We start from the raw sequence: 72,089 nt of genomic DNA on the forward strand, positions 1-72,089 counted from the left end.
CATGGCGAACGAATCTATAGAGTTGGGAGCGAAGTTATGGTACCACATCATGGCCCCCTTTGAAAGCGTTTCTCCGAATATTTTTAGAAACACGGACTCGATCTCGTCATTTTTATGTCGTTGCCTTTTACTGCGTAGGTGTAAGCAGTGACATGTTCGTTAGGGTCGGAGGTGCCGTTGTACTTGGGGAGTTCTGGCATTCTCAACTTTTTCGGGATGGGCTTTGGGGCCGCTTCCTCGGGGAATGACCTCTGAATGAATTCTTTTGAATCCAAACCTTTGAGGACCGGGGGCGCACCTGGGATCTGATCGACCCTGGAGTTGTAGATCTCGACTTTTTTATCGTTGGTTGCAATCACTCTCTCACCTGATTCGATCCTTTTGGTGAGGTCCTCGAGCATTTTTATGATAGCGGGGTCAGCCACTGACATGTTGTTGCTTGACCTTTCGATTACTCGCTCGGCGGGGGGAGCCGTCTCTTGTGCCGATGTGCTGGGAGTTCTCGGATGGCTTTGCAGTCGAGCGATGGCCAATTGTTGTTCCTGCAACATTTCAAAGATAACATGAAGACTAACTTCATGTTCTTCCCAGGCCAGGATTTTTGAGCTTCATGCAAGTCACTGTGTCGTACGCTCCTGTCGGTGTAAGAAGTTTCGTCGACTTGTTGTGCGTCCTGTGAATCTGCATCCGCTAGGATTAGTTCGGGAGCGATATCAGTGTTCCGCGGAGGTGCTCCAGCTGCCGGGACAGCCATGCCATTTTCCCCGTAATTTTTGAGTTTGTCATTCTGAACTCCGTTTACCGAGCCAAACATTTTGGCCTGAAATCAAAGGATCATGGACAAGAAAAAATGTGAAAGATAACGTGCATTCGTGTGACAAAACTAGCAAGAAAATAATCATTATTATTTTTAACCCCATGGTGGGCGCCAAACTGTTTACCGTGAAAATGGTAACAACAATTAGATTTGTAAATGGGATTCTAAAAATACGTGATCTATTTTTGAGCATGTTGTTAGAGCAATTGATGTTAAGGGAGTTACGTTTAATGATGAAATTTGAGCTAAAACAAGGCAGTAATCAAACCGAAGGGGGGGCTATTTCCCGGGCACAGAGATAGTCGATGGGACCTCGGGGTCGGTGTTAGTATCGATCTCGAACTGTCGGGGACCGCCGGGGATGGGATAACAGTTAAAGATATAATTAAATAGGGCTGTTTCGGCAAATATTAAGCTACAGAATGAAGAACAAGTTAAGAGGCAATGAATATGGAGACGGCCTCGTGCCGGTACCAAGTGACAAACAGAAAGAACGATCAAAGATAAACATCTTTGAGCCAAGGGGAAACAAACGATTTAGAGAAGAGAAAGAGAGAGAAGATCTTATTGCACTTGAATAGGATGATGGGACCTCTGGTTACAAGGTGTTGGTGACCCCTTTTTTATAGAAAGGGGACGCCCAGACTTAGTACAAAATGCGTAGTATGACAAAAAAGAATGAGATGTGATAACCCGTTAGTTTTACGTTGTATGTGGGATGGCATCGAGCTTGCTTGAATAGACTTGATCTACCCCAGGTGCATTCGTCGGGGGATTCCTGTGTTCGTCGCGGCTTCAGCTGATGTTCATTCTTGGCAGGGCATCGACATGTTCCGAGGGAAGCGACTGACCCGAGATCCCGTGCTTCCGGGGCCACTCTCCGAAGCATTATGTCGAGGGGAAATTGGTCCACCGGTTTTCACCGCACACACTCACGTCATAAGTGTGACATCATCACGGGAAGATTGAAGAGATGGATATTGAAGTCGTTTCTTATCGTTCCACTCTAAGAAACGCGGGGTCTATCTGTATACGGTAAAATTAGCGGGTCCAATTTTCCGTCATTGCGATACCTTGTCAGCACGTTTTTAAAGACTCGAGGCTATGGTCGAGATTCACCCCCGAGGGTATATCGACGCCCAACCTCAGGGCGATATAGATCAGCGGTTATGGTGAAAAAGTGGGAAGTTCCTAAGGCGAGTAGCTAGAGCCGACAGAGTCTGTCAAGCTAATCTAAGCCCGCATCATGGTATTAACTAGTTGTACCATCTCCATATCTTGGTAATAAATGTATTTGTATTATGTTAGAATTCCCCCTCATATATAAATGGGATCCTTGTCATTTTGTAAGGCATCTAATACTCAACATTAATACACAAGAACATTCTCTTTTCTCTCTAACATATTCTCTTGATCTCATTACTTCCATTTATTACTTATATTCATTATGTTCTATTTATTGTTCTTCGTTTATTGCTTATCATTGATCATAAAAGGCCATTATTTTAGCTTTCATAATTGTTAGTCCCCCCTCAATTGCCCTAAGCCGACCTCCAGACTCGACCTTAAGGCCTCTTATACGGTAGCTCGAGGCCCCGACCTCCAGCCATTCAGTTTGAATATTATATCGTCTCTATGCTATAATCTTGTTCTTTAATCTTTTACTTAGCATCCATTGCCTAACAACTAGCATAAAAATGGATCACACATTTTTAGAACCACAAAATAAAATTTAATTGTTATTACCATTTTCACGGTAAACATATATATATATATATATATATATATATATATATATATATATATACCTTCAAAATAGTATATTTGCATTATAATTTAGTTTATAAACCTATACAAGCATTTTTCATAATTTTCCATAATTTTAAAAGGCTTTAAGTTAATTTCTTTCTGCATTTTATTATATAAATATCAAATTATTATCCTTCGATTATTTTTATGATGTTTTAATCATCCAAACATATTATTTACACCAACATGCATGTTTTAAATATTTTACTTTATTTTTTCATAATTACATTTGCATTTTTAGGCTAATTGCATATTTTTCAATAATAGCTTATATTCATGTATAATTATATTATTTACGCTAAAATAACTTTTTATATTTTTTTAATGTCAAGTTATTATTTTCAATCTTTTTAGTGCATAGATAATATTTTTGTTATTTATTACTTACTTTTATAAATGATTAATTGATATTGGGTATTTAAATAATAGCCTAATTTTAAACCTATTTTCGGACCTAAAACTGCCCAAACCTCAGCACAATTACCCCCAACACTAGCCCAATAATCCCAGCGCAAACCAATAACCCCTTTAACCCAAAACCCGATTGCAACCCATTTAAATTAACCCGCCCCATTCACGTTTTAAATCCTGGCCGTTGATCTCTCAAGATCAACGTCACCTAGTGTGACCCCTTCCCTTAATTACCCAAACGCCTAACCCTAACCTTACTCTCCTATCATCCGCCGCCCTAATACCCTCTCAACCTCTTCTCCCTCCCTCAAGAACCCTAGTCGCTGCCCCTAAATCTTCTCCTAATCCCACCTAATATGGGATTTCATGGCTATTACTTACCATAGTCGACCCCCTTCTAGTACTGGCTACTCTCCTATAGTGCTTGCCTAAACATGGCAAGCAGATCTCTTTAAGATCGAACCAAAATCGGTTCAAATCCCTAATCTTTTTACTATTCTGTCTATATTCATCCTATATGCTACTGTGAGTCCAAATATTTGTTTATATTATGTGATTCTTACTTTTCCTAAAACTACGGTTTACAGATATCTTCAAATCGAACCAAAATTGGTTCGATTCTCTGATTTTGAGTGTTATTTGTGTCTATATTCGTCATATGCTACTGTTTTTGTATATATTCTGTTGATATATACTTTCCCTAAAAACTAGGGTTCACCTGATTTTCTCCTAAATTCATTCTAATCGATTCTACATGCTTTTCTTTTCTTATTTTATGTCCAATTGATTATATTTCCTTTTTTGTTTCTTCAATTTCCACTATTATATAACTCCCCCAATTCCCTTCAAAAACAAGACTTGAATTACTAAATTTTCCCCTAAAAAACTAAGGCTTTATTCCGTGTTCATTTACCTTCTTGTTCTCTTTTGGCTCTTGGCCGGCTGAAAGACAAGGCCATCAGATTTCCTACTTTTCCAACCTCTCTTAGGTGTGAGCACTGCCCTGGGTTCTCGAAATCCTTAGGAACTTGACACATTTGAGACTCTGGGTCCTGATTGCTGTTCTTTTTCTTCTTTGTTGAGCAATAACTGGTTAGTTCTCAACCTTCGCAATGTTTATTCCGTTATGTGCCAATTAGCATATCTGTGTTCTCTGAAATTGCATGACTTGATATGATTCTTTGACTTTCTTTATGAATAAATCTACGTATAGCATGAACTTCTCCAATATTGTTTCACGCCTAAACTTTGGTCCTGAAAAATGTGTTTGTATATTAATTAGGCAACTGGAACAATTCAAAACATGTTTAGCTTAATGTCATTGATAACTTGAGTGTTTTGCCTTGATTATATGGCCTAATCCATGTTCCTTGCTTGATTCTGAATTTCCAGTAACTAATTGATGTTATTAGTATGCCTGTTTAAGACCTTCACGCTAAGTGTGTAATGTGCTCCTATGACTATGGTTGTCACTCAATGTGTTCTTCCCCTATCCAATTTCGTACCTCTAACAACCAGCTATCCTTTGAACTAGTCTTTCTTAACTGATGCCCTCTATGATCTCTGATTCAATTTGTATTATACTGTCTAATCCCTGAGTTTAGTGTAATCTGATCCTTTAAGTTTAAACTGGTTGCATTAGTGACAACTATTGGTTTTAATAGCCTAACGCTCTTTGTCTGTTAACTTGGTAATCCTATAAGTTTCAGGCTCCTTGTTTCTTATTAATATGCCCCCGCCCCAATGTGCTAGCTTGCTTCTCGAGTTTATGTTCATTATGTGATCATTTTGTAGTGTTTTCAAATGCTTTTCCAAAACTTATCACTTTATTAATATTTTTATTGGTTGTTTCCTGTTATGAGTCTCTAATCCTTGGCCGACTGAAAGACAAGGCCCCCCTAAAACCCCTCTATTAACCTCCGTAGTGTGAGCACTGCTCAGGGTCCATTTTGAGACCCTTGTGAACTCTGACACACTAGTGTCTAAGGTTGTCTGGCCACTTTGTCCTAATTGCTCAATTCTTTCCCCTTTCCACCTACTGAATAAACCGATTGGCTTGTGTAGATGGTTGTTTTCTAGATCTTTGATCAACTATGGCTACCGGGTTTTGGCTATCTTGTGTAAATGAAGACTGTTTTCTGGGTTTGACCAACCGTGATTTCTGGGCTGTGGTGAAACTTGTATGGATACGGAATTGAAGGCCTGATTGGGCTGGGTATAATTTGGGCCTGTCTTAGGCCCGCTATAGTTATTTTTGTAATTTTGTAATTTATTATTCATTGGGTCTGTAATAATGTTGTACTAACAATTGGGGTTTTAGTAAAATTGGGAAAATGGGTCTATTCAAATGCTTTCATAAAAAGGGCAGAAATGCTGCCTATAGGTGTTTAATTCGTTCAACATGTTCTGCTCCTATGTGTTTGTTGGATAACCTGCCTATAGGACTTGATTGTTTGATTCATTTAATATATTCTGCTCCTATGTGTTTTGATAGATATCATGCCTATAAGAGATAAGTGTCAATGACCATTCTTGCAATTCGCATAGATGCTGCATATTCTTTAGATACTTAGACTATATGATTATACTAGCTTATGTTCTACTAATCTTCATCTAAAAATCATGCCTATAGGAGCTAAGTATAAAAAATCAGTTTCAATCGTTAATCATTAGAAATCCTTCCTATAGGATATTACCACTCACTTTAAAGTGTTAGTATTGAACTTTCAACATTGTTTCGTTGCTTAGATATGCCACCATTAGAAAGCATGCCCATAGGATCGAACTGAGTAATTCTGAGTATTTCCAATGGTTATCACTTCCAGCTACTGCGTAAATCACCTAGAGATCATATCTATAGGTTTAATCACGTATAGTTTTTAATTTCAATAATCAGCATGCAATACCACATTACCCTAAACTATTAGTTGTTTAGAAATCATGTCTATAAGATGGCACATTGCATCTGAAACTGCCTGCACGAGGTCACATAGAAACCATGTCAATATGGCTTAATGTTTTTAATTTGGCTCAATTCTGAAACCATTTAACGCTTAATGTGAAAATTTGTTTGGGGTATTTGTTGTCCAAGTGTGGAGGCTAACTTGAGGTCTTATTGCCTTTACATGAAGTCTAACTGGTTTTGTATGTTGCCTAGTTTTATCATTTTTGAGCAGCCTAAGTTAAGTCTAGAACTATCCAAAATAGAGGTCCAAACGCCTCCTGGGCCATAGGCATTGGGCGGGTAGTGCACGTATAAGGCACGGTTTAGAATCAATTAGTACGAGATAGGTAAAAACCTAAAGATAGTAATCGGGTAGCAGGAGATGATAGCCCATGCCCGCTGAATAATACGAGTAACACCCCATCTCGAGGGAGTTACGAAGTATTATTTATGTTGCACAGGGTGATCCTTTAGGCTATTAAGCTTAGGACCCCTCATCTTGTCTTTAAATCAATTATTTGTGTTTCTTCAAGGAATTTTGATAATAATTGCCCAAACTTCTTGTCTTTCTCTCTGTTTATTTGACTAATTCATAGGATTCGAGTTCGGCCGGGACCTACAGTTTTGGACCTGGAAGAGTGCCTAACACCTTCTCTTTGAGGTAATTTGAGCCCTTACCCGATCTTTGGTGACACGAACTGGTTAAGCTAGAGCTATTTGCAAATAGGTGCCCTAATGCACCTCAAACTTGTTAGGTGGAGACTCTCTCTTTTAACACCTTCCTTAAAAGAGTTGTTACGTGCCGAAACCCAATTTCGCGAGAAAAAGGGGCGCGACATCATGACGACTCTGCTGGGGACATCTTTAGGCTCTTACCATAAGCGAACTTGGTCTATATGAATTAGTCCTCTCTGATAAATGTGTCTTTTATTATTTTACCTATTACATGAATGTCCCGCTCCCGTTTCTCTTTTATTGGTGCATGTACACCCTTTTCCCCGTTTTCCGTTTATTTGAATTCATATTAAAATGCAAATCTTTGCTCAATTTGGTCATAACATGTGTTTTCCTTTATTTATAGTCATGTTTGTTTGCTCCAAGACATTTTTAAGAATTTCTACATCATGTCTCTCCCCACCCTCGCTCCCTTGTTTTCTTTATTACAATTTTCACATTGCGCGCACTAACTTCTTCCTTGTTTTCTTTTCTTTCTATGTCTTTACATTTCATTTAATACTGCATTTACTGTTTTCATCATGCAAAATATATGACAACATGTTGTTTTATATTTTCATAAAGCATGCTCCACATCATATTTCACTGATGCGTAATTAATACCATAGCGTCGCTTGATGAGTGTACATGATCTTCCTCAATCACCCTTTAAATTTGGAAAGGCTTATTTGCGTTAAACTTGTCGATCAGCGGTGTAATTGATAGTTTTGTGCCTTTCCCTCTCAAGTTGTCCACTTGAGGGTACCAGTCTAGACTCTTCTAGACACCCCCACTCTAATATTAACTGTGCATGCATCATGTCCAAACCTAGTATGGGTTAGAATGCTGTCCGCGTAATAATTCGCTAAGGCAAGCCTTGTCCAAAGTTCGCCGGGATATCCATAATCCCAATGGACACAATCACGATCTGTGCATTATTTGGAGAAAACATGCCAATATGTTGATCATTAACGTGTAAATAGCCAAATCCGGAGGGGAAAGGGCTAACTTTATCTATTTTGCAGAAATGAGGCACGAAGTCCCCAGGTTTGGCATGGTTCAAAATATCCCACCTTTTCTGCTAGATTGGTGGGAAAATCTCTCACCAAGTGACAAAAATCATGTGAAAAGAGCCGAAAATTTACCCTCTTTGTTAGACATTCAGCCAAACAATGCATTAATTGAGGCCGCCACCATGTTTTGGGATAAGAAGAGAGCCGTCTTCCATTTTGGCGACATAGAAATGACTCCCCTTTTAGAATAAATAGGAGGCTTCGCTGGGCTCCCATGGGATAGCCCTAGTTTGTTGGTACCAGAAAACTGCACTTCTCGAGGTTTCTTGAAAATGATGGGTTTCAGGAAAAATGATGAGTTAGTCTGTCTGAAGAAGTCTTACATACCATTTGATTTCCTTTAAGAGCGTTATAGGCATAACAAGTCATATCGCCTTTATCATGATGAGTTTGCCATCACTTCATTGGGTTGGACTCACCGCCGAGTTTTTGTATTCATTGTCTATTTTTTGGGGATGCTGGTATTTCCAATAAAGGGAGAAAGGATTCACACTCACCTAGCTATGGTCACTAAGACCTTAATGGAGGGGATTTAGGGGAAAGCTTATACTATTGTCCCTATGATTTTGGCTGAGATGTACCGAGCCTTAGACTGTTGCAAAAAGGGATATAGACATTTCATGGGTTGCAATATGTTGCTGCAAGTATGGCTATTAGAACACCTTCAGAGAGGAGAATACTGTCAAGAACTTCCACGACCATGGACCACATAGCCTATCACCATCCAAAGAGAATGACTTTTACCCCAAATAGGTTTGCGCAACCTGAAAATGTTGTGAGTTGGGTACATTTCTTTAGAAATTTGACTGATGACAAGGTACACTGGATGTTCGAGTGGTTCCCTAGCAGCAAATTCATCATTAGGTCGAGAGATGCTCCTCATCTAGTGCTAATCGGATTGAGGGGAATCTATCCTTATGCTCCTATCAGGGTTATAAGGCAAGCTGGGAGAAAACAGGTTATACCACGAGTTTCCAAAATGGTTCAGTACAAAGCAGACTTCTAAGGGATTGCCATTCTATTCAAGTTCGAGGCACAACATATGTCGCATCAGAAGATCATTATGAAAAAAGATACGATCGAACCAGATTGGTATCATTCCGGCCTTGTGTACTTATATCCTTCATGGTTTGTAGATGATATAGCGGGAGATGTAAACCCAGGGATTAATCTAAAAAATAGGGTTATAGACGACGTTGCTCAAGCACAAGTCAAATATAGGATGTTGCGTAAAAGGGTTTTCGAGTCTGAAACCAGGCATTTGGAACAATATAAAGTGGACATGGAAGCAATCAACAAGTGGAAAGAAATCGCTACTAACTCAACAGAGATGTTGGAATATTTGGAGCAGGAGTTGATGGAAGAGGGAAAAATGAGAAAAAGGATCTCAGACTATTAGAATGTAGAGGGCAACGAAGGAGGGAATCTAGCAAGGGCATATCTGCTGTTGGACATGTGTGACCTGGGGAATCTTATTGATGGAGCAAAGAAGGCCAAGCGTGGAAAAGGTCCCTCTGGGACAAAATAGATTAGGAATGACGTTTTTAATTACTTTCTAGACTCGTTTAGACTTTGGTTTTAATAAGGCAAATGCCATTAGTGACTCTTTATAATTATTGTCATTTTAGTAAAAGATTTAGTCCATTTACCATATTAATGAAATGATGCAGTTATTGGCATTAAGTTTTCTTTAAATCTATATGTTGCTAGGCCTACCTCGGCCATAATGAGGTCCCCAAATTAGGATGCAAATTTATAATTCCGCAATACATGTTTGAATACCGCAAATATCCTTTTAAATACTCCTTACTAACTTATTTACCTTTTTGTTTTTCTTCTTTTCTTTGTTTACTCCCATTCCTAAAGGTTGGTTCGTACATACTGGCATCATCAGCATATCATACCAGATTTAGAGGTCCTTCACATCCTCCTCCTCCAAGTGATCCTAAATGCAAGGGAAAAGCTGAATGGATGATATGAGAGGTATCAGGAAAGACAACGCTACGCATGCAGAGAATGTCGAGACTTCGGATGGTCAGAGTACTCTGGCACAGAATGATTTGGCCTTACGGTTGGAATAAAAAATACTGGAGCTACAAGGGGAACTTGAGCAGATCCGAAACTTGGAAATTCTTTCCCTTACCCTGAACGTCCCCGACGTCAACCAACAAAACGCCTAAAAACCAGCACCTCCCGAAAATATACAAAACCAACAAAATCCTCCTGCACCTCGTCAGTATGCCACACCTCCTTAAAATCTTAATTTTCCGCCAGTACCAACCCCTCCACAACATCATCACCATTCGACCAAGTATCCACAAACCACCACCTACCACACTCCTCAAAACGCACGACAACCTACCCCTGATCCCCAAAACTCAACCAATGACCACCACTATGCCCAAATTCCTGGAGTCCATCAAAGCAACCCTATATACGTGGAAACCTTACCACATACTCTACAACAGACCCTGTACACAATGTAGTCCATTGAGAAGGACTTGCTCATCAAGAACATGGTAGAGGAGCTCAAGAAACTTACTAGTCGAGTCCAAGGTCTTGAAGGCGGTAAAGGCATCGAAGGTTTGAATTATAAGGATTTGTGTATTCAGCTAGACATAGAACTACCGGAGGGTTACAAACCTCATAATTTCAAAATGTTCGACGGGACAGGTGATCCGAAGGTACATTTGAGAACATATTGTGACAAGCTCGTAGGGGTTGGTAAAGATAAAAGAATTCGCATGAAGTTGTTCATGAGGAGCCTCAATAGAGACGCCATGTCCTGGTATATCAGTCAAAACTCAAAAAAATGAGTTTCTAGGTAAGCATGGCGATAAATTTTATGGATCAGTTCAGGTTCAATACGAAAAATACGCCAGACGTCTTCTATATTCAGAATCTTAAGAAGAAACCAGCATAAACTTTTTGTGAGTATGCTAATCGGTGGAGGTCTAAAGCTATGAAAGTAAGGCCAACACTTGAAGAAGAATAGATGAATAAGCTATTTGTCCGATCTCAGGATCTGTATTATTATGAGAGACTGATGGTTACTGAGAACCATAAATTTTCTGACATCATCAAGTTAGAAGAAAGAATAGAAGAGGTGATTAAGAGCGGAATGGTGACAAATTTTGAGGCACTCCAGGCTACAAACAAAGCCTTGCAGCCGGGCGGTATTTCTAAAAAGAAGAAAGTAGGGGCAATGATGGTAGCCCAAGGTCCAAAGTCTTCTCTCGCGTACCAAACACCCCCACCCATATCTCAACCTTCACCTCCTAGATACCAATAACCCGCTACCAGTTACCAAACTTATAACACTCAGCCAGCATACTACCACTCACCACCAGCCCACCAAAACTACCAAAAGCCCAGACCAAATTTCGTCCGTAGACCACTCAGACAATATATCCCTATTGCTGAATCCATTGACCTATTGTATGAGAGACTGAAGGTTGCCGGTTATGCCACTCCCATTCCCGCCGTTGCCATGGAAACCTCCTCTCAGTGAGTCAATCCGAACAAGACATGTGCCTACCATTCAGGCATGAAGGGTCATACTATCGATGAATGTCACATTTTGAAGGATAAGATCCAGATGTTTATTGACACCAAGGTTATACAAGCAAAAGAGGGTCCGCAACTATCCTCTCCCGGATCATAGGGGCGATGGGGTAAATGTGATAGAAATCGATGAAGAATGGAATCCGGAAGGGTCAATTAGAATCATTCGTGAAGGGGATGAACCTAAAATACCTCCAGTCACTCTCACACCTATTGTGGTATAGATTCAATCACCAATTGAGGTTGAAGTAACTGCACCGACTCTATTTGAGGTTGAAGTAACAATGCCCTCAGCTACGCCAACTCCGTTTGAGGTGAGAGTGACCACACCCTTCACCATGGCGGTAGCATCTACACTGTCTTTTAAGTCCAATGCTATACCTTGGGACTATACTGCCGAACCAAGAAGGAAAGGAAAGGGGAAAATGGAGGAAACAGGTGCAGCACAAGGCATGACCAGAACTGGTAGGTTTACATGCCCAAGCATTTAGGAGGAACAAGCAAAGAAGCCGCTCCTAAGACGCCTATCATTGAAACTGGCCCGAATGATCTTTGGAGAAACGTGCAAGAAAGAAAGTATTATGTGGTTGATCATCTGAACAAAACCTCTGCTCAGATATCCATTCTATCACTGTTGCAGAACTCCGAAGTTCATAGGAATGCACTGATGAAAGTGTTGAACGAAGCTTATGTACCCAACAACATTACCAATGGGGAGATGGCAAATATGGTAGGGCAAGTATTGGAGAGACACAAAATCACTTTTCACGAAGACGAACTGCCACCGGAAGGACTGAGTTACAATAGGGCACTGCATATCACAATGCAGTTTGAGGACAAATTCATCGCCAGGGTCTTGATAGATGGGGGTTCGAGTCTCAACATTTTTCCATTGACTACTTTGAAGAGATTAGGTAAAGGTTTGCATGAAATACGAGTAGTAACTATGAACGTGAAAGCATTAGATGGGTCCCAAAGGGCTACAATCGGGAAGACCAACCTCTGTTTGCAGATGGGCCCGACTTGGTTTGACATTGAATTTCAAGTATTGGACATATCTGCCACATACAATCTGATGTTAGGACGACCTTGGATACATGCAATTGGGGCCGTAGCCTCCACTCTACACCACCCCGTAAAGTTTGAATGGAATCATCAGGAAGTAATCACCAATGAGGATGGAAGCAATCCCATTTTTACCAATTAGACTGTTCCGGTCATCGAGAATAGAAGGAAATTGTTTACCTTGAAAATGGTAATAACAATTAGATTGGATTTTATGGTTCTAAAAATACGTGATCTATTTTATGCTAGTTGTTAGGTGATGATAGGCTATAATTGCATATTTTAGTCGATTATTACACTCAAATTTACTGCACTTTAGTTGAGTTTGTGCTTTAATCGCTAGTGTCTTGCACTAACTGTGTGTTTTATGCCTTGTAGGAGTGATTCCGAGCTATATAGATGTTATGGAATGAATTAAAGTGATTTGAAGCTTTGAAATCTGTGTAAAAGCTCAAGGAATTAAGCCGGGATCGCGTTTGGGGGTCAACGGATGATAGTTAGAGCAAACGAAGAATCGAGCAGGCACACTGCACACTGTCTAGTAAAATACACATAACGGTTTTATCCGGAATCCATTTGGGCTACAAAATATATGGTTGTAAAGATAACTCAAAGGGCTACAACTTTCATGTTTTACGTGTTTCCAAATGCGAAACGGAACAGGGTGAAAATGCGTGAACTACAAAGTTCGCGCGGTAGTTCGCGCGTATAAGGAACAGAGGCAGAATACTGCGCGAAGTAGTGCGCGAACTCTGTAGTTCGCGCACTACCGACCCAGAAAAACATTATTTAGGGGTAAAATTGGAATTCATTCTTAATCCCACTCAATATACATAAAGAAAAAGCTCCATTATTGAAAGAAGATCAGATTTTAGAGAAAGAGTTTTAGAGAGAGGAATATTTTTGAGGAGCTTCATCTTGGAGCTAAGAAAGGAGAAGAAGAACAACATCTTGGAGCAATGATTCAAAGAGTTCTTCTAAAATTTCTTCTATTTATTTGTTAATATTATGTTTAAGACTTTTATTGTTGATTTTTGTATGATTATGAGTAGTTAAATACTCTAGTATTCTTGGGTCATGGATGTTAGATGATCTTGTTGTTTGAAGCTTAGATTGTAGATCTTTAATCTATCGTTATGGGTTATTTATTTGATTCTGCTTCTAATTATTTTACTGCGTAGCTAACAGTGAAATATTATTTACGAATCTAGAATTAAACTTGAAAAAGGAAATTCTTGATTGCATATAGAATCAAATAGAGCAAGACCCGGATCCTGGGCATCGGGTGAAAGATTCGCAATTAAGATAGAACTATACTTAATTGCCTTGCTTAGTTGAAAAATAGGAGTTGTAAATGCATTCTTGCTAATATTAATACCATAGACATATAGGTATTAGTTTAACTTGAATAGATGCATAAGAACTCGAAAGATTCTTATGAATATTATTAACCCTATAATCAATAACCCGGATAATTCAATAAATCAATCTTAAGCTAAAATAGTAGCATAATCTCTAGCAAGTCCATGACCCTGGAATATCTTTACCAAAATTGTTATTAAAATATTGTGTAATTGGTGTAGTAATTTTGTGTTGAATTATTGTGCAATTATTAAGTAAGTTGTAAATTGGTTCTTTATATATTTTGTGATAATTTAGCTTGAATTGATAATTGTTTGAGTCTTCATCAGTCAAGAAGTTGATCACAATTCCTCGTGGGAACGATACTCTACTTACTACTATATTAGTTGTCGATCGCGTGCACTTGCGTGAGTGTTTTGGTCGCAACAAGTTTTTGGCGCCGTTGCCGGGGAATTAGACATTAACTATTCTTCTGGGTTAGACTTTTATGATTATCTTTACAAGTTTATTTTCTTTTCTTTTTGTAAATATGTTATTTTTATAACTATTTGATTTTTCTCTTAGTATGTTTCTAGTTCTCTCAGGATGACATCTGAAGATGAAATATACAGAGGTAAGGTTTATGGCCCGTATTTTTGGGCTAGTCATGAACTCACCTCTTGGACATCTGAATTTGAATATGGGAGTAAGGGTTGGTATTGGCACGGATATTCTCGATTAGTGGATTCTGCGAAACGACATTGTTTACTAACAATGGTGATGAAAGATTGGTCTAAGGAGAGAGATGAGCTTGCACAAAAAAGTGATAATTTTGGCTTGGTTGTGCATAACTTGGATTCAGATTTGAGTGCAAAGGTTGATGCGTGTAATGCCCAACAATTTAATGATGAGTTGTATGAAGCTGAAAAAATCTTCTAGACCAAATAGAGGAGCTAAAACAAGAATACCAATCATTAGATCATATTTTTCTTGAGGATATCCATGTTAAGAAGAGTGCTCTAGAGTCATGTGAGGGAGTAGATAACACTACTTTAGAAAAATTGAGTGTTTGTATAAATGGAGATGTAAATAGTAGTAAAATTCATGAGTTATGGCGCATTAGACCTCATTCCAATCATTTTTCCACATTGTGTTTAGATAGTAAGATAGTAATCAAGCCATCTGACCCTATGGGGAAGTCAAAGAGTGAGGATGAAAATGTCTATATTCTTGAATTTATTGTGCCAAAAAGCAAAAATTACATTCCTCATCCAAAGGCCGAGAAGTGTCGAGTGAAAAATTTATTACTTGGCCTGGTTATCTTTGTAGCCCCACCAAAGAAGCATAGCAACAGACTTGATGCCTTGTTGGGGGCTCAATTTATAAGTTCAAGGTGGAGGCAAAAAGTGGTTCACGTCGTGCCACGACGTAAAATAAGGCGCTTGTTGGGAGGCAACCCAGCTTTACTACTTTCTTTTATTTTTATTTATTTTTGTTTATTTTAGTTTTCTACCTTTGTAGCCTTTGTTGTAGGATTATGAGCATAGAAGAAAAGCCACTGAAAGTGTGCAAATGCGAGGCAGCTGGTTGGAACTAGTGTGAGGTAACCGCACAAAGGACCATCCTTGGGAGAAGTCTGAGTACCCCGTGAGCTACCAGTGCTTCGGTTTTTGGCCTTTCAGGGAGTTTCTTGTCCACCCTTGTTATTTTTGCTTTATTTGTGCATTGGAGACATTGCACTCTTTTAAGTGTGGGGTGGGAGAATTCCTTTTGATAATTAGCTTTTTAGTATTTTAGCTTCTTATTTCTTTTCTTCGTAGTTGTGTAGTATTTTAGAAGATTAATTTTTTTTATGTGAAAAAAAAATGGTAGAAAAATTAGACTTTTCCCTACGACGGATCTTTTAGACGAATTTTCTTGAGGGAAGTGACTCTAAAGAAAAGGACAAAAAGATTTTTATTTTTTTATTTTTTTTAGGTAGTGTAGCAATTCTCCCTTAGTTTTTCTTTAAGCCGCGGTTCTTTTCCAAGGGTTTATCTTGAACCGGGCATATGTAGTTTTTAATTTCTGTTTTCATTTTTTTTGATAGGTAGACTAGAATAAGGAGTTATAAGCTATAGAAAAGTGAACCCATAGCATTGACACACCTGAACACAATAGACCCTAGAGTGTAACGCGCTTAGTCTTAATTGTTGAATCTCACTGAAAGTGCCTTAATTTGTATGTTTGTACTGAATTGAATGCTCGTAATGGAGTGTCTTGATGAGCTGATCTGGAATGAGTCATATGCCATGTGTGGTGAGTATTTGTGTAGTCCATGTATTGTACTTGTGTCTAGAACTTGCCCGGTATGTGAGTTGAAGCGAAATTTGAGGTGATGCTTGGTTTGAAAAATGATGTTAGGCTTTCTTTGACCTTTTTTGAGCTTAATTACTTATCACAAATAAAATTTGTCCCTAGTTAACCCTTTTGAGCCTTTAGATTTTTGTTTGGCACCCGCATTACAAGTCTATACCCTTTTGTTCTTAATTGACATTGTCTTGATCCTTTTACCTCTTAAAGCACGTTAATTACGAGAGGAGAGCTAAAAGAAGTAAGAAGGAAATAATTGTGGGTTGGCTTTTTAGTGGAACCAATAAAAGGATGAAAGGGGCACTTATGTTGTAAACGAATACACCACTAGCAGAAATTGAGTGACAAGAAAAATTACATTGTGTTTTGCTCTAGCTAGTGGGAATGAATTAATAGAGTGCTTAAAGAAGAAGGGCGTATTTTTGGGATGATATTGTGTATAAATGAGAAGTGGGTTGAAGAATTTATGCTGAAAATTGCTCGTGTGATGTGTTAAAGTGCTTAGGGGTTGAGTCACTATTCCTAAATACATCCTACCCGTCCCTTAGCCCACATTACAACCATGAAAAAGTCCTAATTGATTTTGGATTGAGCTAGCCTACATTAGTAGAGATTTACATTAAGGGCAAGCTTATGGTACCAATTGCATGCATGTGACCTCTTTTGTGAGAGTGAGTGATTTCCTTGATATATGTGAATATATGAATTGAATGTGGGGGATTGAACTCAGTCTTTGTTGATGTAATTGTGAGGGCATATGAATCGTGACAGAGAAGCAAGTCTTGATTTCTTGTGTAGAGTACTATGAGGAAGTGTAAATATTGCATGGCACTTGAGAGTTGACTTTGAGGCTAGGATTGTTCACTGCTAGGCGTAATATATGTACATTGTTCTAGGTGTAATGCGTTAAGGGAAATGGTTGAGTGAAGGATTCTCATAGATAGAGTAAATTTTTGATTGCTCGAGGACGAGCAATGGTTTAAGTGTGGGGTGTTGATGATAGGCTATAATTGCGTATTTTAGTCGATTATTACACTCTAATTTACTGCACTTTAGTTGAGTTTGCGCTTTAATCGCTAGTGTCTTGCACTAACTGTGTGTTTTATGCCTTGTAGGAGTGATTCCGAGCTATATAGATGTTATGGGATGAATTCAAGTGATTTGAAGCTTTGAAATCTGTGTAAAAGCTCAAGGAATTAAGCCGGGATCGCGTTTGGGGGTCAACGGATGATAGTTAGAGCAAACGAAGAATCGAGCAGGCACACTGCGCACTGTCTAGTAAAATACACATAACATTTTGCTCAGGAATCCATTTGGGCTTCCCAATATATGGTTGGAAAGCTAACTCAAAGGGCTACAAAGTTCGCACGGTAGTTCGCGCGTATAAGGAACAGAGGCAGAATATTGCGCGAAGTAGTGCGCGAACTCTGTAGTTCGCGCACTACCGACCCGGAAAAACGTTATTTAGGGTAAAATTGGAATTACTTCTTAATCCCACTCAATATACATAAAGCAAAAGCTCCATTATTGAAAGAAGATCAGATTTTAGAGAAAGAGTTTTGGAGAGAGGAATTTTTTTGAGGAGCTTCATCTTGGAGCTAAGAAAGGAGAAGAAGAACAACATCTTGGAGCAAGGATTCAAAGAGTTCTTCTAAACTTTATTCTATTTGTTTGTTAATATTATGTTTAAGACTTTTATTGTTGATTTTTGTATGACTATGAGTAGCTAAATACTCTAGTATTCTTGGGTCATGGATGTTAGATGATCTTGTTGTTTGAAGCTTAGATTGAAGATCTTGAATCTATCGTTATGGGTTATTTATTTGATTTTGCTTCTAATTATTTTACTGCGTAGCTAACAGTAAAATATTATTTACGAATCTGGAATTAAACTTGAAAAAGAAAATTCTTGATTGCATATAGAATCAAATAGAGCAAGATCCGGATCCTGGGCATCGGGTGAAAGATTCGCAATTAAGATAGAACTATACTTAATTGCCTTGCTTGGTTGAAAAATAGGAGTTGTAAATGCATTCTTGCTAATATTAATACCATAGACATATAGGTATTAGTTTAACTTGAATAGATGCATAAGAACTCGAAAGATTCTTATGAATATTATTAACCCTATAATCAATAACCCGGATAATTCAATAAATCAATCTTAAGCTAAAATAGTAGCATGATCTCTAGCAAGTCCATGACCCTGGAATATCTTTACCAAAATTGTTATTAAAATATTGTGTAATTGGTGTAGTAATTTTGTGTTGAATTATTGTTCAATTATTAAGTAAGTTGTAAATTGGTTCTTTATATATTTTGTGATAATTTAGCTTGAATTGATAATTGTTTGAGTCTTCATCAGTCGAGAAGTTGATCACAATTCCTCATGGGAACGATACTCTACTTACTACTATATTACTTGTCGATCGCGTGCACTTGCATGAGTGTTTTGGTCGCAACAAGTTTTTGGCGTCGTTGCCGTTTGACATTGAATTTCAAGTATTGGACATATCTGCCACATACAATCTGATGTTAGGACGACCTTGGATACATGCAATTGGGGTCGTAGCCTCCATTCTACACCAGCCCGTAAAGTTTGAATGGAATCATCAGGAAGTAATCACCAATGAGGATGGAAGCAATCCCATTTTTACCAATTAGACTGTTCCGGTCATCGAGAGTAGAAGGAAGTTGTTTACCTTGAAAATGGTAATAACAATTAGATTTGATTTTATGGTTCTAAAAATACGTGATCTATTTTATGCTAGTTGTTAGGCAATACATGCTAAGTGTATACGAGGCCTCGAGGTCGAGTCGGATGCCAGGCTAAGGGCAATCGAGGAAGGATTAACAGTTATGATAAGTTTGATGGCAGCTCTTTATGACCAATAATGAGAAATAAGCGAAGAACAATTAATGAAATGTAATAAATATAAGTAAGACAATAAATGTAACCAATAGAATCAAATAGAGAGTATGTTTGAGCTAGAGAGCAGAGAATGTTCTTGTATTGAATGTAATGCGCTGTATATTGTGTGTTTACAAAATGACTAGGGTTACTTTTATAGATGAGGGGAATCATAACATAGTACAAAGTGCATTTATTAAAAAGGCATGAGGTTGGCAGAGCCATTCAATGCCACTGTACGGGCTTGAACTAACCTAGTAGGCTAGGTCAACTTTAATCATGTGCCTTGGGAAATTCCCACTGGTGCATCATAACCGTTGCTTTACATTGCCTCGAGGTCGATCATTACGAACCCTTAGAGGCGAACTTCGAGGTAAATTTCGAGCCTTCCGGGGGTGGTCTCTACGAGGTGCCCTAATGATCATAAAATCGAGCCCTCCGATTTTTACCCTATAGAAATAGTCCTCGCATTTCTTAGATTAAAATGATAAGAAACGATTTTGACACCGATCTCTTCGAGTCTCTTGTGATGATGTCATGCTTATGACGTCGGCTTTTGCAATGACTAAGACGTCCCATCGATATGTCTTTCGTAGGAACATTTAATGTAGCACCGGTTTACCTCTCAAGGTGATAATATCGCCACCGATCCATCTCCCAACAGGCATTGATTGCGCCCGTCGATACATTTTCCAAAGACATTGATTGCGCCGTCAGTTACGTTGCCACCTTTTCTATAAATGGAAGCTTTCTTGAACCAAAGCTTCATTCAATCGTTCTTCAACAGACTTTTACTCCTTTCTTCTCTTCGTCCTCATCCAACGCTATTTCCCATGTTTGAAGCCCGTGGCCATAAGGTCACATGGCATTGTTCTCATCTGTTATGCCATGGCCCTTTTCCCAGAGCTTTCCCCTATTGAGTGGGATTGCACTGGTTTGTTGTTGTGAGGTGGTGCCATCTACTAACTGTTGCATCCCGCACCGGTGCAATGTCTCAAGAAGTGGCTTCATAATAGTAGTGCTGGCGAGACCCATACTTGCCAAAAATTTCACCCAGCTACTTCTTTATTTTTTTCTACTTCTTCCTCATCCTTGAAGACGCCGTTGTGAAGGCCAAGATGAGGCCCCAAAGAAATGATTCTCGAAGACTCTTTGTTTCTGTATAAGGACCCTTCATGGGCTTTTGTAATCATGTGTAAGGTCCCTTTATGGGCTTTTTGTAATCATCGTTTATTTAATATAAAGATGTTTCTTCAATTTGTCTTTGATTTATGCTTGATTTCCTTTATTTGCATTTGTGAAGAATATGAGTGCATGACTCTACTGATCGATCCAAATACTGGGACTGGGCGTAGGTATTTCCCCGGTTCCTGATTGGTTAATACGATATCCCGTGGAGCCCTTTACCGTTCCTCGAACCAAGTCTGGGTTGACTTGATTCAAACTTAGGTCATCGAAACCGGTGACTTCGAATTGAGTGGGAGTGAGGCCTCAATTTTTAGAATAAAACTTAGGTCTTTTAGACCCCATTGATAATCCTCGAGGGATAATTTTCTTGAGCCTCTAAGAATAAAAATAGCCCTCAGGCTTTCAAAGACAATCCCCAAATGAGAGTTCGCTCAAGCTCGAGCGACCTGAAAACTTGTTTTGAACTTAGAGTGAAGATAGCCTTAAGACGTTATAGATAGACCCCGGATGAGGGTACGCTTGGTCTCGGATAGCCCCTGGATTAAAGTAACCGAGAGGATGTTTAACTTGATCCGAAGGAGGAAAATAGCCATAAGGCTTTATTAGTAGTTTTCAAGTGAAAATTGGCTTGAGCTCAGGTAGATCGAGGGCTAGAGAATCAGGTGAATGACCCGCATTTGCAATAGCAGAAATCCTCGAGGTTAGGTACCACCTCGAGATTAGGCTTATATGAGTAGCTCTTTAGTGCTTTTCTTTTGTTTTGACAGAGATCCCCAAGATCTGGCACCATCTTGAGGCTCATAGTGACATTAATGACTCCTTAGAACCTATCTTCTTTCATGGAAGCAGAAAACCTCGAGATCAGGTACCATCTCGAGGCTAGGTTGATGCGGGGTCTTTGATCCCAAAAACGTCGTATGACAGTGATTAGTTGTATGACATGGTTATGAAACGACCAAGGTGATTTCGCCGGTACATCTTCCCAAATCTATAATGGCTTAGTCAGTATTTTTAGTTGGCCTTTGAGGTAGGCAAACAGTCACCACTTGCTCTATAAATAAGTTTTCCTTCCCTCCTTTGAGGATTCCGCTATTCTGAGTAGCTATCCTCCCTTAATAGAGTTCTTCTTTCCTACGTTAGGTCCTTCACCATTTTAATTTTGAAGCCTTCGCTCAAATTCCCACTCCAACTCTCTGATTTTACCCAGTTATGGATGCTACGCGAGTATCCATTTGACAAGGAGAAGGAAGTTCCGTTTCTGGTTCCCGCCTTGTTGGTGGTGCGCCGCCGGTGTCAGGCGAGCCAACCTCAGGACATTTTTTTTTGAGGGGGGACTTTTCATCAGAAAAACCTCCCAATGTTCAGGGTCATCATGAGTATGCCTCAAAGTTTATTTCTTTATAGGAGAGGGCACCTTGAGTTAGTGAGGAAAGATTGTGGATGAGGGAAAAAGGTAGTACTGTAGGTACCTTCCCCGGAAGAGAGCATCATGGATCATGTCGAGGGGTTTTTGAATATGTACACGTACCCCTTTACGTTGGGTCTCCTTGATAGGGTTGTGCTCGACTTCTGTTGAAAGTATCAGACTACCTTGGCACAGGTTCATCCGTCATTTTGGAGGATAGTATTTATGATGAGATTCTTTGCGGAGGAAGCAACACTTGAGTTCACTCTTAGTCATTTCATCAGGCTGTACCGGCCTTTTCACCACAGAGGCCTGCTAAACCTACGATGCCGATCTACCAGGCCCTTCGTTGTCGATGATGAAGAAGATGGGGATCGGGGATAGATGAGCTGATTCGTGCAAGTACGGACCGTTGACGTTATTCCCGTAGAGTTTCTGCCATTTCTCGAGGAAAGGAATTTTACACGTAAGTGGTACACTTCTGCCTTCATTGTTTTGCTTATAGCGGAGGCAGGCTCAGTAAATACGCCTTTCTTTCCCTTTCTGCAACAATTCCATGGATGCCATACGAGGTCCCCGACCTGATAGATTGGGCTTGGAAGTTAGCGACCCACTAGACTTATGATGAGCGTAAGTGGCGAGACTTGTCTAAGGGTAGACGGGAGGCAAAACACCACGGTACGTGGTATGTGATTTGCTCCTTTTTTGAAAGGCACTTTTTTTATGCGTACTAACTTTGTCATTGTAGGCATCAGGGAGTTCTTTGAGGCGAGATCGTGCCCTCTAAAAGAGGAAGAATGGTCGTTAGCTTCGGGGCTGAGGAATAATAATAATAAGCGAAAAGGTCCTTCGCAGGGCAACAATGCTTATAGCAAGACGAGCCTAGCCTGGAGCCTCAAAGAGGATGTATCAGCCGAGCCTACAGCGCTTGAGATGTCTGGCTTTAGAAAAATGGACCCTCCTCCATTTCCATCTTCTTTTCTCGTCAAAGGTGCCTTGAGGAACGGGGGTTCTCTGCCACCGACTTCTTCTCCCGTCAAAGGTACTTCGAGGGATGTTCGAAGCCAGGGGTCGCATATATCGAGCGACCGTATCCCAACCAGGAGTGGTTCTACTGGGGTTGATTTAGCCAGACTAGTAGATGTGCGCTCGACTTTTGAGGAAGCTCAGCGGCTCTACTTTGTGGTGAGTTTTGGCCGATCGTATTGGTTTTATAGTTTTTTTGCAATTTTTACTCTCTTATCGAGTTTCTCTTTCATAGTCTTTAAACAAGCTCAAGTCTGAGCTGCTTCGTCGTGAGGTCAGGCTGCAAAAAGCCATGGATGGGGAGAAATCCCTCAGGCTTTTTTGCAATGAAATGGAAGATGAGTTGGAATACTTGCTATATGAGGCGAGTTGAAGCCTGAACTATGAAGGCTACCTCGAGGAGCAGGTAATTTTTGTTCCAAGGGAGTGCGTGTTTCTTCTTCTATCTTCTGAGGCTAATGTTTCATTTACTTCAGCTGCAGAAAAAGATGGAGGACCTGGAAAACCTTTGGAGTGAAGTTGGTCAAGCCAAGTATGAGTGCTCGGGTGGACACCCAGGTTGCGGCTAAGAAGGATGCTTTGGCCAAGGCTTCCGCCCTCGAAGTACAACTTTGCAATGTTCGTGAGAACAGCTCGGTTCGAATGGACACGATTACAAGGCTCGAGTTTGAGCTTCTGAAGATGAAGGCCAAAGTTGTGGATACCTGGGCTGAAGCCGAAGCGATCTGAACCAAGGCTGATAAGAAAGTGGTCGTCTATTTGCAAGACGTTGCCGATGCTCGAGCTGTGCTGAGAGGGGCTCTCGACTGGGAGAGTAGGAGCAAAGAGTATGTTAGGTGTAAACCTTGGAGGGAAACCCTCGAGGAGATCTATGCCAGGGGCTTCGATCTCTTGGAAGAGATAAAGCAGGCAAAGACGGATGAATATGACGCTAAGTTCCTTCTTTCTGATGCCAAAGATAGCGAGAAAGAGGCCGACGGGCCATAGTCCTCGAGGGAGACATAGATTAGGCCTTTCTTTTTAGATTTTGTGTATAGTGCCTTTTAAAGAACATTGTAAATGGATTTTTGTATTTTTTTCACATATACGTATAAAAGGGAGCCTTGCGGTTTCATTTTTCACGCACTTATCTTTGCTTCGATGTTTTTCAGTCATTAGCCAGATGAACTGGTCTTCGAGTTAAAAAGAACCCTTAGGTTTATAGTATGGCCCTGGGGCTCGTGGGCCTAGCCTATACGCTCTTACGCGTTAGGTCGGTACGACCTTATATATGGGATAGTGGCAGTGGCTCTTATGCATTGGGTCAGTACGACCTCTGATATAGGCTTTATTTTCCCTCGTTAAGGACTTTTTGAAATTGTGATTGCCTGACTCTTCGATGGTTTGATAAAAACCTCGATTGTGAGTCATTATGTGGCGATGAACGAGCACCTCAGGAGATTTTACTTGGTGGCTGAGTGTTTTGAAGCCTATAGGTTGGAGCTGACATGGTCGAAGCTCTTTTGCCTATATCGAGGGTAGCCTGTTTAACTGGTTCTTTTTGAAGTACTTTTGAAGTAATTGAAGGCCTATGATTTTATAGCGATGGTCGGGCGTCCCTGAGTCGCGTTAGTTTGGATGGAGCCATATGACCGTAGTCATTTATATTTGGCCGTAGCCTTTTAGTTCCCGAATGAAGTAGTTTTGGCGTCTATATCGAGGGTATGCCTTTTTAGGGGTCTTACAAGTTCGAATATATAGCCTTAACTTTAAGGTCAGGATAATGCCTTTTTGTTAGGTCTTATAATTTTTACATGCCTTTGAGGTCTTACATTTTTGGTTACTTGGTACAAATATTCATGCCTTGCTTGAGGTCTTACAGTTTTTGGTGTTGCCTTATAAAGGTCTTACGGGGTCGAGGTTGCCCATATGAGGTCTTATGGCCTCGGGTTTTTATAAGTCGATAGGATGGCAATTGCCGGCAGTCCCTAAGACATTGAAAGTTTCCTTGGCTCTGGAGCTGTTTTTGTAGACTTGACGTTGCCTTATTGAGAGTTTACGAGTTTGAAGCTTCCGACCCGGGGGTCATATGGTTTCGAGCTTTTGATGTTAGTCCCAGAGTGTTCGGGATGCTTTTGGCTTCTGGAGCCATCTTTGTAACCTTTATGTTGCCTCATTGAGGGTTTACAAGTTCAAAGCTTTCGACTCAGAGGTCAAACAGCTTCGAGTTTTACACGTCAGTCCCCGAGTGTTCGGGACGTTTTTGGCTCTGGAGCCATTTTTGTAAAAAATACTGAACTTCTTTAAAATGCGAAATGCTTTGATGGAGGGGAAAGTATTATTTGATTACTTGGTACAAATATACACGTTTTTGCTGTAAGGGCTCGATTATTCTATACAGATACAGTTCGCTCGACCGTTTGTCCCGGTATATCATTTTCCTATCGAGACCCCATTTAGCACATCTTGGCTTCTCCAAGGAGGTGACCTTCCGGGGGGGATGCTTCCCAGTATTCGAGGTTGATTGAAGAGAAGGCTTGAATACTTGTTGAGTCTTCCTTAGGTAGCATATGGATGTTGCCTCGTTAAAAACCTTGCCGATAAAATCCTTCTTGGGATAAAACCCCGGCCGAAGGAAAAGAGTGCAACGTATGCTTTTGGAACCTAAGGCCTTCAAGTTGGAAAGAGCTTCGGCTATTTCGATCAGATACCTGCACACAAGTTAGTGTAAAATGTAACTAAAAAGGGAGATGATTATACCTTAGTGTCGATGGTGCCTTGGGCCTCGATATGCTTTGATGGCTTTTTCTAGGGATGTGGTATGGTCCTTTACTTGTTTAGTCGGGTGTATCCGAGAATATAGCTTGTTATTACTATTTTACTATTTGCTTATCCTTTGGCTCCTTCCATGGTGGAGGTATTGGTGCTGGTGCCACATCATGCACCGCAAACATCTTTTTTGCTGCATGATGTTCTCTGTAGACGGTCTTTATCCCATCCTTTATCGTGAATTTCATCATTTGATGGAGGGTGGATGGTACTGCTTTCATGCAGTGTATCCGTGTCCTTCTGAGCAGTGCGTTGTACCTCATGTCTCCTTTGATGACATGAAACTTGACATTTTGGGTTGTTCCAGCCACGTTGACTAGGAGGATGATTTCCCCTTTCGTTATTTCGCTTTCCATGTTGAATACATTGAGGACTCGAGAGGCGGGCACGATCTGGCCGAGCAGTCCGAGCTGCTCCACCACCCTCGACCTGATAATGTTGGCCGAGCTACCTGGGTCCACAAGCACATGCTTAATTTGAAATGTATTTACAAGAAAAGAAATTGCCAATGCGTTTTTACGAGGCTGAGATAGAGCCTCGATGTTTTCATCACTGAATGTGAGGGCGTCCTTGGGTATGTAACCTCGAGTTAGCTTTTCCCTGGTGATTGATACTTTTTTTCTCCTGATCATGGGTTCCTGTGGAGCATCGATGCATCCAAAGATCATGTGGATGACATGTTGTGGCTCATCTGTTTCATTCTTCTTGGTCACCTCTCTTTCCCGGAACTGATTTTTGGCTCGGTCGCTAAGAAATTCTCGGAGGTGAACTTTGCTGAGTAGTCGGGCTACTTCTTCCCGGAGTTGTCGGCAATCCTCGGTCCTGTGACCGTGTGTGCCGTGAAATTCACACACTAAGTTATGGTTCCTTTGCGAAGGATCTAATTGTACAGGCCTTGGCCACCTGGTGTCTCTGATTTTACTGATGGCGAATACGATGTCTGAAATGTCGACGTTGAAGTTGTATTCTGACAAGCAGGGTGCCTCCGTCGGCCCTGTGTGCCTATCGAACCCAGCTCTACTAACGAGTCCATGAGGATTCTGGCCTCGATCCATCCTTCGGTCATTGTGGGGTATGTTGCGCCTTAGGGCGTTTCTTGTATCTTCAGTGTATGGTTGGTTTCTTTCTTTATTTGGCTTTGGCTCCTTTGCCGGATGCCTTCTAGGATATACCGAGCTCGAGGGGACTCCTAGTTGGTCTTCTTCTACCCTGATCTTTGATTGGTATCGGTTGTGGACATCCGACCAAGTCACGACTGGATATTCGACTAAGTTATACTTCAGTTGCTTCGAAGCTATCAAGCTTCGCTCGTTCAAACCTTAAGTGAAGGCCTACACTGCCCAATCGTCGGATACTGGTGGTAGTTCCATTCGTTCCATTTGAAAGCGAGATATGAACTCTCGCAGCATTTAGTTCTCCCTTTGCTTGATTTTGAAGACGTCGGATTTCCTTATAGCTACCTTGATGGCACCAGCATGTGCCTTTATAAAGGAATCTGCCATCATGGCAAACGAATCTATCGAGTTTGGGGCTAGGTTGTGGTACCACATCGTCGCCCCTTTTGAAAGCGTCTCCCGAACTTTTTTAGTAGGACGGATTCGATCTCATCGTCCTTTAGGTCGTTGCCCTTCACTGCACAAGTGTAAGCAGTGACGTGCTCGTTGGCGTCCGAGGTTTCGTTGTACTTCGGGAGGTCAGGCATTCTTAACTTCTTTGGAATGGGTTTTGGAGCCGCTTCCTGTGGGAACGAATTTTGTACGAACTTCTTCGAATCTACACCCTTCAGGATCGGGGGTGCGCCCGAAATTTGATCGACCCTAGAATTGTAGGTCTCTACCTTCTTGTCATTGGCTTCTATCTTTTCTCGCCCGACTTGATCCTTTTTATGAGGTCCTCGAGCATTTTTATGATGGTGGGGTCAGCTGCCAAACCATTGTTGCTTGATCTTTCTGGTACCTACTCAGTTTTTGGGGCCGCTCTACTTGGGGTTTTTTGGTGGCTTTGCAGTTGAGAAATTTCCAGCTATTGTGCCTGCAACATCTCAAAAAATAACGTGAAGGGTAATCTCTTGTTCTTCCTGAGCTGGGGTTTTCTAAGCTTCTTGTTGGTCTCATTAACGTACGCTCCTGTTAGTGTGGGAGCTTATATCGACATGTTGGGCATCGCGTGAGATCACATCCACGGGGATTGGCTCTGGCGCGTCCTCAGGTTTTAGTGGTGGTGTGCGAATACCTGGAATAACTACACCATTTTCTCCATGGTCCTCAAAACCGTTGTTTCATATGCATTCATTGAGTTAGACATTTTGACCTGAAATCAAAGATTCTTGGACAAGAAAAAGCATGAAAGATAACTTGTGTTACGTAGTAAACCAGCAAGAAAACAATCACTATTATTTTTAGCCCCACGGTGGGCGCCAAACTGTTTACCTTGAAAATTATAATAACAATTAGATTTGATTTTGTGGTTCTAAAAATACGTGATATATTTTTATGCTAGTTGTTAGGAAATAGATGCTAAGTGAAATATTAGAAGATAAGATAAGAGCTTGTATATAGTGTAATAATCGAACCGAATGGCTGGAAATCAGGGCCTCGAGCTTGCGTATACGGGGCCTCGTGTCGAGTCGGATGCCCGGCTAAGGGCAGTCAATGAAGGATTAAAAGTTATGATAAGTTTGATGGCGGCTCTTTATGACCAATAATGAGCAATAAGCGAAGAACAATTAATGAAATGTAATAAATATAAGTAAGACAATTAATGTAACCAATAGAATCAAATAGAGAGTATGTTTGAGCTAGAGAGCAGAGAATGTTCTTGTATTGAATGTAATGCGTTGTATATTGTGTGTTTACAAAATGACAAGGGTTACTTTTATAGATGAGGGGAATCATAACATAGTACAAAGTGCATTTATTGAAAAGGCATGAGGTTGGCACAGCCATTCAATGCCACTATACGGGCTTGAACGAGCTTAGTTGGCTAGGTCAGTTTTAATCATGTGCCTTGGGAACTCCCGCTGATGCATCATAACCGTTGCTTTACATTTCCTCGAGGTCGATCATTACGAACCCTTAGGGGCTAACTTCGAGCCTTCTGAGGGTGGTCTCTACGAGGCTCCCTTATGATCATAAAATCGAGCCCTCCAATTTTTACCGTATACAGAAGTTGGGTGGAGAAACGTACCATCGCACCAAGCGTGCCAATGCAATTGAGAAAGACAAATGATAGAGTAACAATATTGAAAGCATATTGTTATGGACAGGGTATGAACCTGGCAAGGGTCTCGGCAAAATAATCTCCAAGGGATTACCAAGCCAGTACAGTTAAAGCGTCATGGTACAACTTTTGGACTTGGATATCAGTACACCTAGCAGGAGTACAATGATTGGTCGCCGCCATGGCGTGGTCCTTATTACCCTCTTGAACAGCCAATACCGCATTTGCACCAGACATTTCAACAAACTGACGTGATATGGGGATTTGAAGAAGATGAAGCTTTAGCTGGCCTAAGGAACCTATTTATGGACAATGAAGACATGGACTACAGTGGAATAGTTGAGGAGGAGGACGAGGAGGAGGAAGACCTTACTATTCAGACCATGGGAAAAGGAGTTGTCCTCAAGAACTGGACTGCCGCACCATCCCGGTCCTGTCGAGTTCCTGGGTAGCCTGTCAATTAGCACGATCTATTTTTAAAAGCAATTTTAAGCATTTAAGACATTTTCAGTATTTTGTTTTGAATGTAGTTTGTTTGAAATAAGTGCTCGAGTCATCGAGCCGTACTTGTTTGATGTTTTCAAGATTTATTTAATGCATTGCTATTTTAGTATTCATTATTATCCTTTGCATTTCTCTACAACATTAGTATTACTTATCCTGATGAACCAACAACTGTGACATGTAATGAGACAACGCAACATAAGGATAGTGACTCAGAGGAAATAGAAGAACAAGACATAATACATGAGGAAATTGTCAGAGAAGTGAAAAATTTTGAGAACAAACCTAAGTCTAATTTGGACGAAACCGAGGTAGTAAATTTGGGAGATTCCAAAATAGTTAAAGAAACTCACATAAGCATTCACCTGTCACCATCAGAGAAAGAAGAGTACACCTGTTTCCTGAAAGAGTACGAAGATATTTTTGCATGGTCTTATGATGATATGATTGGTTTGAGCACGTCTATAGTGGCTCATAAACTACCTACCAATCCGAAATGTCCGCCTGTAAAGCAAAAACTCAGAAAGTTCAAGCCATGTATGAGTCTAAAAATAAAAGAGGAAGTCACCAAGCAGATCTAAGCTAAGGTTCTCAGAATGGTTGAATATCCTACCTGGTTGGCTAACATCTTGCCAGTTCCGAAGAAGGATGGAAAGGTCAGAGTATGTGTCGACTATCGGGATTTAAACAGAGCAAGTTCCAAAGGTGATATCTCGTTACCTAATATACACATGCTGATCGGTAATTGTTCCAAGCATGAAATCCAATCCTTTGTGGATTGCTTCACGGGATATCATCAGATCTGGATGGACGAAGAAGATGCCGAGAAGATAGCTTTTATTACACCATGGGGGTGTACTGCTATAAAATGATGCCATTTAGTCTGAAGAAATTTGGGGCCACTTATATGAGAGCCATGACAATCATTTTCCACGACATGATATGAGAAATATATATGGATGACATCATCATCAAATCCAAGAAGGGTACAGATCATATAGCGTATTTGAGAAAGTTCTTTGATCGGCTTCGAAGGTATAATCTAAAACTGAACCCCGCAAATTGTGTTTTTGGGGTCCTTGCCGGAATGTTGTTAGGATTCATCATCAGCCACCGAGGAATAGAGCTAGACCCTTCAAAGGTCAAAGTTATCCAGGATTTGCCACCTCCAAATAACAAGAAAGATGTTATGAGTTTCTTGGGGCGTCTCAATTACATCAGCCGCTTCATAGCACAATTGACCGTGATCTGTGAGCCGATTTTCAAAATGTTAAAGAAGGATGCCGCAACAAGTTAGATTGAAGACTGGTAGAAAGCTTTTGACAAAATCAAGGAATATTTGTCCACACCACCAGTCCTGGTCCCGCCAGAACCTGGGGGACCTCTGCTACTTTATTTGTCTGTACTAGATGGGGCTTCGGTTGTGTCTTGGGACTACACGAAGAAAGAGGGAGAAAAAAGCAGGCCATATACTATCTGAGTAAGAAGTTCACACCCTATGAAGCATGGTATTCTTTGTTGGAATGCACCTGTTGTGCCCTGACATGGGTAGCTCAGAAATTGAGTCACTACTTCTGTGCCTACACTACATATCTCATATCAAGGATGGATCCTCTGAAATACATTTTCCAAAAACATATGCCTACATGGAAACTAGCAAAACTGGCAGATACTGTTGAGTGAATTTGATATTGTCGATGTAACTCAGAAGGCAGTCAAGGGACATGCATTAGCAGATCATCTTGCAGAAAATCCTGTATGAGGAGAATACGAACACCACTAAAAACATATTTTCTCGATGAAGAAGTATCATTTGTAGGAGAAGATATCACCGAAACTTACGACGACTAGAGAATGTTCTTTGATGGGGCCTCGAACTTCAAAGGAGTAGGTATCAGAGCCATTTTGGTGTCAGAGATAGGTCAACATTTTCCAAAATCTGCAAAACTCAGTCTTTCGTGCACGAACAATATATAAGAATATGAGGCTTGCATCTTGGGGCTCAAATGGGCCATTGATATGAATATCCAGGAATTGCTGGTAATTGGTGATTCAGACTTTTTGGTACATCAGGTTCTAGGAGAGTGGGCTACAAAGAATACCAAAATACTACCGTATGTGTATCATGTGCAAGAGTTGACGAAGAGGTTCACAAAGATAGAGTTTAAACATGTTCCAAGAATCCTGAATGAGTTTGCAGACGCACTGGCCACTTTGTCCTCCATGATACAGCACCCAGACAAGAATTTCATCAACCCTGTTCCATTAAGAATCCATAATCAACCAGCTTATTGCGATCATGTTGAAGAAGAAACGGATGGTAATCCGTGGTTCCATGATATCAAGGAATACTTGGCAAAAGGAGAATACCCAGAGCATTCAAATCATACTCAGAAATGCACACTCTGAAGATTATCCAGCCATTTTTTCCAAAGAGGAGGAATTATATACAGAAGGACTCAAGACTTGGGATTTTTACGATGCGTTGACGCCAAAGAGTCTTCCAAACTTCTCGAAGAGATACATGCCGGAACTTGCGGACCACACATGAACGGTTTCATTTTAGCCAAGAAGATATTGAGAGCATGATATGTTTGGATGACCATGGAAATGGACTACATTAGGTATGTCCAAAAGTGTCATCAATGCCAAATACATGCATATATGATACAGGTGCTGCCAAATGAACTCAATGCAATGAGTGCACCTTGGCCTTTTGCCGTTTGGGAAATGGATATCATCGGTTCGATCGAGCATGCCGCTTCGAACGGGCACATGTTCATTTTAGCGGACATATACTACTTCACAAAATGGGTTGAGCCTGCATCTTACAAAACTGTAACCAAAAAAGTCATCGCAGATTTTGTCAGGGATCGTATTGTTTGCCGATTCGGGGTACCAAAATCCATCATCACCGATCACACCGCCAACCTCAATAGTGACTTAATAAAAGCTATGTGTGAAACCTTCAAGCTCAAGCATAAGAATTCCACAGCATACAGGTCTCAAATGAATGGAGCCGTAGAGGCCGCAAATAAGAATATCAATAAAATATTGAGAAAGATGGTAGACAACCACAAGTAATGACACGAGAAATTACCATTTACCTTATTGGGGTATCGTACCACAGTCCGCACATCAACTGGGGAAACTCCCTGCTTGCTGGTCTATGTCACTGAAGTTGTAATTCTTGCCGAAATCAAAATTCCTTCTTTAAGAATCATACAAGAGGCTGAAATGGCAGAGTGGATACAAAGTTGCTATAAACAATTAACTCTCACTGTTGGGAAAATATTGAAGGCGGTATGCCATTGTCAACTTTACCAGAATAGAATGTCCAGAGCTTTTAACAAAAGGGTCAGACCTAGACAGTTCACACCGGGGCAGCTGGTGCTGAAGCGGATCTTCCCGCATCAAGATGAAGCCAAAGGAAAATTTTCACCCAATTGGCAAGGGCCCTACATGGTTCACAGAGTACTAACAAGGGGGAGCACTCATACTCAATGAAATGGACAGATAGATCGGGCCAAAGCCTATCAATTCTGATGCGGTCAAGAGATATTATGTTTAGATTGTTTACATTTCTTCATCGGATGTAACTGAACTAAGATTGACCTGATTCTCGTTTAAGAGGGGATACGTAGACAACCCTATGGGTTCAGTCACAATTTAATAAAATCTTCATTTTTACCATGGTCAGAAACTAGGGCAAAATTTTGAGGAGGACTCTCAAAATTCCTGAACAAGTCCAGCCAACTTCGTCATATGCAGAACAGTTAAAGAATCGCTTATTAAACTGGGGTAGAATTTTGAGGAGGACCCTCAAAATTCTAATGCAAAGAAGTCGCAATGTCTCTAAAGAGTAACAGTCATTGGTTCATTTAATTTACTTGATGTTGCATATTATTATGTTTAAATAACTACATTCATAAGATGCATGCATATTTTTTCCTCGAAAACATTACTTTCATAAATAGCCAGATGTTACCCATGGTAACTTTAGCAGGATCTTGATACAAAGCAAAGCAAGCAGGTGAAGGCATGAACCAACTTTCCTCGAAAAACTCATGATTTTTCTTTGGATGTAGGAACAAGGTATATTCGCAAATACGTACACACATCGAAATCGCTATCTTCCTAATGACAAAGCTGCCAAACGTAAACATATCTCCAGCTAAGAAATACTCTGCTGTCACTCATTATCTTTTCTTTGCATGAGGCTAAGCATTGCCTCCTATTTTGCATGAGGCTAAGCCCTGCCTCCTCAACTGCATAAGGCTAAGCATTGTCTTTCCTTGCATAAGACTAAGAACTATCTCCTATTTTGCATGAGGCTAAGCCTTGCCTCTCAACTGTATAAGGCTAAGCATTGTCTTTCCTTGCATGAGACTAAGAATTGTTTCCTAATTACATAAGACTAAGCACTGTCTTCTATATTGCATGAGGCTAAGCCCTGCTTCCTCAACTGCATAAGGCTAAGCATTGCCTTTCTTTGTATGAGACTAAGCACTATCTCCTATTTTTCATGAGGCTAAGCCCTGCATCCTCAACTGCATAAGGCTAAGCATTGCCTTTCCTGGCATAAGACTAAGCACCATCTTCTATTTTGCATGAGGCTAAGCATTGCCTCCCTAACTGTATAAGGCTGAGCACTGCCTTTCCCTGCATGAGACTAAGCGTTGTCTCCATTGCATGAGACTAAGCCCTGTCTCCTTTTCTTGTATGAGGCTAAACCCTGTCTCCTATTTTTGCCTAAGGCTAAGCCCTGCCTCCTCAATTGATTAAGGGTAGGAGTGGCAAACGGGCGGGTCGAGTCGGATATGGTTCAGGTTGAAAACAGATAATGAAAAAATGGGTAAATTATCTGACCCAACCCATATTTAATACGGATAAAAAACGGGTTAACCGGCAGATAATATGGGTAACCATATTATCCATGACTTTTTACATATGATCACTTTTGAGAGAATTCTTAGTCTCCCTAACATGAGTAACACCCAATTTGAGGCTTTACAAATGTAAAAGTTAGTCCTATTGGTTATCCATTGGTTATCAATTTTCTAAATGGATAATATGGTTCTTATCCATATTTGACCCATTTTTAAATAGTTCATTATCCAACCCATTTTTTAATGGATAATATGGGTGGTTAACTGTTTTTTTTTTTTTGAACCATTTTGCCATCCCTACTTAAGGCTAAGCACTGTCTTCCATTTCATGAGACTAAGCCATGTCCTTTCCTTGCATAATACTAAGCACTGTCTCCCATTTTGCATGAGTCTAAGCCATGCCTCCTATATTTCATAAGGTTAAGCATTGTCTTTCCCTGCATGAGACTAAGCACTGTCTCCTATTTCCATGAGACTAAGCACTGTCTCCTATTTTGCATGAGGCTAAGCCATGCCTCCTTAACTGCATAAGGCTAAGCATTGTCTTTCCTTGCATGAGGATAAGCCCTCCCTCCTCAACTGCATAAGGCTAAGCATTTCCTTTCCTTGCATGAGGCTAAGCCCTGCCTCCTCAACTACATAAGGCTAAGCTCTGCCTTTCCTTGCATAATACTGAATGCTATGCTACTTGAAATCTAGCACTATTTTTGCTTTCCCTGGGCTAAGCTCTGCCCCAATCTTATGCAAGACTAAGCTCTTTCTTGTTTCACTTCTTATGACCAAGCATCATGTCTTTGCATCTCATGGGCTGAAATATCGTCATTTTGTCCAAAGGCATCATAGTCCAAAGGCATCATCCCCATAGCCTGAAGACACCATGTCATGGCCTGAGGATCTCTCAATATTGCACATCATTATTCAAAGGCATCATAATTCAGAGGCACCATTTTCATGGCCCGAGAACATCATTTCATAAGCTGCGAATCCCTTATCAAGCGATTCCTGGCCCAGGACATCATGGTCTAAGGACATCATCCTCATCATAAGACAATTTTCATCGTCCAAAGGGAATTTGCATCATGTTTTAAATTCTCGCAACAATCCACATATATTTGCATGAATCGTGTTTTAAGTTTTGCAGGTAATCCAGGAAGTAACCGTTCTTCAAACAGAAGCAATCTTCGCTCCAGTTTCCGTTTATAACGTTCACCTCCTATAATTGTTTCAAACATAACCAACCACCATCAATTACCCCTTTTTACTCTATGACCATTCAGATATTTCCGTAACGTTTCAGATTCACATTGATGACTCTAAATAAATTCATCCGACACTGTCCTACCCAAAAGAATCTTTCCGAAACATACGACCATTCCTATAACAAGGCTTAGTTCACCGCTGGATACAGAACTACACATGACCTGATTTTCGTAAAATCAGAGATATATAGGCAACTCAGAAATCAGAGTTCGGCCTCCAATTTTTCAAATCACTCCATTTGATCAAAATCGGTCATCATTTCTTTACCCGACAACTCTTTCATCATTCGTGGGTAATGAGGAGCAGCTGTTGATATCCAATATTTCCCTCATATTTTTAAAAAATATATATATACCTTCAAAATAGTATATTTGCATTATCATTTAGTTTATAAACTTATACAAGCATTTTTCAAAAATTTTAAAAGGCTTTAATTTAATATTTTCTGCATTTTATTATATAAATGTCCAATAATTATACTTCAAAATATTTTTAAGATGTTTTAATCATCCAAACTTATTATTTACATGAACATGCATGTTTTAAATATTTTACTTCATTTTTTCATAATTACAGGCTAATTGCATATTTTTGCAATAATAGCTTATATTCATGTATAATTACATTATTTATGCCAAAATGACTTTTTATATTTTTATATTGTCAAGTTATTATTTTCAATCATTTTAATGCACAGATAATATTTTTTTTATTTATTAATTACTTTTATAAATTATTTATTAATAAAATATTGGGTATTTAAATAGTAGCCTAATTTTAAACCTATTTTCGGACCTAACACTACCCAAACCTCATCCTAATTACCCCATACACTAGCCCAATAACCCCAGCCCAAACCAATAACCCCTTTAGCCCAAAACCCGGTCGCAACCCATTTAAATTAACCCGCCCATTCATGTTTTCAATCCTGGCCATTGATCTCTCAAGATCAACGGCCTCTATTTGACCCTTGCCCTTAATTACCCAAACACCTAACCCTAACCTAACTCTCCTATCATCCGCCGCCCTAATATCCTCTCAACCCCTTCTCCCTCACTCAAGAACCCTAGCCGTCGCCCCTAAATCTTCTCCTAATCCCACCTAATATGTGATGTCATGGCTATTCATTACCATACTCGACCCCCTTCTGGTACTGGCTACTCTTCTATAGTGCTTGCCTAAACATGGCAAGCGGATCTCTTTAAGATCGAACCAAAATCGGTTCAAATCCTTGATCTTTTTGCAATTCTGTCTATATTCATCCTATATGCTACTGTGAGTCCAAATATTTGTTTATATTCCGTGATTCTTACTTTCCCTAAAACTAAGGTTTACAATCTCTTCAAATCGAACCTAAATTGGTGTTATTCTCTGATTTTGAGTGTTATTTGTATCTATATTCATCCTATGCTACTGTTTTTGTGTATATTTTGTTGATATTTACTTTCCCAAAAAACTAGGGTTTGCCTGATTTTCTCCAAAATTGATTCTAATCGATTCTTCATGCTCTTCTTTTTTTATTTTATGTCCGATTAATTATATCTATTTATTTGTTTGTTCAATTTCTACTATTATATAAACCTCTCCCCTATTCCATTCAAAAACAAGACTTGAATCACTAAATTTTCCAATAAAAACTAAGGCTTTATTATGTGTTCATTTACCTTCTTGTTCTCTTTTGGCTCTTTTCCGGCTGAAAGCCAAAGCTACCAGATTTCCTACTTTTTCGACCTTTCTTGGGTGTGAGCACTGCTCTGGGTTCTCGAAGCCCTTGGGAACTTGACAGATTTGAGACTCAGGGTCTTGATTGCTGTTCTTTTTCTTGTTTGTTGAGCAATAACTGGTTAGTTTCACACCTAAACTATAGTACTAAAAAATGTGTCTATATCTAACTTAGGCAATTTGGACAATTCAAAGCATGTTTAGCTTAATGTCATTGATAACTTGAGTGCTTTGCCTTGATTATATGGCCTAATTCATGTTCCTTGCTTGATTATGAATTTCTAGTGACTAATTGATGTTATTAGTATGCATGTTTAAGACCTTCACTCTAAGTGTGTAATGTGATCCTATGACTATGTTTATCACTCAATATGTTCTTGCCCTATCCAATTATGTACCTCTAACAACCTGTTATCCTTTGAACTAGTCTTTCTTGACTGATGCCCTCTATGATCTCTGATTCTGTTTGTATTATACTGTCTAATCCCTAAGTTCAGTGTAATCTGATCCTTTAATTTTAAACTGGTTGCATTAGTGATAATTATTGGTTTTACTAGCCTAACGCTCTTTGCCTGTTAACTTGGTAATCCCATAAGTTTCAGGCTAATTGTTTCTTATTAATATGTCCCCTGCCCTAATGTGCTAGCTTGCTTCTCGAGTTCATGTTCATTATGTTATCATTTTGTAGTGTTTGCAAATGCGTTTCCAAAACTTATTACTTTATTACTATTTGTATTAGTTGTTTCCTATTATGAGTCTCTAATCCTTGGCCGGTTGAAAGCCAAGGCCCCCTAAAACTCCTCTAATAACCTCCTTATTGTGAGCACTGCTCGAGGTCTATTTTAAGACTCTTGTGAACTCTGACACACTAGGGTCTAAGGTTCTTGGCCACTTTGTTGTAATTGCTTAATTCTGTCCCCTTTCCACCCACTGAATAAACCAATTGGCTTGTGTAAATGGCTATTTTCATGACCTTTGATCAACTATGGCTACTGGGTTTTGGCTATCTTGTGTAAATGAAGATTGTTTTCTGGATTTGACCAACCGTGATTTTTGGGTTGTGGTGAAACTTATATGGATATGGAATTGAAGGCCTGACTATGCTGGGTATAATTTGGGCATGTCTTAGGTCTGCTATAGTTATTTTTGTAATTTGTAATTTATTTCATTCATTGGGTCTATAATAATGATGTAATAACAATTAGGGTGTTAGTAAAATTGGGAAAATGGGTCTATTCTAATGCTTGCATAAAAAGGGTAGAAATCCTGCCTATAGGTATTTAATTCGTTCAAAATGTTCTGCTCCTATGTGTTTGTTAAATAACCTTCCTATAGGACCTGAGTGTTTGATTCGTTCAATATATTTTGCTCCTATGTGTTTTGATAGATATCATGCCTATAAGAGATAAGTGTCAATGACCATTCTTGCAATTTGCATAACTGCAGCATATTCATTGGATATTGTGACTATAGGATTATACTAGCTTATGTTCTACTGATCTTCATCCAGAAATCATGACTATAGGAGCTAAATATAAAAATTTAGTTTCAATCGTTAATCATTAGAAATCTTGCCTATAGGATACTACCACTTGCTTTAAAGTGTTAATATTGAACTTTCAAACACTGTTTCGTTGCTTAGCTATGCCACCATTAGAAAGCATGCCCATAGGATTGAACTGAGTAATTCTGAGTATTTCCAATGGTTATCACTGCCAGCTACTGTGTAAATCACCTAGAGATCATGTCTATAGGTTTAATCACGTATAATTTGTAATTTCAATAATCAACATGCAATACCAGATTCCCCTAAACTGTATAGTTGTTTAGAAATCATGTCTATAAGATGGCACCTTGCATCTGAAACTGCATGCATGAGGTCACATAGAAACCCTATCTATAGGGCTTAATGGCTTTAATTTGGCTCAAATCTGAAACTGTGTAATGCTTAATGTAAAAATTTGTTCGCGTGCATTTGTTGTCTAAGTGTGGAGGCTAACGTGAGCCCTTAATTGCCTTTACATGAAGTCCAACTTGTTTTCTATGTCGCCTAGTTTTATCATTTTTGTGCAGCCTAAGTTAAGTTTAGAGCTATCCAAAATAGAGGTCCAAACACCTCCTAAGACATATGCATGGGACGGGTAGTGCACGCATAAGCACGGTTTAGAATCAATTAGTACGATCTAGGTAAAAACCTAAAGATAGTAATCGGGTAGCAGGAGATGATAGTCTATGCCCGCTCAATAATACGAGTAACACCCCATCTCGAGGGAGTTATGAATTATTATTTATGTTGCACGGGGTGATCCTTTAGGCTAAAAAACATAGAACCTCTCATCTTGTCTTTAAATCAATTATTTGTGTTTATTCAAGGACTTTTGATAATAACTGCCCAAACTTCTTATCTTTCTCTCTGTTTATTTGACTAATTCATATGATTCGAGTTCGGCCAGGACCTACAGTTGTGGACCTCGAAGAGTGCCTAACACCTTCTCTTCGAGGTAATTTGAGCCTTCACCCGATCTTTGGTGACGCGAACTGGTTAAACCGGAGTTATTTGCAAATAGGTGCCCTAACGCACCTCAAACCCGTTAAGTGGAGACTCTCTCTTTTAACACCTTCCTTAAAAGAGGTTTCACGTGTCAAAACCCGATTTAGCGAGAAAAAGGGTCACGACACCAAAATCAATATCCTTGTCGGGTGGCATTCCCGACAGGTTGCAAGAAACACATCAGGAACTCCCTCACTACTGGAGCTGACTCAATACTAGGGGTATGTGCACTAATATCCCTCAGAAAAGCCAAATACATCAAATACCCCTTCCCAACCATCCGTTGAGCTTTCAAATATGAAGTCACTCTATAGGGAGTGTGACCAAGCAAACCTTTCCACTCCAACCTAGGCAACCCCGGTATCGCCAAATTCACGGTCTTAGCATGACAATCAAGAATAGCATGGTACGGGTATAGCCAATCCATACCCAAAATCACCTCAAAATCAACTATACTGAGCAAAAGAGATCAACCCTATTCTCATAACCCATAATTGTAACCGCACACGATTGATATACACAATCCACTGCAATAAAATTTCCCACCAATGTAGATACGTAAACATACATATTTAAAAAACTACGAGGCATATCCAAATAACGTGTAAAATAGGAAAACACATAAGAGTAAGTACTCCAAGGTCAAATAACACTGAGGAATACCTGTGGTACACTGAAACAATACTTCTGATCACGGCATCGGAAGCAACTTCCTCTAGCCTGGCAAGAAATACATAGCTATGGGAATGTCCATCGCCTAAATGACCTCCTCCTTTTGGGTGACCTCGAGCTGACTGATCCCTACCCCTAGCTTATTATGCAGGTGGTGTAGCTATTAGTGATGAAATCATAGGCTATATGCTCTATTATTGGACTCTACTTAGAAGTCTGGGGCAATCCCTCTTGAGATGACCCAAGTTTTCACACTCGAAACAACCCTTCCTACGAGGCTTCTGACACTGATAACCTGAATAACTGTCTATGGAACTATGAGCAGAAGGAGCACGATAAGAACTATGTGCTGGCAGCGTGCTGAATAAAGACTGAACTGGGTAAGTATTGTATGAACTGTGGCGAACTAATGAACCACGAGGAATCTGACGAGCTGCCTGAGCGGGCCTAAAAGAACAACCTCTGATATAATGTGGCTAGCCTCCAAACAAGGAACCACCAAAACTACCTAAACTACAGGCCACTTTCCCTCCTACTTCTCTCGCTCAAGCTCGCAAACCTGCTCCAATCGCCTAACAATCTCAACCATCTGGTCAAACATAGCATCTCGGCCCCTCGAGCCAAACTGTAATGTAGACCATAGTTGAGGCTATTAATGAACCTCCTGATCTTTTTCCTCTCAATGGGGACTAACCATACTACATAACTCTGCGAATCTCATCTCGTATTGGCTAACAGTCATACCCTCATGGCGTAACTTCTCAAACTCATTGCACAACTCTCTACGATTCTATGGGACAAACTTCTCTAAGAAGAGAATTGAGAATTTATGCCATGTAAGTGGTGTTGCGGTAGATGGTTTGTCTGATTCATAGGTCTGCCACTATCTGTAATTTGCCCTTGTCAGCTAAAAAGTAGTAAAGTCAACTTCACTGGTGTCTACAATACCCATTGTTTGAAGACTCTATGGACACCAATATAGAAAACCCTAAGCATCCTCTGACTCTCTTCCACTGAACTAGAGAGGACGAAGTCTTTGAAATCAATCCAACCTATTTTATTCCTCATCAATCATAGATGGCTCAACCTTGCTCGAGCAGCAACAACTGGCTGAGCTGGTAACACCCTGGTGTGTGATAACCTTGAGCTAGCTGCTCCGGTGTACAGGCGGCGGGAGTGTGGGGTCCTCCCCCAACATGTGTGGTAGCTGGTGCAACTGGTATCATACCTGCCTAAGCTAAGCTCATGTACACACTCAAAATCTAAGCCAATCTCCTAAAGACCAGGTATGTCAATAGGTACCACCGGTGCCTGAGCTGGTCCCACCAGATCAATAGTATCTAGAACATGCTCCTTTACTAGAGAAACTGGTGGCTCCACCTTGCTGATCTAGCTGCAGTACGAGCCCTACTTCGGCCTCTACCTTGACCTCGGCCTCTTGCGGCCCTGACTGGTGGCACTGGTGCTTGCCCGCTTGATCTGGTTGACCATGTTCTTACCATCTATGAGAAAATAGAAGAGTAAAGGTTCAAACTTCAGAAATAACAAATCCACACGACAAAAATTCAAGAAAGTGGATATTTTCCTAACAGATTGGTAGCCTCTCGAAGATAAGTACACATGTCTCCGTACCGATCCGCAAGACTCTACTAAACTTGCTCAAGACCTTTAGAACCTATGAACCTAGGGCTTTGATACCAACTTGTCACGGCCCAAAACCACCAGTTGGTCGTGATGGTGCCTAAATTACATTCTAGGCAAGCCAACATAACAAAAAAAAGTGAAGCATAATTGAAAAAATAGCAGAAATAATACAAGTCTAATGCCAATAACATAAGGTAACTGCGTGGGAATACAATAAACCACTAGAACTAGTAAGTATAATGTCATGATCTCTACGCAGAAGTACAAGTCTGAAATACAATAGCAATATTGTTTGAATGAATATAACAGTACTAAAAAAAAGGAAAGAGATGTCAGGGTTGCAGTCGAGATACAACTTCACCTCGTCTCTCCAAAGTGCTCACAGCAACACCTCACAGCTAGCCACAACTCGGTCCAACACTAGGATCTACGAAATTAAGTGCAGAGTGTAGTATGATTACAATCGACCCTGGGTACACAGTAAGTATCAAAATTAACCTTTGCGAGGTAATAGAAGCTAGATTATTATTGATACTCAATGATCACCTGTACAGTTCATAAATCTAACAATTACAAAATAATAATATAATCAATTCATGAATTACAAATAGAACCATCTTGGTGGACCTAATGACATAACATATTATGCTCTGTCAACAATCCAACATACAACGAAGATATGCAGATAAAACAGGTAAACAACCAAGAAAAATCTCAAGTAAAGAAGAAATGTAACTGAATCAAAATACTAACAAGTCTTTCCTCATACCATGTGAACGCCATCAAGAGAGAAACATGAGAGGGTGACCCTCGGGGATGAATCCTTATCTACATTTACACGACGTCACATGCCATAAATATCAACCGCACGGCATATTTACGTGCTAATAATCACAACCGCACAGTGTAGTCACGTGCTAATATTATCAACCACACAGCAGAGTCACGTGCCAATAATCACAATGGCACAATCAATTCACGTGCCAGTAATCACAACCGCACGAGGTGGTCACGTGCTACCAGTTGAATCCATAACACACAAAATGCAAATATACAAGATTACATGTACATGATCAATGAATATCCAATTTTAAAACTCCTGGACTGGCATAAGTGATATGCTAAAGTGTAGTCATGTGAAAAATGTGCTATCACAGCTCAAATAAGGCAATTAACTCTCTAAAATAGCAATTATTAGGCCCGTTCGGGAGAGTAACCTCTATGTAACCTTAAACATGGTTCAAATAGCTCACAAAAGGGTACAACTATAAGAAACATCACAACATGAAGCATAGCAATTAATTCAAGGCATATCATAGCCTAAGAACTACCTCGAGCATGAATAATACCCTGATGCACGCACATGGGCTCAACCCCACACATTTGCGCCACCCAAAGCACGTAACTATCACAAATAACTCAAACAACTAGTACCTTAACAAAGTTTGGGCAAGATACTTACCTCAAGAAAGCCAAATCAACACTCTAAGAATCCCTTCCCTCCTGAATCAACCTCTGGACAGACTCGAATCTAGCCAAAATAACTTAACAATATCAATAGAAGCCATAGATAACACATCTAAATAATAAAGCTAAGATCTTGGTTCAATTATGCAAAGTAAACCCAAAAAGTCAACCCCAGGCCTGCACCCTCGGAGCTTGATAAAACTCACAAATTCCGAACATCCATTCCAATATGAGTTCAAATATATGTATTTCATCAAAATCCGACCTTAAATCGACCCTCAAATCATCAATTTTTACTTTAGAAAAGCTTTTACTATAATCCTCAATTTCTTCACTTAGATTCACCAATCAAATGCTAGAATTAAGATTGGAATAATGAATAAAGAACAATCCAAGTAAAAAATACTTACCCTAATCCAAACCGTAAATATCACGTACAAAATCGCCCAAATTTGAGTTCTATATCTCAAAATGTGAACCAAACCCTCAAAATGAAATATTTAAGTCTCTGCCCAAGCATATGAATCGCGATCGGCGGAACCACATCGCTATCGCGAAGGCCAAAAAGTCACCAGCCTAGAAACAGCCTCGGGTTTGCACCCACACCATTGTGAACGCAATGAAGATCACATCTCACACTATGCAAACACGGCCTGTACCTCACGAACGCATATGCTAAATCCCTCCCAGCTGTTTCGCGAATGCGGAGCCCCTGCCGCAACCGAAATGAAGGGGCACTGTCCAGCTCTCACTAACACTATGTGAACGCGACTGCCTTGTCACAGTCACGAAGAGGGAAACCAGACATCAACATAATAGCAGTCCAAAACTAGGGAAAAAGATCTGAAACTCATCCAAAACACACCCGAGGCCCCGGGGACCCCGTCCAATCACACCAACCAATCCCAAAATATAATACAGGTCTACTCAAGGCCTCAAATCACACAAAACAACATCAAAATCATGAATCACACTTCAATTCAAGCCTAAGAAAATAATCCAAATTTTCAAATTCAAAACATACGTATAACATGCCTAAACAACTCGGAATGACCTCAAATTTTGCATGAAAGTCCCAAATAACACAACGAACATATTACAACTCCCAGAACTGCAATCTGAACCAGATACCATCAAATTCAATTCTCGGTCAAACCTATCAACCTACCAAACCTTCAACTTTCCAACTTTCGCCAATTAGAACCAAATCAACCTAGGAACCTCCAAATCCAAATCCAAACATATGCCTAAGTCTAAAAGAACCATACAATCTTATTAGAACCATCAAAACACTATTCTGGGGTCATTTACACAAAATTCAAACTCTGGTCAACTCTAACAACTTAAGCCTCCAATCAAGAGACTAAGTGTCCCAATTCAATTCGAAACTTCACCGAAACCAAACCAACAATCCCGACAAGTCACATAACAACAAGTACTGATATGTAAAGCATCAAATAGGAGAAATGGGGCTAAAATACTCAAAATGACCGGTCGAGCCGTTACAAAGGAATGTTTTACCAAATTAGTACTATACAACCTAGCCTCGCCAGGCTCAAACTAACTTATGGGGAAACAAAGTCATCAGTCATGTAAGCACGTGATTTTTGCCCTATATGAGAATTACTCCCAAAAAATTCAAAAATAAAATAATTTTTATTTGGTGTGCAATTTTTGTGATATTTTGTGATATTTTGTGTAACTATTTGTATGTTTGTATGTGCATGTTTATTTGTTAAATTATTAAAAATACAAAAATATGTCTCATTTTGCATGTAGGATTTAATTCTACAATTGTTAGTAATTAAGTTTGTTTTACAAAAAATAAAAATTACAAAAATAGGCATCATTTGCATTTTTAGCATTTAATGTCTAAATATACAATTTTATGCTTAATTATTACTTAATTATGCGTTAATTGTTATTGGGAGTTAATTTGCGCTTTTATAACTTAATTTAATTCTTAATAATAATTTAAGTATTTTTTATAATTTAGTTTTAGAGAAATAAAAGAAGAAAAGAGAGCGAAAATATAAAGAAAGTCGGAATTAGGCCTCTTCTTCGATTTCAAGCCTCAGGCCCAAAAAATGGCACAATTTTCCCAAACGACCCAGTCCATTTCGAACTGGGTCGACCCACTCCCCCTCTTCATCCTATCATTTTTCATTTTTACAAAACAAAAAAAAAAGGCCAAAAACCCTAAAACTATACTAAGTCATCCGCCACCCCCCTCATTTTCCTTCTTCTTCCTCAAGCTCCAAAACACCCCATCCATGGCTGCCCCCCCCCCCACAAACCCCAGCCTGCAACGTCGACCACCCTCCCCCACGAACACCCCCTCACGTCGTCACACTCACACACACATACACAACAAAACACACACGCACACACGCAGCAGCCCGTCCATGGCTGCTGCTTCTCCTTCTTCCTCGTCCTCATCTTCTTGAAGGAGTAACATAACAGGCAGTCCAATGGCTGCTTCTTTTTCTTTTGAACGAGCCAGTTTGCTCCGTCGACACAGCCGGACAACCACCAATCTTTCGTCGACGTTCAGCTCCACATTCGACGACCAAAAACTCCGTCGCGGCAGCTGTTCCTTCTCCTCCGAGTTGCTGCTTCTCCGCCATGGACGAGCACGCACAGGCGCGTCGACCAGCTGCTTCTGTTTCGCGAGCTGCTGCCTCACTTCGTCTTCTTCAAGCTTGAGCATCGCCATGGCTACTGTCGCCGCTGCACCAACAAGTTTTTGCTGCTCGTCGCGGCAGTCCTTTCCTCCTTCCAGTTGCTTCATCTTCCCTTCGTCTTATTCGTTTTGGGAAAGGTCGAGTTTCTTTCGTTGAGTCGATGCCCGGACGGATTTGTTTACAATCGTTGTTCGTCGTTTCATTTCCGGTTAGTTGGTTTTCTAAGTTTTATTTTTGTCCATATTGTTTGATATTTTTCGGATCCAAAATCGTTAAATGATTCGATTCTTGTTTTGTTTGTTCGTCGTTGAAATAATTTTCTAGTTTGTTCATATGTTTTGTTGAATTAATTTTCAGATTTCAAATGGAAATTAATTAATTTGTTTTTCATGTTTGTATTATTGTTTAGGTAAATATTTGTTAGTTTAATGTTTGGTAGATTCAAATTGAAATTTAATTAATTATTTCTTCAATTTTTTTCATGTGTTCTATGTATTTTTTTCCAATAAATTGTTAATATTGTTAAGTTCAAGTTTAAATTCATAATTGTTTCTTCTTAAGTTTTGTTTTGTTATTTGCCTAAAACAATTTATTTGTAATAGGGAAATATGTTGGTTTAATCATGTGAATCCGTCATGTTTTGTTGTTTAAAAATAGATTTAATTCATGTTCATATTATGTTTGGTTGATCTTGAGTCCGAAATTTGTATAGTTTGATTTCTTGTTTATCATTTATGATTATTTCTTGAATTTGTCTCATAATCTTGTTTAAATTTAATACAGGAATTGTTTGTTGTAATGTTGTTAGAGTTGATTTTAAGTTCAATATTATTGAATTTAGAAATCTAAATATACTTGTTTGTTGTTGTTGTTGAATCCGAAAATAGGATTGTTTGTTGCTAAAATATTGTTCAATCAAATTTTAGTTGTTCTTTGTTGTTCAATTTGTGTTCATGTGATTTGTTGTTGAAATGTTGAAGAAATCATGTTCATGTGATTTGTTGTTGAAATATTGAAGAAATCATGTTCATGTGATTTGTTGTTTAAACATTGTTAGAAATTGATCATATTGTCTATATTTTGGTTAAGTTTGATTAATTGATTGTTATAACTGATGGGGTTAGTTTGGTAATTTGTAGTACGTTCAGGGGGTAAAATAGTAATTTGCAATAAGGTCGGAGGGGTAGTTTAGGAATTGTACATTTTGTAATTGTTTATATGAAGCATGGGGGACAAAATGAAATGGGGTGGGTTGTGATATGGTTATTTAATATAAAGGGGGGACAAGACAAATTTTAGTGTGGGGGAATCTTGTATTTGTTTATGTTGGGCATGGGGGACAAAATATAATGGGGTGGTGTGATATATTTATTTAATGTAATGGGGATGAGTGGGAAGATAATGAGTTTGGTAGAGAAAATGGGTTGATTTTAATTGATTAAAAGATTTATGGGATGAGATTATATATAGGAAGTCTTGAACACAAGACAAAGAGAGATATAGAGAAAAATACACAGATAAGAGAACTAATCTGAATATAGAGAAGAAGAGAAAGAAAATAAGAGAGAGAAAAAAAAAGGTTGAACATTTAAGAGAAAGAAAAATTCCGAAAAATATTTAAGCTTTCAAAATAAATAAAAAACTAAAAAAAATCTTCTGCTTTCTTTCTTTGTTTGAAATCAGTATTAATTGTTGTTGTTTCATTCAAAGCTTGAAGCTTTTGTTTTTTGGGATTACTGCTCTACTGGTTTGCGAACTCTTTTCCTGGGTTGTTACTGTTGCTGGGCTGTTGTTGCTATGCTGTACTGTTATTACTGCTGCTGATTCTCATCTTCATTTTCTTTTGCTTCCAATATCAGGTATATATTTTAGACTCATGTTGTGGAAAGCTTCAACATTGCCAAATAAATGAAGTTCGGAATTATAATTATGTCTTTTACTCGTTTAAATCTATTAGTTTAAATTTCAGTTTTGTTTCAGTTGGTTAATATAGTAGCTTACATTTGATGTGAGAACTGTTAGTTAATCATCCTTTTGAAATTCGCATAAGCTTTGTAATAATGTTATTTATTTCAGAATTTCATTAAGTATAGCTATATTCAAATTATAAGATAGGGAACATGGCAGAAAGCTAGCCATTAATTAAATCTTATGATATTGTTGGCTAAGTATGGAATAGTATGGAAGTATCAAGAAACTACATTACTAGCATATTTTGTCACAAAAGTCCGATTTTATTTAAAGCTAGATTGATGAAAGTTGTATGTTGTTCGTACATGGCGTGATAACAGTTACATGTATAACCATAAGTGAAAGGTGAGTTGATATAATTCGTTACGAGGTTAGAATATTAGGAATGGTTCAAACGTACAACTATATTGCATGTGATGCAATTTTATTGAATCAATTTGTATAATAGTTCTCTTTCTTATCAACTTGATTCTTATCTACCATTGTAAACAAATTAACCAAACAATTATAACTTTGGACTAAAAACAAGTATATGAGAAGGATATGGGATTTATGAGCACGAATTGCAACATTTTATGTCAAAGATATGTAGAAATAGAGTTTGCATTAAATATAACAATGAAAATTCTTCAGAAACTATTAATTTGTTTATCAAATTAATTCTTTTCCAGTTTTATATGCGATTCAATTTTTGGATATATTAATGTTGTATCCACGATAAAAATGATAGTATTTTTAGTTACATGTTGTTTGTTTCTTTTTCATATCATTAATTCTTTAAAATTTGAATAGTTTTGAGGTATATAATTCATACGCGTAAAATAAGACTTGCGGTCAACACATAATAACTTTTGAATTTTTTTTCAAGAAAATTTAGAGACGTCTAAATCAGTGTTTCTCTATGGCTTTCATATAAAAATAAGTGGATGCAATAAACAATTTGTAGAGAATTTTATCAAGAATATTTTGTGAAATTAGGGATACGTTCGCGTGGCCTAAATTACATTTTTTTAAGGCAGTTCGGATTATGCGTTCGCGCAACTTTGAGCCAAAATTTTAATAAAAAGAGATTCGTCGGAGGATATTAAATTAATTTCATAAAACCCGAGATGTGTGGTTCACTATTTAAGAAAGGCGAATGTTCTTAATTTTATTTTAAGCACAATTTCGAATATCAAATATTTTTTTTATAATAAAAATATAAAAATATTATCAACCTTTTTGTGTACACGTATGCGTGGCACGATTCTCTACAATTATAAAAGGTATATAATACGAATATACGTACGCGTGATTCGTTTATATAATTGTAAACAATCTAAACAAAAGCGGTAATAAAATCGGGTAACAAGAAAAAAAGTATTTAGTAAATCAAGATAATTAAGCCAAATATATAAAATGGTTAAGCGACCGTGCTAGAACCACGGAATTCGGGAATGCCTAACACCTTCTCCCGAATTAACAGAATTCCTTACTCAGGATTTCTGGTTCGCAGAATAACAAACAGAGTCATATTCTCCTCGATTCAGGTATTAAAACCGGTGACTTGGGACGCCTTAAAATTCCCAGGTGGCGACTCTGAAACAAATAAACAAATCCCGTTTCGACTGTCCTTTAATTGGAGAAAACTCCCTGCACCCTCGTGGGGGCGAAAAAAGGAGGTGCGGCAGCTCTGGCGACTCTGCTGGGGATAATAGACCCAGAACCACTTGTTCAGGGTTCAAGAATTCGAGCTTAAAATAACTGTTATAGTTAGCTTTATTTATTATCTGATTTTTACATGATATATGCTTAATGTGCTAAATGATGCTTTTACCGCTTTAATATTATCTGAATTGTGTATATAAAACTGCTACGAAACCCTTCTTCTTTCTGAGTCTTCTGAATTTATGGTGTACACGTGCGCGTGGCCCACCTTTCTGTTAGAAGTCATACCAAATAAGACGAAGTTGGGACAAGTAACTAGGCCGGGCAGACTTTCGTGCTCCCGGTACGTTGCCCCCATTTCGGCTCAAGCTGTCCACTTGGGTAAGCCATGGCTAGAACACTATGCCTCAGGTTTTTCACTTAGAATAACTCAGCTACATACCGGATCCCTAGTAGGAACGTTTGTTTGCATCACGTGCATTTGACTTTGGAGGCTCAACACAGGGGTTGGGTCTGTCTAGGACAGGTGTACCAAAAATGAAAATGACCATCCTGATGCATCTTACTTGCTACTATTTGTGCATTTATTTGATTCGGACTTGTGTGTTGACTGACTTTTGAATATCAGGAATAAAATTTTGAAATTGAAAAAAAAAAGAAAAAGAAATAGCGGTTAGAGAATTGATTGTTTATTTTTGAAAAAAAAAACCAATGCCTAAATATTATCAAAACTCTGCCGAAATTTCGAAAAAATGAAAAAAAAATGTTTTATTAGTTTGTTTTACTAAAAAGCAAAGGAAAAATAGAAGGAAAATAAAAAAGTCGTTGTTCTGTCTTGTTTTTTTTCAAAAAAAAAAATAGAAAAAATATATAGTTTGTCTTTCCATGAAAATGAAAATAAAAAAGAGTCTTATTTTTTAAAAATAATTTTTTGTTATTTATTTGTTTATGAAAATGCAAAAAAAATAAAAAAATAAAAAGAGTCTTTCATTATTTGTCACAAATATATATATATATATATATATATATATATATATATATATAAGTCCAAAAAGTTTTTCTTTATTTCCAAAATATATATGTATATCTTTATTAGTTGCAAAAAATATTTGTCTTGCCAAAAGTCTAGAAATTTTTTTTTAGACCCCCAATTTTCAAAACAAAAAATCCAAAAATATTTTCCATTATTGATTTCTTTAGAAAGTTTTTTTTTAAAAAAAAAATAATAAAATAAAAAATCCGAAAATATTTTGATTCTTTTTTCAAAATTGAAAAGAAAATTCAAAAAAAATAATTTAGAAGCATTTCTTTGATTAAAGGTAAAATTCCGAAAAAATATTTTCTTTTTTCTTTAGAATAAGAAAAAAACACAAATGAAATTCAGAAAAAATATCTTAGAAGTCTTTCTTTTAAAAAGAAAATAAAAAAAAAACCTTCCTTTCTTCTTTTAAAGTAGTTTTTTCACAAATTCAAAAAAAAAAGTTAGTTCATTTACTTATTCTTGATCTGCCCGAACTACGCGGGTTTGATTCTCACCGGATGTGAGATACGTAGGCAACCCTCATCGGGTCCAACCCCCTTTTTTGCTAAAATAGCCAAAAACCAATAAATAAATAAAAAACGTGTCAAAATTTTAATTTTGTCATAAATAAGTCGGGCAGTGTCCAGCCTCCCCTTTTGCTAAAAAAAATAGCCAAAAAAATATGTCAAATTTAATAAAGAAGTCGGGTGACGTTGTTTTGTCAAGACACAGCCGAATGTTCCCGAAAGGGACGCTGGAAGGTTGACTTTGCATAAACAGCCACTTTTTGGGTCATGTTTAAGATTTGGTCTAGTTGACCCACACAGCCTTAAAAATCTTCGTCCCCGAGACGTTGAAAGGCCGTGTTTGCAATGTTGAGTTTTCTATTTTTGAAAAATGATAAAAAGAGTCATAAATAAGTCAGGGTGGTGCTGTTTTTGTCAAAAATAGCCGAATGTTCCCGAAAGGGACGCCGGAAGGCTGACTTCGCATAACAGCCACTTTTTGGGTCATATGTAGGATTTTTGTCCAGTCGACCCACACGGCCTTAAAAATCTTCGTCCCCGAGGCGCTGAAGGGCCATGTTTGAAACACCCGGTTTTTATTATAACTTGAAAAAAAGAGTCAACGGTCAGGTGAATACCGTTTGGATTTTTGGTCAAAATAAGCCGAGCCAGCTTCGACCGCGTCTTAAACCGTTCTTGTCGAAATAGCCTTAGAGTATCTTTCAGTTGTCGAAAGGCTATTTTCGTAAAAGAATGAACAAGTTTGTAAAGTGTCATAAAAAAACCCTCCCCGGCCTCAAAATTCATGTGAGATTTGGAAGGGGCCACATTTGCAAAAATAGCCGTTTGGTTGCATTTGTCAAACGGGGAAAGGAAGTTGGCCTTTTTATTTCAAGGTTATAAATCTTTAATTAGAATATGTGGGTTGTTTGATTTTCGAGTTTGTAGGTCCTCTTCAAACCTTTGAAACCCAGTTTGTTTTTAATTGAAAAAAAAATGTTTAGTATTGTTTATCTTTTATTGGTCCGAACTACGCAAGGTCTGAATCATGCGGGGTCATGATACGTAGGCAATCTCCATAAGATTCGACCACCACTGAAAAAGAAAAAAAGGGAAGAAAGAAAAATAAAGGAAAGTGCAAGTGCATCGCATCTCTGATAGAACGGTTTAACTGCTTAGGTGCATTGCATCTCTAATATATGATTATCTGTCAAATGCCCTGACACTAACGTGATGGCTTCCCTTTGCTGTGTTCATATATAGAAAAGTGGTTGGTTGTGGTAACTCCTCCCTGCAAAGCAAATGACACAGAACCTCAGAACAGGGTGGGTCGGTACTGATGACCGACAACAATTGGTCGAACAAAACAACAGGTTGGTAGAAGAAGTGAAAATGCTGAGACAACATGTGGCAGCCATGTATCAAGCATGGATAACTGGGAAAGCACCACCCCCACCACCGCCAAGCTTTTCAAATTCTGGCATTACCCATCCCCCATACTCTCCATCCCAACCCACTTATGACAGCTTTCCTAGCTACCCGAGTAGCTCCATCACTCGTCCACGCTACTCCCCTCCCCAATGCTACTTCTCTCCACGAGATTCCCAAAGACGGGCTTCACTTTCCAAATACTCAGCTCCACAGAAGGCCTATCCACCCTCACAAGCCTACCAGAAGCCCCCTGGATCAGGTTTTCGGCCCAATCAAGCATTTAGGAACGAAAGGTTGCTGAAACGAGGAAAGGCTCTCACCCCTATCGGAGTATCTTATGCAAGTCTGTTTGAAAGGCTAAAGCATGCTAGCTTGATTGAGCCGCTCCCCGCATATACTCCAGATCCACATGCAAGAAACTTTGATCCGGCAGCGCGATGCGCGTACCACTCCAATGTCATAGGGCACAACATTGAGAGTTGTCGTAATTTGAAAAAGGAAGTAGAGAAAATGATCCAAGAAGGGCGGATTGTGATCGATAACAGTGACATGGAGCACTCGAACCCTATCAAGAACTTGTTGACGGAGGTTGATGATGTGGAAGCTGATAATGGTCTTGGCAATACTAATGCAAAGCTTAGTGGCTAAGATGCCAATTTTGATAAAATGGGAGGATGCTCCGTTCCTTGGTTAGCAAGAGAGAAGCTGTTGGTGGTTTATTTTGTTGTCATTTCTATTGTCCGGATTATTATTAGGGTTGTAATCCGAATATTGTCTTGTGTCAAACCTTCTTATCTTTCCGATTTGTCATATCAGTTTGTTTAAGTTTTGTCAAGGCTGTGTTAGGATTTTATTCTGGTTATTTTGTTTGTTTTATTATTCAAACCATCTCGCCGGTAGTCTAAAGCAAATCCGGTCCTTTATTGTTTCCAGTCATCTTTTTGTTTAGTCCTTTTATCATTTTGTTCAGCGCCGATTCTCGTGACATGGCTTGCTCACATATTGGGCCTAATCTTAAAAGTTAATCATAAAACCCTGGGAAGGTGATCAAAGCATTTAAGGGAAATAAGAACAGTTTGAGATTATTTGAAGCCCGAGTCATGTGGAACTGGGGCAAGTAAAACTTAAAGAAAACTGTTAAATGCAAGATTCGCCAAATTGGTATGAGGGTCGTTCATGAGAGTGAGAATGTCGCCCAGCAGTGCTTTAGAAATGACAAATGAAAAGCAAGTGTTTAACATAATTGTCAAGTCCAGAACCATCGGAAGAGACTAGAAGTCTATGTTCAATTATGTTGTTTGCACTTGGCATGTTTTGAAGACTGGAATGACGAAGGCATTTTATTCTGCTACCTAAACACTTTATCCTTCGTTACCCCTTTTTGAGCCTTATTTATTTTCTTTCATACCCCTCGTTCGGAATCAATAGCAACGACTAGGAAATACGAGCCTAGAAGGTAAAGAAAAAATCAACAAAAAAGAAAAAAAAGAAAAAAAAGAAAAAAAAGAAAAAAAATAAGAAGAGAAAAATGATAACAAAAAACAAAAGAAAGTCAGAAGAAAACAGAGGAATTGGGAACTACGTTTGACCTGATTCCTCAAAGAGGATACGTAGGCGCTTCACGGCTCGGTCATAGGGTGCATAGTATGCATAATGTGCATGGTATGCATGGTGTAATAAGTTAAAAAAAAATTAAATAAATAAATAATCCCCAAGCAAGAAACTGGGGCAAGGGTTGCGCTTGTTGTAAACAAATGTGATTTCGAAGGTTGTAATTTTTAAACCCCAAATTTATTTGTTTTTTGAGCCTTTAATACCCTTTATTTCTAAACCTATCCAAAAAACCCACATTACGGTCCAAAGAAAGACCTTCTGACCAGTCTGCAAAAGATGCCAAGTCAGACAAATGAGAGTCTTACCGGCGAACATAACATTCTGTTCCACAGCAGAAAGGACTCTAATCTCCAGCAGAGAGAGTCATACCGACAACACTCCAAATCCCCAGCTGGAAAGTGATACAAATGAGAGAGTCTTATCGGTGAAAATCTTCGCAGACACTATAAGGCGATGAAAGCTGAGAGAAAAACCCAAAATGAGAGAGGCTTGATAGTGAAAACCCTTCGGGCACTACAAGTCGAATAAGATTGGGAATCAGATGGGGAATTGCCAATTGAAGGTCTTGAAAGACGATTGACGGCAGAGGATAGGCCACATGTGCATATCATGACCATTAGAGTCGGTATTTGCGTTTGATAGGTCTTTATTTATAGTTTCTTTTGTTAAATAGTCATCTTTTTCCATTGTCTTTTATTCTGTTCCCTTTTATCTTTTTCCTTCATAGAAATTTCCCCAGTAGAGTCTGTTTGATCAGAACCAGTGGGAAATGACTTCAAAATAGGCCATCAACTTTCCAAGATAAGATCTGACTAGTACATACAAATGGTATAGTCAGCAAGGAACAAGCGCGAGGCCAGTGTCAAAAAAGATATCCCCAGCAAAAGGGAATTGACAAAAGGATCAACGAGTGTCAAGAGGGATATCCTTGCCAAAATCAAAGGTTATTAAACCTCAAGGCCAAGGCCCGTGGACAAACAAGGAGAGCAATGAGCATGATTTGGGAAATTCATGCGAGACTAAAAGGTCGGGAAAATGCAAGTTTCCGAGCCATGCCACGAAAGAAGAGGGATATCCCCAGCAGAAAAGGATTATCCCCAGCAAATAATATCATCCCCAACAAGTTGTGGAACGCAGAGCAAGGAAAGAGAAAGGGAAAGCCATCCCCAGTAGGAGTATCACAACCAACCACCGTTTTTTTTAAAACTAACAAATTTTGTTTAATTTGAAACAGGTAAAAAAAATGGCATTGATGTCGGAAAATGCATGCCATAAGGGAGACTGTAAAATTGGGGCAGAAAATTTTCCTTTCATTTGGAAAATTTTCTGGAAGTCAGGTACCCATTTGAGGAAGAATAAAAATAACACCAACCTTATGGGAAGTGGTCTTTGAACCAGTGTTGCCCCAATATAATAAGTTTCAATGGAGGAAGTTGTTCCCCAGCAGACATAACAAAGGGATGACACTTGTGCTCAGAAAAACAAAAGCCATTATCATCCCCAGCAGCTTCCAGAAGAATGAAGCATCGATTTGAAGGGATAAAATTCCCCAGCAGCGTTATCCTCAACAACGTTATCCCAAGAAGATAACACTTTTATCCCCAGCAGTGTTGAAGAAAAAAAGAAAAAAAAAGATATTTTGAATTTGAAGGAGGGGAAGAAAGGAGACTCCCCCAGTGGTATTATCCCCAGCAAGCAAGAACAAAGCAACACAAAGGAAAAAGAAAAGAAAAGAAGAAATTACAAAGGTAAGTTTCTCAAATCATTGATCTTTACATTTTCCTCTTAGGATAAAAAGTCCTAATCTGATGAATTTCCCTCCCGATACAATCTTGGTCCGATGAAATTTTTCTCCCAAGATAAGATATCAAATCTTAGTCCGGTGAATTTTTCTCCTAAGATATCAAATCTTAGTCCGATGAATCTTTCTCCTAAGATAGAGATCTTAGTCTGATGAATTTTTCTCCTAAGATATCAAATCTTAGTCCGATGAATCTTTCTCCTAAGATCACAACAAAATGGGCCTAGTTTGATGATTTATCTCCTAGAGTCACAATCTTGGTCCGATGGAATTTTTCCTCCCAAGATAAGAAATTAAATCTTAGTCCGATGAAATTTTCTCCTAAGATACCAAATCTTAGTCCGATGAATTTTTCTCCTAAGATAGAAATCTTAGTCCGATGAATCTTTCTCCTAAGATCACAACAAAATTGGCCTAGTTTGATGATTTATCTCCTAGAGTCACAATCTTGGTCCGATGGAATTTTTCCTCCCAAGATAAGAAATTAAATCTTAGTCCGATGAATTTTTCTCCTAAGATAGAAATCTTAGTCCGATGAATCTTTATCCTAAGATCACAACAAAATTGACCTAGTTTGACGATTTATCTCCTAGAGTCAAAATCTTGGTCCGATGAAATTTTTCTCCCAAGATAAGATATCAAATCTTAGTCCGATGAATTTTTCTCCTAAGATATCAAATCTTAGTCCGATGAATCTTTCTCCTAAGATAAAGATCTTAGTGTGATGAATTTTTCTCCTAAGATATCAAATCTTAGTCCGATGAATCTTTCTCCTAAGATCACAACAAAATGGACCTAGTTTGATGATTTATCTCCTAGAGTCAAAATCTTGGTCCGATGAAATTTTTCTCTCAAGATAGTATAATAAAATCTTAGTCGGATGAATCTTCTCCTAGGATCAAAATCTAGTCTGATGAATTTTTTCCTAGGATAATTTGAAAAGAAAAAGAAGTTTGAATTTGAAAAAAAAGTTGTTGAAATCAGGAGCCCCCCTGAAGAATAGAATGGCGATTTATTGGTTGAAGTCAGGAGCCCCCCTGAAGAATAGAATGGCGATTTATTGGTTGAAGTCAGGAGCCCCCTGAAGTTTGAATTGAAAAAAAAAATGGTTGAAGTCAGGAGCCCCCTGAAGAATAGAATGGCGATTTATTGGTTGAAATCAGGAGCCCCCCTGAAGAACAGAATGGCGATTTAATGGTTGAAGTCAGGAGCTCCCCTGAAGAACAGAATGGCGATTTATTGGTTGAAATCAGGAGTCCGCCTGAAGAAAGGAAAGGCACTTTTTAAAAAAAGAGTTGTTAAAATCGTGCCAGCCAAAGAAAGGAATGGCATTTTTGAAAAATGGTTGAAGTCAGGAGCCCCCTTGAAGAATAGAATGGCGATTTATTGGTTGAAGTCAGGAGCCCCCCTGAAGAACAGAATGTCAATTTATTGGTTGAAATCAGGAGCCCGCCTGAAGAAAGGAAAAGGCATTTTTAAAAAAGGGGTTGTTAAAATCGTGCCAGCCAAAGAAAGGAATGACATTTTTTGAAAAGTTGTTGAAGTCAGGAGCCCCCCTGAAGAATAGAATGGCGATTTATTGGTTGAAGTCAGGAGCCCCCCTGAAGAACAGAATGGCGATTTATTGGTTGAAATCAGGAGCCCGCCTGAAGAAAGGAAAGGCAATTTTAAAAAAAAGGGTTGTTAAAATCGTGCCAGCCAAAGAAAGGAATGGCATTTTTGAAAAAAATGGTTGAAGTCAGGAGCCCCCCTGAAGAATAGAATGGCGATTTATTGGTTGAAGTCAGGAGCCCGCCTGAAGAGAGGAATGGCGTTTAATTTTAAAGTTGTGTATTTGAAGTCAGGAGCCCGCCTAAAGAGAGGAATGAAATTTATTTTTAAAGTTGTTGTTGAAGTTGGGAGCCCGCCCATAGAACAGAGGCATACATTTCAGTCTTTACATTTCAAGCGTTGAAGTTGGGAGCCCGCCCAGGTAACAGAGGCATACATTTCAGTCTTTATATTTCAAGCATTGAAGTTGGGAGCCCGCCCAGATAACAGAGGCATACATTCAGTCTTTACATTTCAAGAGTTGAAGTTGGGAGCCCGCCCAGATAACAGAGGCATACATTTCAGTCTTTAATTTCAAGTATTGAAGTTGGGAGCCCGCCCATAGAACAGAGGCATACATTTCAAGATCAAGTCAGAGGACAATAAAACAGAGGGTTACAATATGAATCCCCAGCAGGAAACAATAAAAATCCCCAGCACTGGGAAGCAGAAGGTTGCAATAAGAGGTCCCAGCAAAAACTCAAGTGCATGTGTCGAAAGGAAGAAAAGCATCAGAAGAAAAGCACCGTAAGAAATGCAAGCAGACAAGAAAGCAAGGCAACAAAGAACAATTGCAGTCTAGCCTAGCTTCTTGTTTTATTTTAAGCACGGTGTAACAAGGAGATCGGTAAGTAGTAGTAAGAGCATGCAACAACAGTAACATTGCAGTCCAACGGTAGTCCCAGCTACCAAAACTTCCCGAACTACATTGACCTGATTCCTGTTTAGCCCAGGATATGTAGGAAACCTCTGAAGCAAAGGTTCGGTCAAATCTTTTTCAAAAAAAAAAAATGCTTCACACGGAATACTCGGATGGGCAAAAATCGCTCGCTTTATCTTTGCACGAAAATCCTTCGTGTCTTCGGGCAAAGAGGGGCAGCTGTAAGCACGTGATTTTTGCCCTATATGAGAATTACTCCCAAAAAATTCAAAAATAAAATAATTTTTATTTGGTGTGCAATTTTTGTGATATTTTGTGATATTTTGTGTAACTATTTGTATGTTTGTATGTGCATGTTTATTTGTTAAATTATTAAAAATACAAAAAATATGTCGCATTTTGCATGTAGGATTTAATTCTACAATTGTTAGTAATTAAGTTTGATTTACAAAAAATAAAAATTACAAATATACAATTTTATGCTTAATTATTACTTAATTATGCGTTAATTGTTATTGGGAGTTAATTTGAGCTTTTATAACTTAATTTAGTTCTTAATAATAATTTAAATATTTTTTATAATTTAGTTTTAGAGAAATAAAAGAAGAAAAGAGAGCGAAAATATAAAGAAAGTCGGAATTGGGCCTCTTCTTCGATTTCAAGCCTCAGGCCCAAAAAATGGCCCAATTTTCCCAAACGACCCAGTCCATTTCGAACTAGGTCGACCCAGTCCATAACCCAACATCCTATCATTTTTCATTTTTACAAAACAAAAAAAAAGGGCCAAAAACCCTAAAACTATACTAAGTCATCCGCCACCCCACCCCCCCTCATTTTCCTTCTTCTTCCTCAAAACTCCAAAACACCCCATCCATGGCTGCCTCCCCCCACAAACCCCAGCCTGCAACGTCGACCACCCTCCCCCACGAACACCCCCTCACGTCGTCACACTCACACACACATACACAACAAAACACACACGCACACACGCAGCAGCCCGTCCATGGCTGCTGCTTCTCCTTCTTCCTCGTCCTCATCTTCTTGAAGGAGTAACATCACAGGTAGTCCAATGGCTGCTTCGTTTTCTTTTGAACGAGCCAGTTTGCTCCGTCGACACAGCCGGACAACCACCAATCTTTCGTCGACGTCCAGCTCCACATTCGACGACCAAAAACTCCGTCGCGGATGTTGTTCCTTCTCCTCCGAGTTGCTGCTTCTCCGCCATGGACGAGCACGCACAGGCGCATAGACCAGCTGCTTCTGTTTCGCGAGCTGCTGCCTCACTTTGTCTTCTTCAAGATTGAGCATCGCCATGGCTACTGTCGCCGCTGCACCAACAAGTTTCTGCTGCTCGTCGCGGCAGTCCTTTCCTCCTTCCAGTTGCTTCATCTTCCCTTCGTCTTATTCGTTTTGGTAAAGGTCGAGTTTCTTTCGTTGAGTCGAAGCCCGGACGGATTTGTTTAAAATCGTTGTTCGTCGTTTCATTTCCGGTTAGTTGGTTTTCTAAGTTTTATTTTTGTCCATATTGTTTGATATTTTTCGGATCCAAAATCGTTAAATGATTCGATTCTTGTTTTGTTTGTTCGTCGTTGAAATAATTTTCTAGTTTGTTCATATGTTTTGTTGAATTAATTTTCAGATTTCAAATGGAAATTAATTAATTTGTTTTTCATGTTTATTTCATGTTTGTATTATTGTTTAGGTAAATATTTGTTAGTTTAATGTTTGGTAGATTCAAATTGAAATTTAATTAATTATTTCTTCAATTTGTTTCATGTGTTCTATGTATTTTTTTCCCATAAATTGTTAATATTGTTAAGTTCAAGTTTAAATTCATAATTGTTTCTTCTTAAGTTTTGTTTTGTTATTTTCCTAAAACAATTTATTTGTAATAGGGAAATATGTTGGTTTAATCATGTGAATCCGTCATGTTTTGTTGTTTAAAAATAGATTTAATTCATGTTCATATTATGTTTGGTTGATCTTGAGTCCGAAATTTGTATAGTTTGATTTCTTGTTTATCATTTATGATTATTTCTTGAATTTGTCTCATAATCTTGTTTAAGTTTAATATAGGAATTGTTTGTTGTAATGTTGTTAGAGTTGATTTTAAGTTCAATATTATTGAATTTAGAAATCTAAATATACTTGTTTGTTGTTGTTGTTGAATCCGAAAATAGGATTGTTTGTTGCTAAAATATTGTTCAATCAAATTTTAGTTGTTCTTTGTTGTTCAATTTGTGTTCATGTGATTTGTTGTTGAAATGTTGAAGAAATCATGTTCATGTGATTTGTTGTTTAAACATTGTTAGAAATTGATCATATTGTCTATATTTTGGTTAAGTTTGATTAATTGATTGTTATAGCTGATGGGGTAGTTTGGTAATTTATAGTACTTTCGGGGGGTAAAATAGTAATTTGTAATAGGGTCGGAGGGGTAGTTTAGGAATTGTACATTTTGTAATTGTTTATATGAAGCATGAGGGACAAAATGAAATGGGGTGGGTTGTGATATGGTTATTTAATATAAAGGGGGGACAAGACAAATTTTAGTGTGGGGGAATCTTGTATTTGTTTATGTTGGGCATGGGGGACAAAATATAATGGGGTGGTGTGATATATTTATTTAATGTAATGGGGATGAGTGGGAAGATAATGGGTTTGGTAGAGAAAATGGGTTGATTTTAATTGATTAAAAGATTTATGGGATGAGATTATATATAGGAAGTCTTGAACACAAGACAAAGAGAGATATAGAGAAAAATACACAGATAAGAGAACTAATCTGAATATAAAGAAGAAGAGAAAGAAAATAAGAGAGAGAAAAAAAAAGGCTGAACATTTAAGAGAAAGAAAAATTCCGAAAAATATTTAAGCTTTCAAAATAAATAAAAAACTAAAAAAAATCTTCTGCTTTCTTTCTTTGTTTGAAATCAGTATTAATTGTTATTGTTTCATTCAAAGCTTGAAGCTTTTGTTTTTGGGATTACTGCTCTACTGGTTTGCAAACTCTTTTCCTGGGTTGTTACTGTTGCTGGGCTGTTGTTGCTGGGCTGTACTGTTATTACTGCTGCTGATTCTTATCTTCATTTTCTTTTGCTTCCAATATCAGGTATATATTTTAGAATCATGTTGTGGAAAGCTTCAACATTGCCAAATAAATGAAGTTCGGAATTATAATTATGTCTTTTACTCGTTTAAATCTATTAGTTTAAATTTCAGTTTTGTTTCAGCTGGTTAATATAGTAGCTTACATTTGATGTGAGAACTGTTAGTTAATCATCCTTTTGAAATTCGCATAAGCTTTGTAATAATGTTATTTATTTCAGAATTTCATTAAGTATAGCTATATTCAAATTATAAGATAGGGAACATGGCAGAAAGCTAGCCATTAATTAAATCTTATGATATTGTTGGCTAAGTATGGAATAGTATGGAAGTATCAAGAAACTACATTACTAGCATATTTTGTCACAAAAGTCCGATTTTATTTAAAGCTAGATTGATGAAAGTTGTATGTTGTTCGTACATGGCGTGATAACAGTTACATGTATAACCATAAGTGAAAGGTGAGTTGATATAATTCGTTACGAGGTTAGAATATTAGGAATGGTTCAAACGTACAACTATATTGCATGTGATGCAATTTTATTGAATCAATTTGTATAATAGTTCTCTTTCTTATCAACTTGATTCTTATCTACCATTGTAAACAAATTAACCAAACAATTATAACTTTGGACTAAAAACAAGTATATGAGAAGGATATGGGATTTATGAGCACGAATTGCAACATTTTATGTCAAAGATATGTAGAAATAGAGTTTGCATTAAATATAACAATGAAAATTCTTCAGAAACTATTAATTTGTTTATCAAATTAATTCTTTTCCAGTTTTATATGCGATTCAATTTTTGGATATATTAATGTTGTATCCACGATAAAAATGGTAGTATTTTTAGTTACATGTTGTTTGTTTCTTTTTCATATCATTAATTCTTTAAAATTTGAATAGTTTTGAGGTATATAATTCATACGCGTAAAATAAGACTTGCGGTCAACACATAATAACTTTTGAATTTTTTTTCAAGAAAATTTAGAGACGTCTAAATCAGTGTTTCTCTATGGCTTTCATATAAAAATAAGTGGATGCAATAAACAATTTGTAGAGAATTTTATCAAGAATATTTTGTGAAATTAGGGATACGTTCGCGTGGCCTAAATTACATTTTTTTAAGGCAGTTCGGATTATGCGTTCGCGCAACTTTGAGCCAAAATTTTAATAAAAAGAGATTCGTCGGAGGATATTAAATTAATTTCATAAAACCCGAGATGTGCGGTTCACTATTTAAGAAAGGCGAATGTTCTTAATTTTATTTTAAGCACAATTTCGAATATCAAATAAATTTTTTTATAATAAAAATATAAAAATATTATCAACCTTTTTGTGTACACGTATGCGTGGCACGATTCTCTACAATTATAAAAGGTATATAATACGAATATACGTACGCGTGATTCGTTTATATAATTGTAAACAATCTAAACAAAAGCGGTAATAAAATCGGGTAACAAGAAAAAAAGTATTTAGTAAATCAAGATAATTAAGCCAAATATATAAAATGGTTAAGCGACTGTGCTAGAACCACGAAATTCGGGAATGCCTAACACCTTCTCCCGAATTAACAGAATTCCTTACTCAGGATTTCTGGTTCGCAGAATAACAAACAGAGTCATATTCTCCTCGATTCAGGTATTAAAACCGGTGACTTGGGACGCCTTAAAATTCCCAGGTGGCGACTCTGAAACAAATAAACAAATCCCGTTTCGACTGTCCTTTAATTGGAGAAAACTCCCTGCACCCTCGCGGGGGCGGAAAAAGGAGGTGCGACAAGTCATACAAAGTAATGGAGTCATCTCAATGTTGGACTAATAGCTCTTGATATATACAAACTTGGCCGGCGGCAAAAGAGGTCCCACTACCTTCCAAAGTCAATCACACACGCCTTGAGCATATCCTCTAGAATATAAAACATACGTCCAATAGCCCGTCAATCTGAAATTCAAAGGTTGTGTTGAGATCTACCCGGTACCTAAAAATGCAAAGTGAACCGAGTGCCTCGGTTTGAAATGGAAATAGGCATTCCATGAAACCGGACAATCTCCTGAATGTAAATCTAAACTAACCTCTCTAAAGTATATGTAGTCATCACCTGAATAAAATGAACAAACTTTGTCAGTCTAGAGACAATGACTCAAACAACATCGAATTCCCTCAACGTCCACGACAAACCAATCTCAAAATCCATAGTAATGTACCCCTATTTCCACTTTGGTATACCATCTGCTAAAGTAAACCACACAACTTCTCGTGCTCATGTTCAACTTGCTGGAAACTTACACACCTCGATAAATATCCAACAATATCCTTCTTAATCTGTCGCCACCAGTAATGCTGCCTCAGATCACGACACATTTTTTGGCACTTGGATTAATAGAATATTAAATTGTGAGCCTCCTCCAGGATCAACTCTCTCAGGCCATCAGCATTAGGAACACACAAACAACTCTAGAGCCACAAAACATCATCATCACCAATAGTCACCTCCTTGGCACCACCTTATAGTACCATCTCTCTAAGAACAAACAAGTGTGAATCATCATACTGACGAGCCTTAATCGGCTCGAATAAAGATGACTAAGTCACAACACATGAAAGAACTTGACTGGGATCTGAAATATCCAATCTCATAAGTAAGCTAGATATGGACTAAATGTCCAAAGACAATGTCCTTTACTCTTCTGGAATGAAAGCAAGCTAACCACACTCTCGGCCTTCTTTCTCAAGGCATCCGCGACTACATTCGCCTTTCCAGATAATAAAGAATGGTGATATCATAGGAATTCAGTGTCGATGTGACGACCCGACCCGTCGTCACGTGAGCTACCACCCCGTTTCCCCCATTTTATGCTTCTTCATGTTTTGTTATCGGTATTCGGTGTGTTAGAGTTAAATCGGATTGATTTTGATAGGAAATGAGACACTTAGTCTCTTTAAGGAAGGCTTGTTTTGGAAAAGTCAACTGGATATTGACTCTTGAGTTAGAGGGCTCGGATGTGATTTCTGGTGATTCGGTTAGCTTCGGGAGATGATTTTTGACTTAGGAGTGTGAACGGAAGTAATTTTGGAGGTCCGGTGTAGAATTAGGATTGAATTGGCAAAGTTAGTATTTTGGGCTATTTCCGGTTGATAGGTGAGATTTTGATCCGAGGGTCAGAATGGAATTCCGAGAGTTGCTGTAGCTCCGTTAAGTGATTTGAGATATGTGTTCAAAATTTTAGCTCATTCGGACGTGATTTGGTTGGGTTTTGATCGAATACGTGTTTTAGAAGTTTTAAATGAACTTAGGCTTGAATTCGATATAATTCGATGATTTTAGTGTTAGTTGAGGTGTTCTGATGATTGGAGCAAGTTTGGATGATGTTTTAAGATATGTTGGTGCGTTTGGTTGAGGTCCCGAGGGCCTCGGGGTGATTTCGGATGGTTAACGGGAAGTTTGGAGTTATAAAATACAGCAGAAAAATTGCAGAGTATTTTTGTTCTATGCGATCGCAGAGGGTGTCATGCAATCGCATAGAAGGAATTCGAGGGGCTGTTTGGTTGTGCTATGCGATCGCGGTGGAAGGCATGCGATCGCACAGGGTAAAGACCTTGTGCTATGCGATCGCAGAGAGGCCTATGCGATCGCATAGGGTTAAATCTGGGGGCAGAATATTTATGCTATACCATCGCATGGGCTCTAATGCGATCGCATAGAAGGAGCTACAGTGATCTGGGCAGAATGTTAAAAACATTTTATCCGCGAACCCAACCCATTTTTTCACCATTTTTGGACATTGTTGAGAGCTTTTGGACGGGGATTGAAGAGAGTTTCAACTGGGATCGATTGGAGGTAAGTTTTATGAGTTAAATACATGATTATATTGTGAAATCATCCTTGAAATACATGGAAATATAGCCAAATTGTAAGAAATTAGGGCTTGAAATTGAAATTCTAAATTTGGGATTTGAGGGGACATTCGTGGTCCGATTTAGGAGATTTTTGTATGTATAGACTCGTGGCGAGATAAGGAATTCGATTATGTTAAATTTTCTGAATTTCAAGAAGTGGGCCCGGGGCTCGGGTTTTGGAAAATTTCGTGAATTTCGATATTTTTCGAGTCTTTTCGATTGGGTTATGTTCCCTTAGCCTATTGTGATGTATTCGTTGTGGTTTTGATCAGATTCGACGCTCGAGGAGGTTGATTTATGAGGCAAGGGAGTAGCGAGCTAGGATTTCGGCATGTTTGACGTGAGTAATGGTTATAAATTATGTTCTGAGGGTTTGAAACCCCGAATTTGCACAACGTGGTGCTATGTTGAGATGAGACACACGCCGTATGATAAGCGTGGGGTTTGTTACTACTGGGGATTGGGCTCGGTCCATTTCGTTTGATGACTCTACTGTACTTTTGACTGAGACTTAATTAATATCGTTATATTATGGGCTAGTTGCCATGTTTGGGGCCTTGTGCCGATCTGTAGAACCCTTAGGGGGCATTTGTATTGGTTGACCTCACTTTTCTTGTCGAAATCATACCCTCAGTCATGTTCTTAACTAATAAACATAATATGAACCAACTTTAGAAATTGTTAAATCCTAATGAGAGTAACGTGTGGGTTGAGAACCCCGTCTTAACTTAGTGTGCCGAAGAGGCCAAGTCTATATTGACTGAGAGGGGTCGAGAACCCCATTGTGAGGGTATTTGATATGCCATGGATCGGGCTGCACGCCGCATTAGTATATATATTTATATGGATCGGACTGCACGCCGCAGTAGTATATTACATGGATCGGACTGCATGCCACAGTAGTATATTATATGGATCGGACTGCACGCCGCAGTAGTATAGCGCTTGGGCTGAAGGAGCCCCTCCAGAGTCTGCACACCCCCAGTGAGCGCAATCGACTATTCTTGGATCGGGCTGCACGCCGCAACAGTATATATATATGGATTGGGCTACGCGCCGCAGCAGTATACTATATGGATCGGGCTGCACGCCGCAGCAGTACAAATATAAATTCGGTTATCGTGAGGAGTAAATGAATTGAATACTGGCTTAAAGGACTTTTAACTGACTTTCTCATTCAGTTGTTGTTTTTGATATTCTCACTGTTTTAATATAGAACTGCGTAGTGTTTGACGAGTTTTCTTTCTATCAGTCATTATTTATTGCTATTACTCACTGAGTTAGAGTACTCACTTTACTCCCTGCACCATGTGTGCAGATACAGGTATCCCGGAGGCATAGTTTGAGCTTCTTGCTGCTGTTCAGCTTATTCCGGAGTCATCGAGGTAGCTGCATGGCATCTGCAAGACCCGATTTCTCCCCTTATCCTCCTTATTTTATGCATTCTAGACAACTCTATGTATAGGTTGCTACATAGACTTGTATTAGAGGCTCTTGGCTCGTGACACCAGATCGGTGGGATTTATATTGATATTTTATGGATTTTTTCGTACTGTTTATCTATTACTACAGAGTTATAATCATGTTAATTAGGCATTAAATTTTATTAATTGGTAATGAATTCTGCATAAGGGAGTGTGAGTGACGAATTGGTCGGGCTTACCTAGCATCGTGTTGGGCGCCATCACGACCGGGGAATTGGGGTCGTGACAAGTTGGTATTAGAGCCTAGGTTACTAGGTCTCGTGAGTCTTGAGCCGGTTTAGTAGAGTCTCGTGGATCGGTATAGAGACGTCTGTACTTATCCTCGGGAGGCTGCAGAACCTGTTAGGAAAAATTCCACATTCTTGAAATTTTTGTCATGCGAACTTGTTGATCCGAATACTAAATTTCTCTTTATTCCATTCTCTCACAGATAGTGAGGACTTGAGATACCGGACGTGTCGGACGACCACCAGTACCACCTACTGAGGCTACTAGAGGCCGTGGGCGCGGTCGTGTCGTGGTAGAGGCAGAGCAGCAGGGATAGCACCTGTGGATCCTTTAGTTTCCCCAGCTCAGGACCAGGCTCCAGTAGCACTAGTGCAGGCACCAGCAGTGCCCATTGTGATACCGGGTCTCCAGGAGATATTGGTCCAGATATTGACAGTTTGTACGGGTCTGACTCAGGTAGTTTCAGCCACCACAGGGGAAACAGCTACTTCGCAGGCCGGGGAAGGCAATCAGACCCCCGCTGCTCGCACACCTGAGCAGGTAGTGCAGGGATTACAGACTCCAGAGGCACCTACAACTCAGCCAGTGGTACCCGTTCAAGAGTACAGGGTTCCAGTTATGCCGGACGATGAGCAGCGTCGTCTCGAGAGGTTCAGCAGACTTCAGCCTCCTTCTTTCAGTGGTGCTCAGGGCGAGGATGCCCAGGGTTTTCTTGACAAGTGTCAGCGTATGCTTCGGACAGCAGGGATTCTTGAGTCCAGCGGTGTGGCTTTTACTACATTTTAGTTTACTAGAACGACCTTCACTTGGTGGGAGGTGTATAAGCGACGTAGGCCGGCAGGTGCAACACCTTTGACTTGGCAGGAGTTCTCCACTCTCTTCTTGGAGAAGTGAATACCGTAGTCTCAGAGGGAGGAGCTGCGTAGACAGTTTGAGTGGCTTCGGCAAGGAGATATGACTATGTCTCAGTATGAGGCGAGATTTTTTGAGTTGGCTCGTTATGACTCATGGATAGTTCCGACTAATCGGGAGAGGATTAAGAGGTTCGTGGATGGTCTTAATTATCACCTTCGTATTCTGATGACTCGAGAGAGAGTTCTGGGTATTTCCTTTGAGGATGCAGTTGATATTGCTCGTGATATTGAGAAGGCTCGCCGTCAGGAGAGAGAGGAGAGGTAGGCCAAGAGGCCTCGATGTTCTGGCAGTTTCAGTGGCGCTCCATTAAGGGGCCAGTTCCAGCAAGGTCAGGGTCGTTCTTTCAGGCCCGCTTAGTCAGCTCGACCTGAGTACCGAGGTGGATCTTCTGGTCGTGGTTATCAGGGTTCTCAGCAGAGTTAGCCATCTCTCAGTGCTCTTCCAGCACAGAGTTCATCTCGTGCTCCATTTGTTCAGGGTTCTTCCAGGCCGAGTGTATCAACTAGCCACTCTGGCACGAGGGGTTCCCTTCAGTCCCAGTTCCCAGCACGGGAGTTGCTATGAGTGTGGAGAGTTCGGGCATATGCGGAAAGAGTGTCCTCGCCGTGCTGCTAGCTCATCTCAGTAGAGGGGTCAGCCCTCGTCTTCTACTCCAGTTACTTCACCACCCGCCCAGCCAGCTAGGGGTGGAGGTCATGCGTCTAGGGGTCACCGCAGCGGGGGAGGTCGATCAGGGGCCGGTCAGGCCCATTTCTATGCACTCCTTGGCAGGCTAGATGCTATTGCTTCGGATGCTGTTATCACAAGTATTATTTCAGTCTGCCATAGGGATGCCTTAGTTTTATTTGATCTGCGTTCCACCTATTCCTATGTGTCTTCATATTTTGCTCATTATTTTGGTACAACCCGAGGATATCTTGCCTTACCTGTTCATGTATCTACCCTGGTGGGTGATACCATTGTTGTAGACCATGTATATCGGTCGTGTTTGATGACTATTGGGGGTCTGGAGACCCGAGTTGATTTATTGATGTTAAGCATGGTGGACTTTGATGTTATTCTGGGCATGGATTGGCTATCTCCGTTTCATGCTATTCTTGACTGTCATGCTAAGACAGTCAATTTGGGTATACCTGGTGTTCCGAGGGTCGAGTGGTGTGGTGTGACTGACTATGTGCCTAACAGGGTGATTTCTTTTCTAAAGGCCCAGCGTATGGTTGGGAAAGGTTGTCTATCATATTTGGCTTTTGTGAGGGATGTTGGAGCTGAGACTCCTAACATTGATTCGGTTCCGGTTGTGAGGGAGTTTCCCGATGTGTTTTCTACATACCTGCCGGACATGCCACCGGATAGGGACATTAATTTTGGTATTGACCTGGTGCCGGGCACTCAGCCCATTTCCATTCCTCCATATCGTATGGCACCTGCAGAGTTGAAAGAACTAATGGATCAGCTTCAGGAACTCCTGGATAAGGGGTTCATTTGGCCTAGTGTGTCACCGTGGGGTGCACCGGCTCTATTTGTGAAAAAGAAGGATGGCACAATGAGAATATGCATTGACTACAGGCAATTGAACAAAGTAACATTGAAGAACAAGTATCCCCTACCCCGTATCGATGATTTATTTGACCAGCTTCAGGGGCAAGGGTATTCTCCAAGATTGACCTTCGTTCAGGCTATCACCAGTTGAAGATCAGGGTTTCAGATATTATAAAGACTGCTTTCAGGAATAGATATAGGCACTATGAGTTTCTTGTTATGTCCTTTGGGCTGACTAATGCCCTAGCCACGTTCATGCATTTGATGAACAGTGTATTTCGACCATATCTGGATTCGTTCGTGATTGTTTTTATTAATGATATATTGGTGTACTCGCGTAGCCAGGAGGAGCAAGCACAGCATTTGCGAGTGGTATTACAGAGATTGGGGGAGGAGAAGCTTTACGCAAAATTCTTCAAGTGTGAGTTTTGGCTCAGTTCAGTGTCTTACCTGGGGCACGTGGTGTCCAGTGAGGGTATACAGGTTGATCCGAAGAATATAGAGGCGGTTCAGAGTTGGCCAAAATCGTCCTCAGCCACAGAGATTCGTAGCTTTCTTGGGTTGGCAGGCTATTATTGCCGGTTTGTTCAGGGATTTTCATCCATTGCATCGCCCTTGACCAAGTTGACTCAGAAGGGTGCTCCATTTGTATGGTCGGACGAGTGTGAGGAGAGCTTTCAGAAGCTCGAGACAGCGTTGACCACAACTCCAGTGTTGATTTTGCCATCAACTTCAGGTTCATATACTGTGTATTGTGACGCTTCGAGAGTTGGGATTGGTTGTGTGTTGATGCATGAGGGTAGAGTTATTGCTTATGCTTCTCGTCAGTTGAAGCCCCACGAGAAGAACTACCTTGTTCATGACTTAAAGTTGGTTGCCATATTTCATGCTTTGAAGATTTGGAGGCACTATTTATATGGCGTATCTTGTGAGGTATTCACTGATCATCGCAGTCTTCAACATTTGTTCAAGCAAAAGGATCTTAATTTGAGGCAGCGGAGGTGGCTTGAGTTGCTCAAGGATTATGATATTACCATTTTGTATCACCCCGGGAAGGCCAATGTGGGGGCCGATGCGTTGAGCCGGAAGGCAGTTAGCATGGGGAGTTTGGCATACATTCCAGTTGGGGAGAGGCCCTTTGCAGTTGATGTTCGGGCTTTGGCCAATCGGATGGTGAGATTAGACATTTCAGAGCCTAGTCGGGTGTTGGCTTGTGTGGTTTCTTGGTCTTCCTTGTATGACCGCATCGTAGAGCGCCAGTATGATGATCCACATTTGCTTGTCCTTAAGGACAGTGTTCAGCATGATGATGCCAGGGATGTGACCATTGATGGTGATGGCGTGTTGAGGATGCAGGGCCGAATTTGTGTGCCCAATGTGGATGGGCTTAGAAAGTTGATTCTGGAGGAGGCCCATAGCTCACGGTATTCCATTCATCCGGGTGCCGCGAAGATGTATCAAGGTTTGAGGCAGCACAATTGGTCGAGAAGAATGAAGAAAGATATTGTGGGATTTGTAGCTCGGTGTCTCAACTGCCAGCAGGTGAAATATGAGCATCAGAGACCGGGTGACTTGCTTCAGCAGATGGTTATTCCCGAGTGGAAGTGGGAGAGAATCACTATGGACTTCATGGTCGGACTTCCTCGGACTTTGAAGAAGTTAGATGCTATTTGGGTGATTATAGATCGGCTGACCAAGTCTGCGTACTTTATTCCTGTGTGTACTACCTATTCTTCAGAGCAGTTGGCAGGAATTTATATCCGGGAGATTGTTCGGTTGCATGGTATTCCGGTTTCCATCATATCAGATAGAGGTACTCAGTTTACTTCGCAGTTTTGGAGAGCCGTGCAGAGAGAGTTGGGTACACAAGTAGAGTTGAGAACAGCGTTCCATCCTTAGATGGACGGACAGTCCGAGCATACTATTCAGATATTAGAGGACATGTTGCGTGCTTGTGTTATTGAATTTGGAGGTTCATGGGATAAGTTTCTACCACTTGCGGAGTTTTCTTACAACAACAGCTACTAGTCGAGTATTCAGATGGCTCCAAATGAGGCTTTGTACGGGAGGCGGTGTAGATCTCCGGTTGGTTGGTTCGATCCCGGCGAGGCTAGGCTATTGGGGACAGATTTGGTTCAGGATGCCTTAGAGAAGGTGAAGGTGATTTAGGAGAGGCTTCGTACAGCGCAGTCGCGTCAGAAGAGTTATGCGGACCGGAAGGTTCGAGATGTGTCCTACATGGTCGGTGAGAAGGTATTGCTGAAGGTTTCGCCCATGAAGCGTGTTATGAGGTTTGGGAAGAAAGGAAAATTGAGTCATCGGTTCATTGGGCCTTTTGAGGTGCTTCGGATGATTGGGGAGGTGGCTTATGAGCTTGCTTTGCCACCCAACTTGTCTAGCGTGCATCCG

This window comes from Nicotiana tabacum, chromosome 22 (assembly GCF_000715075.1).
Source record: "Nicotiana tabacum cultivar K326 chromosome 22, ASM71507v2, whole genome shotgun sequence".
NCBI classification, from domain to species: domain Eukaryota; kingdom Viridiplantae; phylum Streptophyta; class Magnoliopsida; order Solanales; family Solanaceae; genus Nicotiana; species Nicotiana tabacum.